This window comes from Numenius arquata, chromosome 1 (genome assembly GCF_964106895.1).
Source record: "Numenius arquata chromosome 1, bNumArq3.hap1.1, whole genome shotgun sequence".
NCBI classification, from domain to species: domain Eukaryota; kingdom Metazoa; phylum Chordata; class Aves; order Charadriiformes; family Scolopacidae; genus Numenius; species Numenius arquata.
Window position 1 is genome coordinate 37,308,951 of NC_133576.1, and position 72,089 is coordinate 37,381,039.

General features: G+C 41.1%; 1 protein-coding gene across 1 annotated transcript; it reads right to left on the reverse strand.

Moving 5' to 3' along the window:
* Positions 1 to 16,150: 16,150 nt before the first annotated feature.
* On the reverse strand, positions 16,151 to 57,923 carry ADAMTS5 (ADAM metallopeptidase with thrombospondin type 1 motif 5). The gene is made up of 8 exons (XM_074151245.1): positions 57,006 to 57,923; positions 45,481 to 45,613; positions 30,622 to 30,789; positions 23,540 to 23,823; positions 22,140 to 22,323; positions 21,530 to 21,705; positions 20,506 to 20,681; positions 16,151 to 16,964 (listed from the first exon to the last, which is right to left on the reverse strand). The coding sequence occupies exons 1-8, from the start codon at positions 57,921 to 57,923 to the stop codon at positions 16,391 to 16,393; spliced, it is 2,613 nt and encodes an 870-aa protein (XP_074007346.1). The 3' UTR covers positions 16,151 to 16,390.
* Between the last annotated feature and the right edge of the window lie 14,166 nt (positions 57,924 to 72,089).

Here is a 72,089-nt window from a genome sequence, read left to right on the forward strand (position 1 = left end):
TGATACAGTTCTACGTATTTAGACTTGACAAAATACACTCTTGGCAGACAACATGCCACTGGAATAATTTACGACAGCAGTGTTTGTCTTCATGGACCAACTTGCACAGAAGTCAACCATTGTACCATAAAGCAGTCTGTAGAGCAGCGTGAGGCCAGGGATGGACTTTTCTGATCAAAGGAGGAAACCTTCTCCACATCTAATAACCTAGACACTCTCCACCCCCTTTGTAGTCAATGGAGAGAGACAAGAGCCTGTGGGGCACAGCTCATCTTATCCTAAGGTCAATAGCAAAAGCCGCAAGTTTCGTACCTTTCAAGTGCCTACTTTTCTCTGTCAATTAGGAAAGGTGCCTGGGTTGACTAATTAAAAACACTTCAAGAATCGCTGTAGGCAGGACCAGTGCTTCTGTCTGCAGTGGGGCGCTGCTTCTGTGGATGCAGCTGCAAGAGGGGACTTAAATGAATAAAATAACTGAGAACGTCAACTTGATGCTGAGAGCAGCTGTAAAAAATCCTAGTAAAAGAGGAACAGTTGTTTTATATTGCTATTTTAGAGCCCACGGTATGTTCCTGGCTGTGCTTCTGCTCACTGTGTGACTTAAAACAGGGTAATTATGACTTTTACGTATTCCAGTTGCTTCAACTGGGAAATAGGGGTAAGGATATCTTCTGAAGCCTCTTTCTTTGTCACCACTTTATTTGACCTGTGTAGATACAGGCAAATTCTCCAATCTTGCAGCTCAGCTTCAGAGTTAAGGGAAACTTGGAGATATTTGATTAGGATTATGCTTCGAATGGCAACACTTTCTTTTAGCTAGCTTAGTCCTGGATCAACCGAGCATAACTTGTTTGGGAGAAATCCCAAGCAATGAATTTATCAGTGAATCCCTGGAGATGCAAAATTAATTTTATTTTGCGGCATCATACATATATTCTTTGCCTTTTCATTTGTTGTCATTCTTCTGTTGCTGCAATGCACGCTGCCTTAAGTTTGGGAACTGAAGAAAAGTTGGGATGACTGAACTGATGAAAAGCAGGGAGCAGACATCCTTCTTGGTGTACGCCCTTCCTCTTCTTTGAACTACTCTGCAGAGAGGGTTTGTGTAACTCCACCACTAGCCACACAACTCACTTGCACGCTAAGAACATGCGTGAGGGGGCCACCTGATGACTCTGGCCATTAAGCTAACCAGTGGGAAGGGTTTTTTAAATACTCTGAAGTGCTATTGCAATAGCTCTCCCTGTTTATTGTATAAAAGAAGCTAAAATGCCTGGCATAGCTATATAATACATCACACACATGAAAGCAGTGAAAATCATTTTGAAGGCAAAAACCTCAGTAAGGTAGGTACTTCATGGGGAGAGAAAGGGTATTAATAGGTGAAAACTGCATTGACACAGAATACTAGGTGATGCAGTCCTGTTGCTGAGCTTGGAAGCAGAACCGTATTAATATCGACCTCACAATTTTGGATTGGACCTGCGTCTCTGCTGTTACTTTTCCTTCCCCTCTATTTTCATAATTTCAGGCTTGTGTAGTGTATCTGCTTTTGGGTACTTACACTGTCTACACTGTGTTTCTGCAATTTGTTTGCAAAATATCTTGTAGGCTGAAGCTACTGTGGTGGGGATTATTAATGATCAGAATGTGTGCCATGCCTAATTAGTGCTGGAACTTGAGCCTTACCTTCTTCTCATACCCAGCCAAAAATCTTGAAGTGACTTGTATTATGATGGTTGTGTTGCATTTTAATAGAACTTCCAAATTCATTCTCTAAGAGAATTCCTGCTTTGTAAGTGGCTGTTCATCTCATGGTTATCACGATTCTTGATTCATTCCATTTTTTGACATTCTTATACATTTGTATTCATCCGCTATATAGGGGCTTGAAAGAACAGCACATTAGACTGTTTGCTGAAGTGGTCTGTTAACAATGTTTTCTCATAGTAAGAGAGCATGAAATCATCCAACTATCTGCTGGAAATGTGCTAATTATTTTCTGAGTGGGTAAAAGGTCACAGCCAATGGGGAAAGGGAAAGACAAGCAAGCTCCACATAACTACGCATTGGAGTTACGCCTAGGGAGGGAAAATAGTATTTATAAATACAGTCCATAAAAATAATTTTTAAGCTTTTCTAAATGCTTTACCATGTTGTCAAACAGGAAATATTAGAATTATTCTGTGTCAAGACCAGAAAGGCCTACTCATAGAAGCAGAGTTTTGGTACTAGCAAAGAAAGGGAATATTTCATTTTCAAACTCATAAAGTAAACTTTGATCATCATGCAGGAAATACACCAGACTTAAGAAATCCTGCCACTGACCTCTATGGTAGAATAAAACTGAGAAAGAAGGGGAAATAACTCACCGATTTTTTAATTACTATTATGGCAAGACTTTTAAGAGAGTTTGAATTCCAAACATGTATTCTTAGAAAGGAAAATGTTTTCTTTCATTGAGGAGCCCTGGGAGGTGGCTGGCTTTTCTCCCCTCCCCCTCGCCTCCCTCCGCCCCCCCCCCAAGAGTTTTTTTCTTTTTTCTTGTATGTACGTGTAAAAATACAAAATCATTTGTAAGAAGTGCACTTAATTCCTCACTCTCAGCTCACATTTGTTACACATTTTGTTTGGCTTCCAGTTTGCCAGAAGGGAAGGGAAGAGTGTGCTCCAGCCAGGGAATGCTGCTGTCCACTGAAAAATGTGTTTGGATGGAGCAGCTCTTTTTCATGGATGGATTGTGTCTTTTGGCAGCAGAGGTGGCAGGAAGCAGTTGCCATAACTACTATACCATTAAAAAAAAAAAAAAAAGGCTTTAAGTAAAGAGACATTTTTGAAATTATGCTTTTTATTAACAATCCTGGTAGAATCAATCAGTTCAATATGATAGGTGGCAGGATGCTGAATGTGGTCTCTTGGGTGTACACTAAGAATATGGTTTTAGGCTACATTCAGGCATTGGCTTGTAAGGTACGTAGAAGAGAAAAATATGTAGACAGCCAGAGAACCGAACATAATCTGCCTTGCGTGGGATTTCAGGGTTTGGCTAGAATCACACTATGGTGTTAAATAGCAGACTAAAAAAATAATAATACATGTTTTCCAAAAACTTTAGGGATGGGATTTACAAATTCACTGAAATGATTTAGAAACATGAGTTACATATTAAGTCAACATGAAGGACTCTGCCTTAAATGTAGGGATAATTTAATATTTATCTATATTCAAGTGATAGATACTACTCAGATGAAAAGCCCAGATATAGTTGGCTAACACTGAATATTACCAGAGTAGACCCAGGGATGGTTTATAGTGGGTCAAACCCAGCCGAAGGTTTTTCATCCTCAACATTACACCACACATTATTGTCACTGGCAAATTGCTTTGGCAGTTTTTTTCTGGTGCTGTTGGAATCAAAAAACATTTCACACTGCTAAAATAACCTCTGTCTATTGCCATATGGATACCGACCTAGTTTTTGTGGTCCTCTAGCTACTTTCCTGCAGTACTTTGAGACATGTCCCAAATGACCAAGCCAGCTATTTACTCACGGGACCTTTACTGAACTAGTCAGGTGAATTGGACTCATACCCCTCTTAAACACTGGTTCTCAGACAGGCTTTATCCCTTCATTCTCACAAGTGTCTGGGGTCAGCACCTATGGGACTGTCCCTCAGCTTTGCAACCCATGGTCGCTTCAGCTGGGACCCTTACTCTGGTCCCACGGAGAGAAGAAGTGCTTCCACGTTCCTGTTTCATTCAGCCTGAGGCTTTCTCTTGTTGTAAGGTCACGGAGAGTCCTTGGGGTACCTGTTAATCAAGCTTAAGTCTAAATCCTTGCCTATGAGGTGTGTTTCCTATGGTACATCGTACTGAGCTGAGCATGTGTATCAAAGACAATTTCTAGTCTACCTACTAACCCTTTGCTTTAAAAGCAAATGTTACACTAGGAAGTACATGAGGAATGACTGATTCACTCCCAGCCCTTTGTGAGTTCCAATGTATATTACAGCTACAATTGCTTCCATGAACAAGTAGGAACCTCCTGGCATATCTAATTAAATAAATCAACTAAGACTTTATTTCAAGCTTTAAAAAGGCTTAAAATGACAAAACCATTTGGGCTGCAATTTTTAGGTTTTTTTTAATAACAGTATCCACATTCTCATAAATAATTGGGCTATGAAGTCTTCAGCTACTAGTTCTAGTGGAAATTCATGTTTATCCTTATAGAATCAAGATTTTTTTCCTTACATTTATCTTATGTTTAATCTTATATGAAATTATCCTAAAATGTCCAAGCTCCCTTCTTAGTTACTTCTTGTCCCTCGCTGTATCTTACTGAAAAGTAAAGCAATTTTTCCTCTATTGCTACTCCATTCTCTTATTTTAGTTGTTCTGCTTTATATTTTAAAATTTACCCCAGTATATGGATATCTACACGATCCAAGTTAACTCTCCAAGTTCTCCAAAGTTTTTGGATGCTGCCTGATTATGGATTACATCTGGATTCAGGACAGAGGAAATACTGTTCAGAGATAGTCTTCCTTCATAGACCTTTCCCCCCATCTTTTTTTCTTTGTAGTTGTAGATGACAAGTAACTACATCTCCTAATTTTTTTTGCCAGTGTCTTTTTTATCAAATGTACTAGGTTGCTATCATTCTCTTTTACATATTTCTAGAAATCTGACTAGGTCTGAAAACAAACCAGGTGATGATTTAAATAAACATTATGAATGCAGCCAAAGGAAATGGCTCCTGGGGTAGAAAGTGCAGGCTCTGGGGAACAGGAGCCCGAGACTGGAGTCATACTGGAAATGCTTTCAGCAGGCTGAGGCAGGCAGAGCCCTTTTGGAGGCAAAGTTGTTCCACAATAACCTCCCAACTTGTCTTCACTTCTGGCTCTGCCTCTGCCTTGCCTTAAGAAACTATTTCTGGGGAAAAAAATAGCCAAAAATACACAATGAACTCATCCCAAAATAATAATTATTTTGATGGAGAGGGAAGCAAAACATCCTCTGCTTCTTTCTCCTCTCCTCTGAAGGAGAAGTTCTTCATATATAATATTTCAGTTCACCATTTCATTTTAATCCGATGAAGGGCTAGCATTTTGATGGTGATTTCCTGCAGACACGAAGAGGTTGAGGTTTACACAGAGAAGTCCTGCAACTTTCCTTCTCCCTTTGAAGTGAAGCTGAAGAGCATTACAGCGTGTCTGCACGGCCAAGAGTCTGACTGTGTGTTTTGGCATTTGAATGCCAGACTGGTTGGTAATTTCCCCTTAAATCCTTTCATAGCTCAAATTCCTGTCGAAAGAACCTATATCTCTGTAGCCGCTGGTTTACCATACGGAGCCTGTCTCTCCTATCTGCGGCCGCTCTGCTGTTCGGTCTAGTCCTCAGAAGCAACGCCGTTTCACGTGCTTTTATTTGGTTGTGTGCAGCATATATTTAAAATGAAATATTGGCCGAAACCTCTCTGGATGGCTGTCAGATCTTAGCATGCCACATAAATATCAGTGTGAAAACATTCTTCCCAGCCCACACAGAATGCATCTAACACTGTTTTTTCTGGATGAAACCACCCCTTAGTACAGCGAGGCCTTCAGCAAAGGACCACTTCCAGTGGGCAGGGCCCTGTCTTAAATTGACCACTTTAAAGTGCACTGAAAGTTTCCAGTATAATTTTCGTTACCCTTTACTTATAGACCACCTTTACTAGGTAACTAAGCTTGTTTGCCAACCCGTTGGGTAGCTGCCATCTAAGCAATTGCCTAGGTGGCCTGCTGCCAGCTCTCAACTATTTCAAGATGTGTTACCTGATGCTCCCAGGCACCACGGGACCGTAGCGATGTTCACCGCGCCGGTGCCGTCCTGCTTACCAAGCAGATGTTTCTCTGTGGTACCTCCAGGGCTTTATGGCTGCACAGGGTTGGTTTCCAGTGGGCCTCTCTGCTGGATTGCCAGTCGAGGGCAATTTGCACATTTTTTTGCAAGGACGTGCACTTTATATGCACTAACACATACGTACAGCCCTTCTGTGGTTACTGGCATAGCTAGGGCAGAATTTACATCTGCAAACCTCACCAGAGCATATGGCCTTCGATCATTACAGCAGATAAGCAAAATTATCCATGGGCATGAGAACACATGAGAAATTATCCATGGGTGTGAGGGAGGGGATTCTGCCCCTCTCCTCCTCTCTGGTGAGATCCCACCTGGAGTACCATGTTCAGCTCTGGAGTCCCCAACATAAGAAGGACATGAACCTGTTGGAATGAGTCCACAGGAAAGCCGTGAAGATGATCAGAGGGCTGGAGCACCTCTGCTATGAGGACAAGCTGAGAGAGTTGGGGTTGTTCAGCCTGAAGAAGAGAAGGCTCCAGGAAGACCTTATAGCAGCCTTCAAGTACCTGAAGGGGGCCTACAGGAGAGATGGGGACAAACTCTTTATCAGGGAGTGTAGTGATAGGACAAGGGGTAACATCTTTAAACTGAAAGAGGAGAGATTTACATTAGATATCAGGAAGAAATTCTTTACTGTGAGGGTGGTGAGGCACTGGAACAGGTTGCCCAGAGAAACTGTGGATGCCCCTTCCCTGGAAGTGTTCAAAGCCAGGCTGGATGGGGCTTTGAGCAACCCAGTCTAGTGGGAGATGTCCCTGCCCATGGCAGGGGGGTTGGAACTCAGTGATCTTTAGAGTGTCTTCCAGCTCTAACCATTCTACAATTCTATAACACCCGGCTCCCATCAGCAGAGGGCCCGGACACACCACCTGCTATTCCAGCAACTCAAAGCTTAAAAGGAGTAAGGGCCACAGTGCCTTCAGAGCAAAAAAAATGCAAAATCCATTTTGACTACTCTCTAACAAAATAACACCACAAATGCGTAAGGAGGAAAAAAGGTGACTAGCAGAGCTGGCGCTATAAAAAGAATTAGTTTCTGATGCACACCTGTGCAAAGTGCTCAGGTGAGCTAGACTTGTCCTTGCACATACATGGGGTCTGAAAGTTCAGCCAGCTTCACCCCTTGAGACAGTCCAAGAACCGATGCCAGCAGGGCTCTCACATGGTGCTGCTGGGCTCACGTCTCTGCCCTCCTCTTCTCCTGGCAGCTCTAAGGGCAGGGAACGTCGTTCCTTCAGCGCCCATCCAGCAGCAGTCATGGCTTCCCGGGAAGCATTGCTGCTGACGTGAGTCTGTTTAGCAGAGCACAAGCTTATGCAGTCGGAGACATGCAGGAGGGTTTGGCAGATTTGGGACCTTTAGGTAAAGTCTTACTGAGACAGAGGAATAGATGGAAGAAGTAAAATAGAGACATAGCAGTGAACTAAATTACAGGTTGGCAAAAATACATGCTTATGAGCTTCCTGTGGCAAAATGCATTAAAGCTAATAAAGATTACAGAAAGAAACAATTCTTACCCCTTATGCCTGCTGAGGCACCCTCTCTCTCCCATACCTAAGTGCACATGCGTTCTCGAGAATTTCATTTGACTATCCTGTCTTACTGTCTTTGTTTCGCAACACTTAGAGCAGTGAGGCTACGGTGGCAATGGCCACAATGGCTGTTTTAATAAGCTCATTCTTAGGTTGCACGTGATTGCTACAACAAAGCTTTCTTGAGCAGCTGTTTAAGAAAATGTCAGTGTGCTTTCACTTAGACATACTTTTCCCAGAATAATCAAGGGAAAGCAAAGAGATTGCCGCCCTGGTCCTCCAAGCATGGAAAATAATAATTTTTCCTTGGCTTTTGTTAAATTATTTTTCCCACGCATTTACTCTTCAACCCTATCCTTGGGTCAGCTTAGAATGCCGAGTGGTCTAAGTGTGATGAATTTATTACTTTAAACTTTGCAGAGCGCAGCACAAGGAGAGTGAGGTAACAGCATAAACAATGTGGAAAGAGTTGAATATTTTCTAGTTTAATTATTGGATGTGTTTTGAGGTTTCCAAAATTTATGGTTCTGTTTTTTTTTTTTTTAAAGGATCAGTTTGGCTAGAGGACTGAAATTGGATCAAACCCCTCCTGCATCCCCACCTAAAAATGAGATTTGGGTCTACAAGTTCAGAGTCTTGGGAACAGAAGTCTCCCTGCTCATACATAATTACGTATAGTTTCTGAAGAGGTGAAATGTCACATTATGAAGAGATGGAAAATACATTAAGAGAGAATGAGTTCATCTTCCTGATACAGAACAGTCCCTGCACAGTAATGGGATTATGACAGCGTTGGACATTTGAGAAAGTCTATACTGCTGTCTCTGCTCTATTTGACTTGTATACAAATGGATTTCCGTTCCCAGTAACGGCTTTCTCTGAGCTACCGCAAACGTTAAAATGGGAAATAAGAATGGAATTTTGGGAAGATATGTGCTGCCATAATCACTCAGTGACACTGAAGCTTGCTATGCAGACAAACATACAGGTACTGAAGTATCTCTGAGGTGGTAACATCTGTGGAGTTCTCTAAGAGGCAAAAGCCATCTAAAAGTAGAGGACAAAGTCGTGGCATAGTTTGCATGTCTGCTATTTCTACCTGGAGGTGGGCAGGAGGAGGTAAGGAGCTGGTGGAGGTTTTGCTCTGCCCCAGGATCCTGGCTGAGGAAAGGTGCAGGGAGGGCTGAAAGCCTGTTAAGTCAATTTTTACCGAAGAGCGTAGCAGATGACTCATCTCCCTAAACCCTTCAGGCAGGGTAAATGGTAAAACTGCGCTTTAGCACAGGGTTTTCACTGCACCCTTCACTGATGTTGACCATTGTATTCATTCTGATGGGCAGTGACAGATCTTATAACTATCTAGTGTAAATCTATAAGCAAGTTTTTCTGAAACGTTGTACACATATAGACTTCGTAATAGTACTATTACAAGTATGTAATATTGTGCATATATGTAGACATATACTATAGCAAGCACTAGCAGGACAGCTCTTTTGGGATGTGGTTCAAGCAGATTTATATGTAGTGTAACAGATTAGACACTTTTTTCTGAAGACCTTGGGCCTCTCTGTAGGTACCGGCAGGTCTGTGAAGCTTCACTGCTGTTGTTTGAACAACCCAGGAAGAAAAGTTATTCCTAGGCATTTAGAAATTGTTTCTGTAAATAAGTCAATTTCATATACAATTTGCAAAACGAAATACAGCAAAAAACTCCAGATTAAAAAAAAAAAGGCAAAATCCAAAATTCATAAAAATGCCAGGAATCAATAGATTAGACATGCACATGGGGTAAGATTTAGACAGGTTGAGTTTGCTTTCACTTTTGGAAAGAAAGCATTGTTTTCAGGAGCAAGAAAAACTCCAACATAGTGCTGTGGAATGAGAAAGGATAAGCAAGAAATCAGCATGAAAATTGAATTATAATGCATAATAATACGGTTCTGTTAGAAAAGTAAATCTTGGTAATGACTCATCTGAAGAGCCACGCATCAATTGGAGTGGTACACAACTGTCTCTCCAGCCCAGTCCCCTAGTTACTACTCTTATCTTTTCTTTGACTCTTACGCGGTACCACCTCCTCTGCACACACTTTACACCGCCGTTACCCGTTCTGGCAGGTTTTTACTACTCTTAGATTGGTTTATATGGCTAATTGTGAATCTCATTCTGAATATCTTAATCCGCAAATTCTGCAGGGCACTGCTTTTGGACAGAACCTATGGATTTCACGGAGGCTTCGGGGAGGCTCCGGAGATGGCTGGTATATGTCGCCTTTCTGAACTGCAGCAAACAGGAATTTTGTCTCAGGCTCTGGAGAGGCACCGAGTGCCTCTGTCTGCACTTTCCCGTTCTATTTCATGACACAAAACCACTCCACCCCACCACAACTGAAGTGCAGTGTTTACATACAGAAAGAATATCAATGCCTTCAAACTCTTTTCGCTGGTCTGTCTCTAGTAGGGCACAAATGGCAAGCAGTAGCCCACAAATACACCATATAGAGCAAGTATTTTGGACCTATGATACAATTTATATTTATTACTTTTACTGAAATCACAGAATCAAATATTTTAAGATTACAACTGGTAAATTATACATATGTAATTGTTTACAAAACAAAATATTGGCCTTCAATGTGTCATATTACAGTGTAGACCTTGTACAATTCAGTTCAAATGAATTTATTTATGATGTAAACTGGCTGACATAGTAGTGCTCTAAAAATGCTAACACTCACCGATTAGACACATAGTAGGATGAAAAATTTTTTTTGACATGTCTTGGTTTTTCAAAGGGTACTGGTATTTCAGCCGAGTTATCTGCAATGCACAAAGTGACACTTTCCAGAATATGGTGAGTGTATAAAGAGGCACAAGAAATAAACTGAGCAAAACCAAACGTTGTGTGTTCCCCTTAGTCTGCCCTACAATACCTCTCTCATTTTATTTTATCTGATGTTAAGCAGATGACCTGGCAATAGAAATTAAATGGATTTATTGCTGTACAGGAGAATTATACTATCTCCAATTTACTTGAATTCAGTATATGATTTCCTGTATCTGATGGGATTTTAACAATGCATATACACTTGACTGTCAATGAGTCATGTTTCATGGGTATGTTTCATATGATAAACTATCTGAAAATTTCACAGTTCACATAAGTTGTGTAAACCAGTTCCTATAAATTGAAAGACAAGTTATGCTGTCACTTAAAGTGGTGTAAGTCTGAAGCAGCTCCTGCAAAGCCAAATGATGTAATGAAGTTACTCAGAATTTACACAGGTAGAACTAAAAGCGGTGTAACTATTTTGGCCTGTGAGTGGGAGTAATGGAGACCCAAATACTCATTTGTGTATGTAGATGTATGTGTTTATATATACACCAGTATACACATGCACACACAAAAAATAAGCATTTGCATTTAGCTATGGTTAAGGTATATGTATGCCCATCTATGTGTTACAACACGAGCTGAGCAAGGCTGATGTATGTGGAAATGTTTTTAGTGTCCTTACAGTGACCGGGAGCCTCTACAGACAACTCTCAGGGTAAATGACATCGGGAGTTTTGTTCTCGACCTGCAGCTCTGCAGTGCACAGAGCAGCGGGGCACTAGCAAGATGTCTGGTACGGTGTGTCTGGAGAGAAGTTCTTACACCACTCACCTGGAAGACTAAGAATACATTTCGGGCATTTCAAATTTTGTACGCTATCACTGAAAACTTGCATTCGTAACAAAATCTTCTAAATCCCAAAGCTAGATTTTGTGGTGTCAGCTGAGGACCTGACAATTTCTTTTTCGTACCATTACCGGTACACATGATAAACTAGAAATGTCTGCATTTGCATTGTTATTCCAAACAAGAATGTTGAACTAGCTTTAATATATAAGCTAATATCAGTGCACCCACAGTAAAAAAAAAAAACCTTCTGAAATTGTTACCAGTAACAAGTATGAATACAATGATGCACTCTGGCAGCTCTATAAAAATTTAAAAAAAGGAACAAACCCCTCCAAACCAGCAACTTTTTTTCTTAAAATTGCAGCCCATTCTCAGAGAACCTAATTTTGTCTCTTGCCATAGGCTCCATCTACCTCAGTCACACAGAACAGCCAGCATTCCTTAGCACAAGGAGAAACACTCACCTGAACATATTGTTGAAACCCCACAATTATGAAAGCTTCGTCCTTACTAGTCCTGTTTAAAGCCTGCCCTAAAGATCGTCAAAGTCAAGGGTTTTAGTAATTTCCTGGCATTTTGGAGTGGGTCTTAAGTGAGGAAGCATCATCCACTGGCCATGGCAATTTCATTTAAACCCTCGTGGCTGGCTCTGGGTCTTCGGGAATGCCTGGACAGCAGCAGGCACTGGGCAGAGAGGCTGAGCTGGAATTTAACTTGTGTGAATGTGGGCACTGATAAGGAAGATAACTTTCAACAGTTTGAAATAGATTATTTGGAGTCTGTAGTACTGCCCTTATGGTGAAGCGGCTACAGAAGTCATTTGTATTGTTAAATAAACTGACTGTATGTTTGTCTATATTGTGTTTTTTCCCCTTACACTGGGCCCATAGTTTAAGTTCCCTTGAGTTCAGCAGTAGTTGGACTGGATGAAAAGTAGAAGCAAACAGATATTGCTATTTTCAAGGAAACACTGGGAACACATGCTTTTCTGGCTTTTCTGTGTCTAGCTTTGCCTGACGCAGTGCGAAGAGCTAGAATACAATGAAGTAAAACATTGCAAAGCCTTCCAAATTGGGATTTTGACTTTTATAGCCATATATACATATTTATATATGTCTATAAATGGTGGAAAGACTGAAATAATTGCTTTCTGAATGGTTTAGTCTTCGTAAACCAAATCATACATTATCTTCAGCTATATTTTTCAAAGAGGCACCCCAGAGTCTCTCTGCAGTGTTTTCACTTAAAAGACTCACTTGCCACCCTGACAACTCAGAGAAACTTCATGCACGCCTAGAGGACTCCCATTGACCAGGGGCCTGAACTTGCTCCCATTGACTCCTACCAGCTTCGGTGGTAAATCACGGAGGTGTGCAGCATGAACTGCACGCACCTGTGCAAAGCAAATCTGTTGTCTGACTTCTTTAGGAGCTGGTATGGGGTTATTTTTTGGTGCAGAGACCTTTATGACTTGCTAGTTGAGAGATCTTAGAAGTGAAGTGTAACAAGGAGCTTTGAGCATGAGGTGTCACAAAACTAAAAATCTACAACTTCTCTAAGAAAAAGCTGGTAGCAGAAGAAGAATATACATCTATACAGTGCGCACACATGTATACACATATACTCCTGTTTCATGCAGAAAGCTTTCTAAATAAAAACATACAAAAAATAACCAGTGCCATACATTATGTAAACTCACAAGGTGTACTTTCAACACAAATTTGAAGCATAAATTAAAAGAGAGCAAGAAAGAGAGACAGAGATGATAGTAAAACATTTTAAATATAGAATTTGCACAATTGGTATTTTTGTTAAATAAGAATAAATAAATTCATTACATCCGTTCACATACCAGTTGTAAAAACAATAAATTATTTTATTTTATTTTCAGTGCGTTGTTGCTTTTTTGCTTTTTTTTTTTTCTTTTTTTTTACAATTGTGATTAATCCACGAGATTATTCCCTCTCCCCCTTGTGATAAAACTGTTTCCACAGGAGGGCAGCTACATTTAACTTCCTGTATACAGTCAAACCAAAAATGACAGATTTTTTTCCTAGCGAGATTATCTTAAATTTGAGAAGCAGATGCTCTAAAAACCACTGATGCTTAGGGGTCCAACTCCACCTATGGGCGCTGGAGATGTGTCCCAAAAAGTCAGCAGTGAATTTAACACTGAGGATTGTTTCTTTCTATGCAAAGAGCAATAGTCCGGGTTTCTATCCCCTAGATGCATTTTATGAACCCTGTTTGGCAACACTCGGTAGTAATGTAAACAATGACATAACAGTGTGAGTGACAAGGAATTTAGTTGAGAACAGAAGTTGAAAGGACAAAGTCGCATACCTTGTACCAATTTTTCATTCATCAGTTACACGTGATAGCAATGACTGACAAAAGCAAGGTTTGGAATTGGAATCCGATCACAAAGAACAGCTAAAAAGCAAGTGCAAACTAGAGCAGACTGACCTAATATTATCTCACACTTTTAGGGTTGCTTCCTTGATCTGTCCCCTTTGCCCTCTCACCATCTAAAGGCAACTGCTTTTTGCTCATGCCAATTTGCTTCATTACTACACTGGTGAAAAGGGAAAAATCGCTATAGTGGTTTCTTCTCATATTTATTTATTTTTTATAAATAAACTCTTTCTATGAAAAAAGATACTCGATCTAAGGAAGCTTTGAATTTATACCCACGTATGGTATTACTCTTCTGGAGCCTGAACAGCATCCAAAAGCTTTACTCATCCTGTTGAATATATAATAAATTATTACTATGATGCAAACACAAATACTTGCACATTCTGTCTCTATTATGATAAAACACAGGAAAAACAAACGCCACTTAATACAGCAGCTGCATGTCGAGACAAATGTTAACTCTACGCTGAGACACATTAAGTCTCCGTATTTTTTCTCTCATGACGGTTTCTATTTGTTATGGGCTTTTTTGAGAGGTTCTAGAACATATTTAATACATATATATAAAAGTATAAAAATTAGATTATTTGAAAGGAAAATAAGACACTTCAAAATGATCTTCTGTTAATAGGTAGAGAAGGCCTAAATCTTTACTTTCTAGCACTCTGCAACTATTCAGAGCCTTGATCTCAGTTCTTAGGGTGGGATCACAGATTAAGTGGGGAATTTTCCTCAAGATCCACAATTTTGCACAGGCCTACTCCTAATAAAAAGGTCACACCATTCTTGGAAGCTGAAGATGACTAGTAACATCCGTTGGTAATTCATTTTGACAGAGGAGGAGGCCCTGCCCCTCTTGCTATTTATTTAGAACAGGGTACACAAACAGATACTTCTCCAGGTTTCATACTTGTAGCAATTCTATGCTGTTTTGAAATCATCACATGCTTTCTTAGAGTTCATACAAACATGCCACGCTTGCAAAAACATGTTTGTGTCAGCCTGGAGTAAGACCTGCCCTTCTTGCTACACAGGCCAACAAGTTTTCTCTCCTGATCTCACGACTGGGATTTTTCAGAGGAGCCCGGGGTATTTCAGTGCTCGAGTACCACTGACTTACAGCTGCGAGGCCTGTCTGAAAATCCCCCCGCAGTCTCATACTCGTCTGTGTGGATGAATGAAGGAATGAAAGACAGATGAGATTGGTTTTTCAACAGCGTATTACAACCATTTCTTTCGGTACCTGTTATTCTAGGGCTTAATTCAAAGCCCGCTGATACAAAAGGAAGCGATTTTAACAGGGTTGCTGTAAGGCCTCCACCTGTTACCTGCATAAGGTGAAATGCCCATCCTTGGTCACAGAACTTCTATCAATCAGGCAATAATGGGATTCAGAAGTTGCTGCCAGTGAAAGCAATTACCAGCTACTGCCTGTACTGTGGAAACAGTCTTATTGATATCGGGCAAGTCCTCCACATCCTGATGTGGTTTGACTTCCTAGTGACCCCTCTTCCTCCCAAATGTGGTAGATATACAAAACATGAATGCCTTCTGTAGCTTTAAAACAAAACAAAACAAAAACCAAACCACACACAAAACAATCAAAAAAGACAAATAGTTACAAACTTTTGCTGGTAAGATGAATACCAGAGTTAGACATGATGGACAAAACAGTGATAAAATATTAACTGCTTGCTGTGTTTTTTTGACCTTTATAGCCTCTTCAGAAGATCTAGGTACATTACACATTGTTAGATTCAAGGTGGAAGCCATAGAGAAAATAACAGAGAAAGCAGTTGAACACAGCCTCAGAATATCTGAGTTTAGAAGACACTGGATTATCTTACCTGTAATTTTTGGTTCTCTAACTAGTTTCTACAAAATACAGTATGCCTTTGTTTTATGGAAAGAAGAAGCTAGCAGCTATTGTTCATCGACAACAAGGAACCCAAGCTGCGACACAGGTGGAACTAGTGGAAGGTTTACAAGCAAAGTGGACACAAATTCCTGCTAGCAGCCAAATCCTCCTTCTGTGTGTGTGTCTGTGTGTGACACGCACAGGGTGAGGAGTCGCTGATGGTGCTGGTATTTCAGCAATGTACATGTGGGAATCCCTGGTCTGCAAGCTGGTGCACTGCTCCTTCTGAGAATTTCTTGGTGGAAACACGGTATTTGTCATAGAATAACGATCTGCTGCCAGGATATTCCTAGCACGAAAATATGTTTCCTTTTGTCAAAACCAAAAGGTATTGCTTTTTAAAACCAGCAGCAAGCTTTTTATTTTCCAGTAAAACATCTGCGGCCCTTTCTGAAGAATGGATCAAGTCCACAAGGGCTGCAGAGTACTTTGGTCAACCACTTTGCTTATGCAGTTTCTCTTTTGATATTTTAATAGAACCAAGTGATATAAAGTGACATACCAAATGAAAGATATTTACAAAACAGTATAAAATAAGCTACTGTGGTATCATGGATACATGTGACGTTTTCTAAGGACATACTGTATTAGAGGTAGTGAAAAAGGGGAGATGATTCTGTAACCTTCAAATATCCCAGGATCCTCCATTCACTAGTTTTTCTTCTTTTGCATTATTTTATTTCATATTTTTGCAGACACAGAGGGCTTGTAACAACTTTAATGCTTAGTTTTTTGACATATTAAGATTACCCTACTATTATTTAAAGCAGTGCACATCTTCATTTGGTCCAAATAGGCAGATTCTGCCCATAATTTGAGACTGTATGTAAGTACATTGAAGCCTTTGCTTCTCTCTGTCTGGGCAGACCTAATACCAGTATGTCAACAATGGCTTACTCAAACCTCTTTTAAAGAAGATCACAACCACAGGTTAACACTTTTTCAACAAGCACTGTTTGAATGCTGACGGTCTCTGAGAGAGAAGACATCCCTTAGCTAATTTTCCATGCCCGTCTTTGCACTGGACAGTCCTGGTGTGCCATCCTGTGTCACATGTTCGAGAACAAGAAAGCCACGGCCCCGTAACCCAGCGGGGTTGTGTGAGCTGTGGAGTTACTTTGCTGCTGCTGCTGCCACTGCTGGTGACAGAATTAGTCATTTGCCCTTGCTTCTTTGGCACGAAGAAACTGTAGCGGACATCCACTGGTTGAGTTGGATCAGTGGCGAGTATCTGCACAATAAGAACCTCTTTTGTGGCGGAGTGTCCCATCGCGTGCAAGAAATCGTCTTTGTGACTCCAGCCGCTGTAGTTCATGACAGTCCCATTGATGTCAATGATTGTTTCTGAAGTGGAGATCATGTATTTTCCATTGACAAGGTACTCACCGTTTTTCTTTTTCAGGGCCAGGTAGGCAGTGAACCTGCTCTGGTCCTTAGTCTTGAACTGCCGAACTTTGATGTGGGTTGCCCCTTCCGGGATCTTCACTATATCTGTGTAGCCCTTGCTGAATGAAGCAAAAAGAAAAAAGAGTATTCAGTAGCTAGTGTGAAATAAACCTCAAGTCTTACTGCAAAGCCTAAGGAAGTCACTGGCATGACACATCTTGCTTCGTTTTACTTCAGGCCCTGAATCCATCTGGCTTGAGGCTCATCTAAGATTAGTTTAACCAGGTTCCACTGTTTGTCTATTGTATTGTTCCTTATGCTCTTGAAGAGATATCTACTCCACTTATTTCAAATTGCTTAATCTTTAGCTCTAATAATGATTTTACGTGCGTCAGATACAAGTGGAATGAAAAATAACAGATAGCTTATATATTTCAGCAAAGGGTGGGAGATATGAAATACGATGCATGCTTTGCCTGCCAAAGAAAGATAATGAGATATGCATTGGTTACAGCTGTTTCTTGCTGTCTTTGCTGTAATGATGATTAAGGAAAGCATGTGCAGAGAAACAGCTGGATGGAGGTACCTTGGGATCATTTAAAAATAATCTTGATCATTGAGAAAAAATTTGTTTACTTTGAAATTCATAAAGCTGAAGATTAATTGTCAAGTGTCTAATACAAGGTGCACCCAAATGTTTAATTTGTACCGTCACAGAGTTCTCTCAGTTGCTACTTATGAAGTAACTTAATGCAGATTAGAAAAAGATATTTAACTCTTCTATGGAAAGTGACAAGCATTCAAAACCTGCAAGTGTGCTGGAACATATCACTATCTCAAGTACGTTATTTATTTTAACTTTACTGATATATAGAAAAAATCTAAAGACAATACATATCCATAAGCTACCAGCTGGACTTCGGAGACATGCATTTTCATTTCTAAACCTGTGACATAACCATTCTTCAAGTATCTCATATCTGAAAAGTTTATTGCTGAAACTTCTAGAAAAAAAGGAACATGAAAATATTCTAAAAATATATAAAAGTGAAGGTGTCTCCCTTGGGATTGTCTAAAGAACAGACGGATAATTTCGAGAATCTTTTGGCTGCACAAGTAGAGACTGCACAGACTACAGATTAAATGCTTGTGCTATTCCCTGCTATTTCCAGCTGTTATGGGACAATGACTAAAACTCTATTGATTTAGCACCTCTATAAACCTGAAGGAATATGGTGCAAAAAACAGGCTGGGGGGGACTCTGCTCTACAGTACTGCACAAATATTTTTACATAACAGTTGCCAAAATAACTCTGTTATTAACATCGAACATGTTATTAAAGTTGCAAAATCATTTGTTTAAAAACTAAAAGAAAAGCTGGAGAATTTAAGTCATCTGCACAAAGAACTTTTAACACTTCACGTGCACAGAGAAGCACTTACAGCCTTAATTCTCCTGTTTCACAACTTCTGACTATTTGGTGTTACCTCCTTTTAAGAAAGTTCTTAGGAAACAAGTTTTCCAGAAGATTATGTTTTGACTGCTTTAAAAGAAAAAAGTACAAACAAATGTTATTATGGCAATTGTCTGCAATGGGAAATACTAGTTTCCCCTTGTACATTTAATAGTTTCCTAGTACATTTTAATGTACAGGTTTCTACAGTTTGGTTTCTAACGGACAGCAATGCAGGAGCTTCTATTTTTCAGTGGAGAAAAGATAATTTTACTACAGCCACTGCTCTTTCATATATATAAACAAGTTTACAGACAATAAAGTTTTCACTATTTTAATGAGGGGTTTAATTTAAAGTCAATTACTCACATAAAGGAATTGTCTCAAGCAATATTTCCAGCAAAACATAAATCCTTGTCACCCCAGTGTTAAATCAAAATCATGTTAGACCATGCTTGCTACTTACAGGTTGACCATTACTTTCTAAACAGGACAACTTTTTGAATGCATTGAGGTTGAATTAATATTTTACTCTCTGACCAGTCTCATTTAAGTTAACAGCATGATTTGAGGAGTAAGATGGTAACTTCATAGGAATAATTACAACAGAACCTCACCATTTCCAAATATATATATGCTACAAATCTGGCCTCACTGAAATACATGGAGTCCCTTTAACATTTTTGCTGGAGTCTGGATTTCAGCACAAGGATCACTACTGAGTCACATGAAGAATATCTCACAGTGTCTTCTTCATTTAGACATCCCAGACATTTCACTATTTACAAACTGGAAAAGATTTGGTTTATATAATAACTAATTTGGATGGAAAGTCATTCTTTTTGGCAGAGGTGTTTTGGCATCCTTAGGTGAGTAATCATTGGTTTACCAGGAAGAAGATTAGTTATGTTTATTTTTAGAATAAATTCACTCTCAAAGCCATTTTTGGCTGCTATTAATCAGTATGTTGAAATGTATAGAAATAAAAGGTCATTTCAGGAGTCAGATTTCAACTCCTGGTAGCTTTCAATATGCTACATAAGAATTTGGAAGATATAAACCAAAATCAAGTTTATGTACATTTGAAAAGATAGTACACTAACGCAGTCACAGATAGTGAAGTCACAGACAATTTCTGAGTAGAAATTGTCAACTGAAAGTTTCTAAGAGTAGATCACTACAGCAGTCCTGCGAGAGCTTGGAATCTATATAAATGGTAATTTATATATGAATTTTAGAATTGAAGAGGGAGGGAAACGAGTTCAGATGGAAGACAGACTTACTTGACATTGATATCTCCTACAAAGCTTACTGATGCTCTCAATATGGTCAAGGAAAATCATGGGGGCAGTTCCTTTTATTTTACTTGTATTAAGTTTTATTACAGTTAAAAGCTGAACTCTGACAGAAGAATGTCTTAAGGATAACTGCTATAAATATTTTGACTTAAAAAAAAAATCCATCTGGAGATTGATATTATGCCAATGGACATGAAGGGATATAGCAAATACCATGTTTAAACGTATGTTTACTTTTGACATCTCATGGAGTCATCTAAGTTCCCCATATACTCAGCAGTAAGAAAATGTATTTTTAGAGTATAATCCCTCTCAGCTATGAAGGAAGACTTTTACAGCTGTGCTCTGATGCTATCTGCTTCTCTCCACTAACTACACAAGGAATTAGTGTCATTAAATCAGGTGGGATGTCCTCATCATCATTCAACGTTAGATGAGAAGAAACACATTCTCAGCATGTACTTGCTAACACAGCACCATCTGGGATATGCAAAGTTTTGGATACACCCAGATTATTCTGACCCCAACAACTTTCTGATTCACTCCTCTCTTCCCTTTCCTCTAGAAACCACAAGCCACCTGACCAGCAAGATTAGTGAGTAACACCAGATGCTATGCCTTATTCTAGGCAAACTCTCTATTACTGGGTGCTCACCTGTATCACTGGCACTTTGTGTCAGAAATGGACGGGGTACAGTGTTTTGCCAGTTGATTATTTGCCAGTTTCAGGGTATTGTTAAGAGGCCAGCTGTAAACATCTGGAAAGTGCAATAAAGCACAGGCAATGTACTTTTTTGCTCAATCTTCATGTGAAAGTAAATTGCATTTAGAGACAGCAAGAAAGAAAGCACGTGGCAGAGTTACTATTTGCACAACAAGGTATGTTTACTAATACTCAAGATCAATACCTCTTTTTGGTAAAGGTTCCCATGACTTTTGTGCAGCTGGAATTGTCTCCTCCACACACCCCGCATTTGTCATACTGGAGCTTTGAACCGATGATGCCATCACAACCAGTTCGGATGCATTTTCCCCGGACGCAGACTGAATTACTGTACGGTCGACATTCAGTACCATCAGTTACCTACGCAATCAAATGACCATTAGTTAAAACTACCGTGGAAAAGATTTGCTTTTGTGAATCTGACTGGCAAAACCCAGTTACTTATTTATGTCACCCATACAGAACAGAATGCCTACCCTGACAGCCCAGACTGAGTTTCTCTAAACATTCTCAGCACAAAAGCTGATGAAAGTTAGCAAAAGGCTGAAAGCAATGACAGATAACTCCACCATATGGCACTAAATTTACCCTGGCTTTAATGATGATCTCACAGCTTATTAATAATGACCCTACTTGTAGATAGCTGTGCATTTGAGCTATCTACATCTAAGTGTTCCCTTCATAACATTTCAAGGCAGAGAACTGCAAATATAAGAGTGGGAGACATTTCAGTTTCCATTGCATCTGATAGAACAAACTGACCACAAGTTACATCTATACTAATTGGCTAATTATTTTAAATTAATTGTCTCCATAAGAGTTACTCTGGACTCCCTTAACATAATTCAGGGTAAGAGTTAACTCTTTTGCTCATATTACTCCTTCTCCTCCAGAAAACCCCAGAATAACAGATGACTCTCCAGGCAGAAAACCCTTTATCCACTACTGAAAACAAACTACTGCAGAGCTCACTAAGAGGCCCATATTTTTCATAAATCTATGTATAGAGATGTGGAAAAACTTCTCTCATTCTAGAGGCCAATTCTGGTCCTAATACATAACCAGTGGGTCAAACCATTAAATCTAATCACACAGTTAAATCTTTGAATTGTATGATTAACTTCTTTTCCCATGTTGTATGGAAAGACTTCTAAGACACAGGACACTTCTAAACTGGAGCATGAAATCATGATCGGAGATGCCATTACCTTCTGAGAAAATACCACATAATAGCCAGTTCCTTTGGCTCGGCAGGTGAGCTTGCAAACGTCTCCGGGAAGTACTCCAGCATACTTGGGGACCCATTCAACAAATGTCTTGACACCCTTTGCGTCAGACTGATAGCCATTCCTTGCTTCACACTGCTCTTGTCGGAAAGATTTAGCTGTAGAATTATTCACATCATTAGTGATTATTTCAGACCACGCTGCAAATATCATTATGCCCATCTATTATTCCAATTTCTTTTTTACATGGTTTTTAGGTTACGTCACTTCACCTCTTTACTTAGAACTGGCCTTCAAATCCTTCAACTGTTTTATCTTGGAAATCTTCCCATGACATAATAAGCATTAAAGGACTAAAGTTTGCATTACGGTTCATTTTCCAGGACTGAAACTTCTTTTCATTCAAGTGTCCTTTCTGTATGGCGTCCGGATGGGATGAGGGAAGAATTACAGTACTGTATTTATGATGAATGTCTTGCCTTGGTGAAGGCATTTTGGAGTAACTACAATGGACCTTTGTTGTTTCCTTTCACGGTAGATGTTCAATATTTACTACTAATGAACATAGAGGCTGGAGCAGGAAGGCACTTACCATTTGCTGGGCAGGGTGTGATGTTGCAGGAGCGGTAGATGGCCCTCTTGCCGGTGCAGTATCGGCCATTGTTTCTAGGAGCTGGGTTATTGCAGTGACGATAGGCGAACTGAACTCCTCCACCACAGGTACGGGAGCACTGTCCCCAGGGTCCCCAGGACCCCCAGTTACCATGGCTTGAAGCCTGAAATATATGGAAAAGCAGGAGGTAAGGACACGATCTCAAAGTCACTGCTAAAGTTTTCCTCCATTGAAAGCGATTCCTTAGTCATTTTAATCAGGGATAACATCTTAGGAGCCTTCTTTCTCCCAGCAGAGTTAATTTCTGTCTTTCATCTGCACATTGATGACATCTTGTTTGACACTGTGCATGCTAAGGCAATACTAGGCCTTGCTCTGCACAGATGCCTTCAGCCTGTTTCGTGGAAGACACCCACGCACCAGAAACAGCACCCACAGTCTCACGTTCTGCTCTCTTATTTTTGCTATTCCTACCAATAGGGCCCCTTAAATTAGCTCCAGGGGATTCGGCTCGCAGAATATGTTCATAAGGCTAATCTATGATTAATTAAATGCAATTACTGTGATGTGTAGGTATTGCTCTGAATTACTGGCAAGAGATGGAGTTGTCAGATATAGTTTGCAACTCTGCTAAATTGACTGCCTAGAAAGAGTATTGCAACAGCGTGTAGAAGTACATAGTACCATAAAAAAGGCTGTTATAAGGGCTGTAGCTTGATTGAATGACTCTCATAATTCACAAATACCTTCACAAAACTCTACAAGTCCATACCTCTTCTGTGGGTGTAACAGAAAGGGTAGTGCTACTGTCTACCCCGTAAATTTAGAAGTATCTGAACTGTGCAGTTGACTGTTCTCATGAGCATGGGGACTCTTCAGATGCATAAAGTTGACAGAGGTGGTTCTGTCACTGGAGGTACAAACTTTTCTGCTCTAGAAATTATATTCTGGATGCACTTCATCCACCTTTCTCTCCACTAGAGTGAAGGCCCTGGGGTCTTTCAGATGAGGGCTGTAAATTAAATTTACAAATTTAATTTACCTTGCAGTCCATTGACATGAAGTCAGGAAGCTAAGAATAGGTCCTTGACAATCTTTCCATATGAGAGCTGACTTACTGAATGGGCAAATCCTCTACTCTGAAGGGATGCTCCCAGTTTTCCAGGAACGAAGGCTTTCACACTTCAAGAAGAAAACATGCTTCCTAAGACCCAGCAGAGTTTTTCCTATATCTCTCAACAATAACACTCCAATTACATGCTAAAAAATAAGGCAGCTTTCAATCTGACTTCCATAAAGTCCCTTTCACTCCCACAAAAATCAGCGCCTTTGAGGATCATTCCTTCTAAAACTCCCTAGGGTCACAGCTGGTAACTTACTGAGTAGTATTTCTTCTTGGTTTTGTCAACACATTTTCCCTGGAGGCAGATCCTCCCTTTTCCACATGGTGTTCCCTCCACAGCAGGCAGCTTCTTAGTCAGACAAACCATCTGACCCTGGCGCACAACTGCACACCAGAGGCGAGAGCACACGTCCATACCGGGACACACTGTGTATTCGGGTCCAAACGCCAGTTTGCACTGACGAATGGCATCGTAGGTTTGTCCCGGAAGCTCCTCAGGGCCCAGGATCTGCTTTCTTGGTTGGTCCAGCAAACAGTTTCCTAAAAGAGCAAACCAACATATTGTTACTCATTTCCTAGTTTTCTCTGCAGTGCTGCAAATCTGTCATTCAAATCAGGCAGACTGATAATGACATCAAACCTCATTCAAAGGATGCTGACATGAACGGAAAGGCTCTCTGAGGTGTCACCAGGTTTTGGACAAGGTCATACTATTGCAACTGTGTTCCCACCAGCAGCATACCAGGTGTTGAGCTGCTTATTTCCAATCTGAGGGTGTAAATGAGTTTTAATCGGGTCCCATTTGGCCTTTTATCCTGGTTTCCTTTATTTGAATTTACTCTGAACACATTCCACTCTATTTATCAGTTTGTGATTTAACGAATGATCAAGACTCATAGCAAAGTAAGCAAAGCTGTCATTTGAATTTTGAGATAGAACGTCAGAAGTGCTAAAACTTCTAAAGGAATGCCAGAAAAATCACAAAAAAACCCCAGACTTGTAGCCAGTGAGGCACTTAAAAAAAAAAAAAAAAAAGAAAAAAACCCAACAGATCAAAGGAAAAACATAAGCTGTGTATCAAAACTATTGTTGGCAGAAATCTGGACCGGGCTTTCCTTGTAAGGAATAATACTTGGCTGCTTCTGGAATTAGTTTGAAGAGGGCTATGGGCTATCCATTTTATACAAAAATACATAAATAACAGAAAGAAAAGAAAATAATAGCATAAACATAAAGGATTGTATATGTGTTTTGAGATATATTGCAGAGATCAAGATTTGTCTGGCACACTCTAAAAATGAGAATTCACATTTAGGTTACAGAGGATCTACTGATAGTTTTTTTTTTTTTTTTTTGCTATTAAAAACCTCACTTGTTGACATGCAGAACTATTTATTCAGTGTAACCTCTTTTACACTTCATGAAAGGGATATGTGGTCTGGGCAAGCTTCACTTATCCTTGGCCAAAATGACTTACCACAATTTACCTCACTTTGGAACCTACACCAGTATTCTTCAGTTGGATCATGGGTGAAAAAAGGCTATCTACAAACCCCTCACTTTTTACAGAAAATGGAATAGAATTGCAAACTATGGCAATGGATTTAAACTCACCAAATAACCCATATCTCAATGGCTTGGGTTTTCCCTTCAGAATACACACTTCCTGCAACTGTTCTTTTTTTCTCTAAATACTAAGGCCAATTAGCCCAAAATTAGTCCCAAATTCTTTTTGCATCATCACTTACTACCAAAAAACTCTCTGTCTTGTTAAACCTGTTCTATTTGTCCTTTTCTGACCCTTATTTACCTTAGCCTTATCTTTAATCTGGATTATGCTGATTTTTTTAATGTAGACAAGGTGTGCCAATGATAACTGATCAGCTGAGTGCTTTTCAGTGGTTCCCAGTGATAGGACAAGGGGCAACGGGCACAAGCTGGAACATAGGATGTTCCATTTAAATATGAGGAGAAACTTCTTTACGGTGAGGGTGACAGAGCCCTGGAACAGGCTGCCCAGGGAGGTTGTGGAGTCCCCTTCTCTGGAGATTTTCAAGACCCGCCTGGATGCAGCCCTGAGTAATGTGCTCTAGGCAATCCTGCTTTAGCAGGGGAGTTGGACTAGATGATCTCTAGAGGTCCCTTCCAACTCCAACAATTCCGCGATTCTGTGATAATTAAAAGTACTTTAGCATTCAAAACCTGTTACAGTGTAAAATATTAGAGGTATAATGAGGAGAGAGGAAGGACAGAATTTTTTTTCTGGAGTTTCTGAAAATTACATAATTGGTCTAAGTCGCTGTCAAAAATAAACTTTGTAAAAGTAAGTAACAGCGGAAGTCCTGCTCCGTATACCTTGTGATGAGGGAGGAAATTAGTACAGTGTTAGGAAGGTGATGGGAAGGCACTAGCATGTCAGCATTTAGTACACACTACTATTGCATGTATCATAGAATCATAGAATGGTTCGGGTTGGAAGGGACCTTAAAGATCATCTATTTCCAACTCCCCTGCCATGGGCAGGGACACCTCCCACTAGACCAGGCTGATGAAAGCCCCGTCCAGCCTGGCCTTGAACACTTCCAGGGAAGGAGCATCCACAGCTCCACAGCTTCTCTGGGCAACCTGTTCCAGTGCCTCACCACCCTCACAGTAAAGAATTTCTTCTTAATATCTAATCTAAATCTCCCCTCTTTCACTTTAAAACCACTACCTCTTGTCCTGTCGCTACACTTCCTTATAAAGAGTCCCTTCCACATCTCTCCCATAGGCCACCTTCAGATATTGGAAGGCCACTATAAGGTGTCCCTGGAACTTCTCTTCTCCAGGCTGAACAACCCCAACTCTCTCAGCCTGTCCTCACAGGAGAGGTGCTCCAGCCCTCTGATCATCTGCAGTTTATCAAGTTCCCAAGTGGAACTATTATTCAGTTTTTTAGAACATCCTAATAACACTTAATTTCTGCATGACAGACACTGCTGCCCACCACTGAGATCTACCATGACTGGAAATATAAATTCAGAGAAAAAAAGAAAAAAAAGAAGTCACATCTTTGCAAATACTTGATCTGTCAATCATTTTAGTTAACACTCATTTGAGTAACTTTCACATGTGAGTAACAAACAGGTTTCACAAGCTTACATAGCTCCTCCAGAAGACAGGGGAATGAGATCCAAACTTCTCCTTAATCAATACTGCCCTGAGTAAACGTGTGATTTCTTTAAAGTGTTCCAGCTGATCTCATGTGATAAATTCAAAACTGAAGATAGCAAAGGCCCCTAAGTATTTCCCACAGGGAAAAAAAAAAAAAAGTCTTTACATTTATAGACAGTAGCAGTATCTACATTTAGACAGGTTGCAATGAAGTGCAGGTGTATTTACCACCAGCTGGTCCAACCTCCTACTTGTCAGAAGATTTAAGAAGTTGGAGAATGGTTTCCTTGGGCCCCCTGGTTTAGAGGGCAGAGAGGGCTTCAATTCGCCACATTACATTGCAACATACAGAGCATGTATATACTGCTATCCCCATTTTTTGTCTTCAGTACCAAAGAAATCTGTGTGCCCTGGAACAGAGCAACATTGCTGGCTGTTGACAGTGGTAATTAAGCCATCTCATTATCTCTCCTCAATTTTTATGGGCAATATATCTCGGAAAAAAAAAAAGAAAGAATAAGATCTGTGCAGGAGGTAGATAACCAGGATATAAATTAATTAAAATAGAAATAGTCATCGTTTCAGGTTGCACAGAGCCCTGAACATTCTGACTAAAGACAATAAATTGCAAACAATCATAACACAGCCTAGTGGTTGGCATGGCAATAAAGGCAATTAGTACCTTAGGGGAGGGTTGGCTAAAAGCAGATGGAAATAACTGTCACTGTCTTCTGGACATTAACTGAGCCTTTTCTTCCTAAATGTCAAATTGCTGTCTGGGGTCATCTCATGAACGTAAAACAAACGGTGATATCATGACAATGATGTTCATAGTTCTCAGTGTGGGCCTCAGGAGACAGGGAATCAGCACCTTGATCCTCCCCAGACCTCCTGGTTGACCTTGGACAAGACATTTATATTGGGATTTATTTAGCTGACTTTAACTTTATGTAATGCTGGTGTCTGCAATTGAGTCAGCTGTCATGTGTTTCACTACTCTGGCAAACGAGTTTATGGTGTAATTCAGCACCACGAATGCAACTGATGAGATCAGTCAAACCACTGATGCCATTGATTAGACCCCTCTGCACTATGACGGGAACATAAATACCCAGTTTACGAGTAACTGCCTACATAGTAAATACCCACATTTTATAAGATGAGTCTGCTCCCCAACATCACTTTCCAAATTTAGAAAATAGGAGCATCAGTACTTGACAAAGTGATGTTAAGGAATTAAGAGTGAAGACTGTGATGTTTACTGTTACAGCAGTATGGGATGAATATCTAAATCTATATGGGAAACTTACTTAAAGCTTTGATAAGAGATTAATTGTTGTCATTTGTTGACATCTGTAATAGAATACTGCTCACAGATCCAAACTTCTGAACTTCATTCATATTTCATTATGCTTACCCATAAGGAGCAGCAGACGAAGCACTTTATTTATTCCTTCACACCAATGCTGCCATGCCCCGTTTGTCACAAAGCGCAATTCATAAGCTCATACCCATTCAGACCAAAAATCCCAGTACAAACTGTTTATGTTGCCTATCAGAGAATGGAAGAGTCTCCTCTTGTTCAGCGTTTCCCACTTAAGTTTCCTGTGACTATGCAAAATCTGGTTGCAAACATCCTAAAAGAAAGCCTGGTATGTGAGTATCTGTATTCTTTTGTTACAACTGCTATTTTGTGCCTTCCTTATCTACATTATGCCTGCAGTGCTGCTCAAAATTACACCCGAATGGTTAAGGTTTTTTTCCTCTGCCTAGCAGCACTTGAGAGGGAGAGGATTTTCTTCTTTCTATGAGAAGATTGTAGGGGAGCTCCTTCTTGAAAACAAACAGGGAGCGAAAACACTGCAACTATAGGACAGTACACCTGTGCCAGATAAGGAAAAAAAAAAAAAAGAACAAACCAAAAAGCAGTCACATACTTATTCTGAAGGAAACATAGAAATACAGCATGTTTACACTGTTTTATTATCAGCCCAAAGCAGTGTGAAGGGCAATGTCATGCTCTACTAGGATCCTGTGGTTTCTAGTATGCTCAGCGTACATGAAAAATGAGAATTATGGAGCTATGGATTCATTCACTGGCAGGAATAAGAAAATAAAAGCAGAAGTTCCCTTCCTAAAATAACCAATGTCCTTTCAGCACAATAATTTGAATAAACTGCAATTAAAATCATTGACGTCCATTTTTACTTCATAGACAGTGTTTGTGTTAAGACAAAGATTTGATTTAAAATAAATAACTGAAAAATTATAAACTTCAACAGAGAAGTAAGACTGTTACTTAGAAGAAGTCTCTGAACATGTGATCTGTCATGAAAAGATGTTCCCTAAACTTGTATATTTGAAATTACACCAATAGTATCAGTAATAAAATTGATTCCCAGAATACCATGGACCTCGATGACGTGAGGTTGAAATTTTCTATGAATTATTTCATCACATCGATAACTCTCTGAGAATACATGCCTGAGTGGTAATTACTCGTGAGTGTTAGAAAGGGCGACGTACCCTAACCCATCCGTTAATAGACTGACAGATCCAAAGCCCTTTACATGCAGCAAAGAATACATGACTTTGTGAAAAGTGTCAGCAGTTGAGGACTGCCAAATTTTCTTGTACAGGAAGTCAGCACTCATGATGAACAAGGAGACCATATGCAGCTCTGAAGGATGTGAAGCTCATACCTACTTTTACTGAAAAAAAAACCTGGCAGAGTTATAATCTTAGACCTGTAGGACTGACTGTTAACAGTCCTCTTTTATTTCCACATTGAGACTGGGTCCAGCTCATGGATAAGGGTCCAAATTTCAAGAATCACCCCAGGTACAACCAGGCCAAAGGTGAGGTGGGTGGGAGAAATGCTCTCTTTGCTTTCTTTATTGTTGGAGAAAGTAGCTAGCTGGATGTATAGTAAAGAGAAAAAGTCAGGTCACAAAAAAAAAAAAAAAAGGGAAACTATGAGAACAACCTTTCTCCTTGCCTGCAGGAGGAGAGGAACAGAAGAGGAAATACAGTGCAGAGTTCCTTGCGCTCTCTAAGAGGTCATTTGTGGATGGCAAGGGAGGTCCCTTTTTTTCGCCCCAGTGAACTCTACTGTACCTCAGTAACTAAACTCAAAAAGGAAAGTTCTCTTCATATGTGGAAACTAACTTGGTAATATTAAGTCAATGCCAGAGCAATATGGACCATAAAAGCGGACAGTACAGATTAATGGAGCTAATAAAATTGAAAGAAAAAATGAAGTCATTCTCCAATAGAGGAAAACAGGAGAAAATATTTCAGAGCGCAATGAAATTAGCCGACAAAATATTTAAAAGCAAAAAACCCTTTACATTCAGCAGACACACCATACTTTTTATCCATAAGCATTTCAGTTACCATAACAACTTGATCCATTCACTCAATTATGTCATTTTTATCTCAGCATTTTGGAATTTGAATGGTTTGTTTAAGAACTGCAGTCGCTTTGGAAGCACAATGAAGACTTTAAAATTCATGAAAGAGTGAAGACTATGCTTTTTTATTATTACTTTTGGAGAATGAAAGTTTTGTACTTGTTCTCCAAAGGGTAAATGACATATTTAACAAATATTAGTCATGTGACTTGGAAGGTAAGCTCCTGGGGCAGAAGTAATCATATACAGCTCAGAGGAGTCTTAATTCTTGCTTACAGCCCCTCTACATAGACATAATAAATACAATGGCATTATAAACACAGTAAATATAATGGCATTATAAACATAATAAATGTCATAAATGGCAACAAGAACACATACACTCTGCTTAAATCTGCAGTCTAATGTTAAGTAGACCATATCACTCGTTTTAATTTCTGTGAGGAAAAAGCCATTTCGCTGTGTCCTCTGTTTAAAGTACTCTCTGAGTTCATATCTGTGGCATTTGTGAAGGCAAGACTAATTTCTTGCATTAAAAAAATTATCGTCAACACACACTCCATCAACTCATTCTTTTCTCTTGCATTTGAAACATGCAAAGGGAGGGTGAGACTCTTCAGCCTTTTAGACCTTTGCCTTGTTTTGCAAGCACTTCCAAGATAGTCCTGAAGATGAGCAAGGAATGAACAAGCTGGTATAAAAGGTTCTTATTCAAAAAGCAGATCACAGTAAAAACTAACACGTAGCTGATGCAAGGTGTGATAATACATACCATGACCATCATCGAAAAATTCTGTTATAGTTGCCGAAGTGCATTTGGACCAGGGTTTTGAAGCATCGATGCTAGTCAGAATGGAGGACATCAGGCGCTTATCTTCCATGGAGCCAAAGTTCTCCTCACAAAATTTAGAGTCATCATGGGAAAGCCCAAGCAAGTGCCCTATAGAAATGAAACAAACAAATAAAATGATATGAATATCGATAACAGAGTTTACAAGCTAGAGCTCACAGTCAAGGTAAAATGAATTGTTTAATTCATTCTCAAATTTTGAACAGCAGCCCAAAGCAGGCCATTTGAAATGTGATATCTCTGCTTGAAGAGAAAAAAGCTGTGACAGTTTACACCATTGCATATAGCAAAGAAGTAATGCCATCAGCTGACATGTCATCCAACTGTGCTAACTGAAACCTGATGAAGACTAAAGTGAACTGTACTCCTTTGTATTAGTAAACAATTTAGTTCTGTTTTTCCTAATAATCTTCAGCAAGAAAGACTAATACTTCACTCTGTAAAGAAGTTCTGCAGCTGTCTAGAAAAGTGCTAAAATGTCTTTCTAAATGGACAAAAATGCTATTATTTATGGGGCAACTAAACAAACTATGTAAATTCTTAAAGTGCACTCTGCCCTGAAGTGCGAGTAGTTTCTACAATACACCAACAACCTGAGTAATGTTTTCAAATAGCCTCTTCCACGTAGACAGTCTTGTTTTGTGGGAGGGTGCTTTTTAGTATTCTTTTGGTTAGGGTTTTAGTTTTGCTGGTTTTGGGTTTGGTTTTTTTTAATGTATATGGTACTAGACATTTATACTCCAGAACACAAAATAATGGGCACACAAAGCAGCACATGGTGAAACTTGCAAAAATCCTTAATGTCCAGGGGAGTTCAGTCCAGTGCTAGATGAGTTCTTATAAGTGCAACAGCAACCTTTTCTGTAGATGAGTGATCCCCATCTTGTCTAGTCCTTGGGCAACAATAATCGGTTGCAGGCAACACACCTTGTTCCCTCCGTAAACATCAGATTTAAATTTAATTTCCATGCCCACACTGGATTATTTCACAGTCAATTTACTATCCAAGACGTAAAAGACTGAATGAGAACCAAAGCTGTAGAGAGCTCAAGCCTGAACTTAACACTCACAATCTTCAACCTAGGCCAGGAGATAATTAATCAGCCACCCAGGGCTGGACCAAGAGTGCTTCAGTGATAAGGACAAAGACTACCCATCAAAGCAACTGCACAGAAATAAACCTGATGCCCTCAAATTGCAGCTGAAGAGACTATTCTGCAATAACTAAAAGCCTTCTAGGCACCATCGTATGTTTTGGTATAAATGCTGTAAACTATCTGTCAGGTGACAGAAGTAGAATCATAGAATCATAGAATGGCTAGAGTTGGAAAGGACCTTAAAGATCATCTAGTTCCAACCCCCCTGCCATGGGCAGGGACACCTCTCACTAGAGCAGGTTGCTCAAAGCCCCATCCAGCCTGGCCTTGAACACTTCCAGGGATGGGTCATCCACAACTTCCCTGGGCAACCTGTTCCAGTGCCTCACCACCCTCACTGTAAAGAATTTCTTCCTTATATCTAATCTAAATCTCTTCTCTTCCAATTTAAAACCATTGCCCCTTGTCCTGTCACCACTCTTCCTGACAAAGAGTCCCTCTTCAGCTCTTCTGTAGGCTCCCTTCAGATATTGATAGGCTGTTATAAGGTCTCCCCGGAGCCTTCTCTTCTCCAGGCTGAACAACCCCAGCTCTCTCAGTCTGTCCTCATAGGAGAGGTGCTCCATCCCTCTGATCATCCTCGTGGCCCTCCGCTGGACCCGTTCCAACAGGTCCATGTCCTTTCTGTGTTGAGGACTCCAAAGCTGGACACAGTACTCCAGGAGGGGTCTCACGAGCGCAGAGTAGGGACACCGATGGCAGGATGTAGTCTAATAGCCATAGTCATGCACATGACAATTGTAATAACAATAATAATACCTACAATACAGGCTAGAAAAGAAAAAAAAAACAGCAATTTTTTACCCATATATAGACTTGCTTTATGTTGTTTTCATCAGCTTTGGGGGAGAAGCCAAGAGAAAAGAGATGGAGGCATCACTCACTGCTGAGCTCTGTCTGAGATTGGGGAAGTAGCTATCTGACCAGAAGTCTGTGTTAAGGCTGCAGGAGATCAGAAATCAAGCATGCTGGGTTCTTGACCTAAGGATGGAGCTACAGGAGAAGAGACAAGAGGACCTTGATCTATCACTTCTAGTTGTACCAGTGATGACTGAGAACAGTCAGTCTGTCTTCTACAGCTACTGAACCCCCACTGCAGGGGAGGTGGTATGGAGAATGAAGAGGACATTTCTCTTTTTTTCTCTCTTCCCCTGATGTGCACACATTTACCAACATAATTCCAATACAGCTACTGTTTGAATAAAAGGCCCAGTAGTATTATAAATGCTAGTAAAAATTTATTCAAGGAACCTGGGTTAACACTGATGAGAGTTAATACTCCTTTCCCTGTTACTATTGTTGGTAATTGCTATTGCAATGCTCTATCACAAGTATGTTGCTGCAGAAACATAATGAATCAAACTTTCATACTGAAGGCACGTCGAGTCAATGGTGTGATTTATATGCAAGATTTGGGCTTATTTTTTTTGTGATAGGTAAAACCACTTTCCTTTGGCAATACTTATTATATGGGCCAGATAATGCAATTTTTATTCTACACTGAGACACAACTGAGTATCAGTAGGTACACGTCAAGTTCCAATCTGATATAGCACTATATAAATACTTGCTCTGGAGAGATGACAACCTCTTTGTTTTATTTAAGCCAAATGCCAGTGTTGAGCAAAATAATTCACTAGTAAGATTATTATTTCGAACCAACGCATTTCTCTGACAGAGTAACCAGATAATCAGTGCATCACTTCTAACCTATAGAGCAAATTCCATGGAAGTGTCACAGGGTAAGCGTTTAATGAATCAGCAGCTACTGTGCCAAGGAGGATTAGCTCTGACTTTGCCAAAGTCCTAGACACTGACAATGAGCGTCTTCAGGAAAGGTAAAGATGATGTTATTTTTGGCTGCCATTCTATACAGTGTTATCGCTAAGCTCGTATTCCTGCTAATGCACTGAATGGCACCAGGTCACACCTCATGCCTGAGAACCGTGAGCAGAGCTGACAGGTTAATGAACCTCAACACATGCCTAGTAGCAATATAACTAGAACCGTTTTCTGCTGACATTAAATAACTCCTTGTAGCATGTTTCACCAGTGTTCTGCTAAGTTAAGCAAACATTTACTAGAGAGGGCTTTAGGCCTATCCTCAAGCTTTAGTTGACAGGTCCCTTGATATGCGGCACAGCTCCCCATTTAAATCAGGACGGCACACACTCTGCTTTGCAGAGCTGGTCAGAAGTTTCAGCCAGTTTCTCGTATTTTACTTGAATCTGTGTACTTGAATATGCATATACTACCAATCAATTACACAGAAGTATTTGCAAAAAATCAGCCCAGTGAGCAAGAAAACACCATGCTGGTTAGACCTAAGCCTCACTATAGCAATCTCCTCTGAGACAACTTGTATGCTTAAAGGTTGTAGGAAGAATGGTCTTATTTTTAATGTTCCGAGACTGCTCATAGTTGTAATGCTGCAAGAAATTACTTCACTGCAGCATGCTTGTGAAATAAGGTAATGAGGTTCTGTCAGTGAAAAAGGAGTTTCATTTCTAAGTCATTGGACTTGGTACTAATCAGCTCTGAGTGAATAACAAAAGATGGAGAATTGTTCTAAAAAGCCTGGCTGAATAACATCACATGGCACACAATGCACAGTCAGTGTAGGATAGGAATAATAGTTGGGTGCAAACTAGCAATTTGACAACTTTATTTTTCAAAGTGCTCAACATTTTATAGCACCATTCAGAACTACCCAAAACTCTGCGATATGAAGGATTCAGTCTTGTAGGGCAGAATTCAAGTTTCTTAACACCCTCCAATACCACCCTGCAGCAGTCCACCCATTTAAGATACAACTTTGCTCTCTATACGAATCCCTTTCTTGCATAACCGTACTTCACCTTTCCTAACTTTTTTCATCTTATGTGACAGACATCCCACATGAGCACGTGACAAAAGACTCAGATATGCCCAGGCCTCGTTAACAATGATGCTTCTGAATGTGCAACTTGGACATCTCTGAGTTTCTCTGCTACCTATGACATTCTTTTAATACAGTTTTTTGTACGCAAGTTCCTCCTTGCACCAACTTCATCATCTCTGGCTTTGGAAAGACCTCTTTGTCTTTCCTACATGTGTTTTTCAGCCCTGGCTCCTCCTGCAGTGCAATTTGTAAGCAACCTCAGCTTAGGCTGCCTACTGTCAAAGCAATGTGGTCATACCACATCAAACTATGGAAATCCTAGAGCCAAGCAATGTGAATGTCCCTGGAGCAGGCCAGGGAGTATATTGTGCTTTAGCTTGCTCCCGGCTTCCCTGCCTAAAGGTGGTGTAGTTTCCTTCCCTCTCTACTCTGAGATGTGCTGGCTCTGCAGAGAATGTAACTGCTGAACTGTGGACTGAAGTTGTTCTTCTTCCTTCCTTTTTCCTCCTTCTTATACACAAAAAAAAATAAAATCCTCCAGATATAAGAAAGCTTGCAGCCAAATTTCAAGTTCTTCACTTTGAGCAAAGAGACTGAAAATTTTTCCATAAAATTATTGCAAATTAGTATCCCTCTCCGAAATGGCTGGACAGTCTCTGTGGAGAATTTCAGAGTAAATAAATAAAATGAAATGCTTCTCAAGCAGCTACTCAGCACAGAACATTTCATCCCAAATGCTCTGGCAAAAGCACAGGAAACTGAAACAGGGTCATCTTCTGGAAAGTGTCAAGCTACTGGCTTCACCTTTAATTAGAGTACAGCGTAACTTCTATACTTTACAGTGATAAATGGGGTGAACTGAGGACATACCTCATTAACAGTGTCTACTTTGTCATATTAAATCAGACCATTGTTCTAATGCATGACAAGAACTAAGTCACTTACTTGGCAGACTTCAGCTTTTTGAGGAAAAGCTTCCCAAAGCAATTATGAATCTCTCTTGTTATTTTAAAATTTTTCAAAAATAAATTTAAAAAATCATGACAAGGAAAGAAGTAGTAAGTAGCGAATGATTTCCAAAATAAGTAATTCTGATTGTCTGTACTTGAGCTTCTAAATTAGCCATCAGTGACGTTAGTGAGGATAATAGCTGTTTATAGCATTAAATATATGGATTCTATCTCTCCATACCGATTTGCCACTTAATTTTGTATGCATACTTACAAACACTGTGAATGCCACTTTCAAATAATTTTATGGAACTACAGTTTCTAATTATCACAATCTAAATCCCTCACCATCCTATCTTTGCCTTTCAAGGCATTCTGACCAGTCTTAAAACAGATTTAAGGCATATGAAAAATGTCCAATGACTCTTAAAACTGGTTTTGCATTTCATTAAAAATAATCAAAATTCAAAATACTGCCTAGCTAGGGTATGCCTTTTTTAGCACAAAAGTGAGAACAAAGTACTTCTACACCTGCGCCCTTTGCATCCAAGAATTAAAGAAGGGACACTTCCCTTCCTACTTGAAAAGTCTCCCCCACCCCTTGCAGGCATGAACACGCTGATATTAAAATGTATTCCTCAGGACATTAGGGTGGTTTCAGGCATTTACTGGTGGGGTGCTTCCTTTCCTAAGAACCGAAGTGAAAAGGTTACAGGTAATCCTTCAACTGATCCTGTATGTAAGCATAATTCCAGAGGAAGCTTTGGGCAAAAGCGAAGACTTAAGGAACACGAACCTTATTAAAAAGGCTTTTAAAAACAATGCCAGTTTTAGCACCACACCATTTTGTACTACTATCAACTTCAAACTGGGCTATTGAAAAAAGAAAAAAAAAAAAAAAGCCTCCCAGCAGCTGCGTAAAATGATGACTGATAGAGAATGGGTTAGTAGATCATCTGATGTTTTCTACTTAATGAAGCATCTTACTGGTGTTGACAGTTCCCACTGAGTGAAAATGACATAATATAATTTTACCAGCAGGATGGTGTTTAGTTAAGTTATGCTGTAGGAATGCACAAAATGGTAAAAGAAACAGATGGCGAGGAGGCAGGGTTTACCCTCGTGCAAGTGAAGAGGAGCTAACCTTCTTGTAAATTGGTTCCTTCCCAAACAGTAAAAAGACCAACCACCTAAACGGACTGACAGCCTTTCCTCACAGCCTCCCTTCTCCCCTTGAGGTGATACTAAGTGTGACTACACCAGTAAACTGCTGAAAGCAACCTGCAGACTTTGGCCCCTCGTATATTCTGCAAGGGGCTCTCGGCACAGCTCAGTCTGTTTAGATCCTGAAGCAAGAAGTGAAGGAGTCAACAGCAGTCATCAGCCCCTGGATCCCAGCTCACCTGCACTGTCTGCATGCCTGAAAGTGGACCTTGTATTGCACAAGCTTCCCTACCCCAACAACTACTGAAGGCCAACACCCGTTACAGCCCAACAGGAAATAATACCCTCAATGGGTTCAAAAAGAATTCCTATACCTTGTAGGAACAGGGTGTGTATTCCTAATATAAGGTGGGAATTCTCCAAAACAATTACGACAAGTCAGCTAAAACTTATACCCTCTCCAAATATCAGGACACAAAGAGCCCTGTAGGCAAATCAGGAGCGCACCAGAGCTATGTCGGATGTGTGGTGAAGCACATTGCACTGCAGCTGTTTTTTTCCTAGGAGGGCTGGGAAGCAAAACCTGGCTTTTGCTAAAACACAAATCGTGGTGGCTCTTCTGGGGAAAAACCCAACAACCTTGTTTATGGACATACACAGATCTCTAGTACTTGAACTGAACAGCATGTCAAAGTACAGCTCTTGCACTGAATTTGACCGCAAGACACATGCAAAGTGACACAGCACGCTGAAAAAATGCTGCAGGCATTACAATTTGTTTTCTTAGAAAAGCTCAGCTCCGATGAAGCATGTGTTTTCCAGTGAGGTCATGCCTTTCACCTAATTTTCGGTGGGGATGACTGGGGTACAAAAGAAGGTCAAGTGATTTGCCCAAGGTTACCCAGTGAGTCACCGACTCTCACGGGATCAGGATTCAGGAAGCTCCTGGCTCAACATTCCTTGGTCTAATGACCAGCCAATACCTTCTGCACGAGCCTCTCATTCTCTTTTCTGCTAAACAAAGATTGCGTGCGGTAACTGTTTTAAAATAAAGCCATTTCTTTCTGCATGTACTGTTTTTCTAACTTGTGCAAATACTTGACTTCTTGTTAAGAACTGCATACTAATACCACTCAGAAATCCTCTTGAAATCATAGGAGTTTTGCATAAAAATGATGGACCTAAGCAATAACAATTAATAAAGTTGTGTTGTTTTTTTTTTACAGACCAGAAGTGTTTTGAATTACACAAGCTTACAAAAAACATGGATAGAATATAAAACTGGCTATTCCTCTTTCTTCATACTTGAACTTTCCTTCCCATTTTCTTTTCTTTGACTGTTATCCATCACTGATGAAAGAAAAAAGAAAAAAAAAATCACTTTCTCCTTTAAATCTCCAGCCCAGAGGCAGTTTTTAATATTTCTGGCTTAAAAGAATTCTTCAGACTGAATGAAACAATAGTCTGAAGTGCAGCTTCTTTTCAGGAGCAGACATAAAAAAAAGCCACAATCAGACATTCATACACCAGTCCTGCAGACTTTACACAAAACAAACTTCTGCTGAAATGGCTTGTTATAACAGACTTCTGTGGGAGATCACAGATACAACACCCCCATCAGACAGACAATTTGCAAGCAAGATTCTGTCCAGGCAATGCAGATGAGGCAATCAGAAACCACTATGTCCACACAGACGCAAATAATCATTAAAAAGATGTGGTCTCGCAGATCCATGCTACCTCTGCTATGCTAATTAATGGGGCATGTAGAAGATAATTTTAATGAAAAAGTGGGAGATGGTGACACCCATTTCACATCTGTCCAACTCAGAGTAACTCACAAAGAATATAATTCATGGTAGCTGATGGGAAATGAATGAACTCTGGGAGAGTAAATAGTGCAAGAATGTAAAAATTGCATTGCCTGCTGCCTGTTTATGGGGTAATTCTGCCTTCCTCTCTCTACCAGAAGTACTTTCCACACAAAAACCATGTGATCATATCAGTAGTATTTACCTGCCAAGGAGGAAAGTAATCCCTACTTTCCCCTGCAATCTGGAAGACTGGGGATTCAGGCACACACAACTGAAGCAGACTTCTTTTATAATCATAGAATCATTTCGGTTGGAAAAGACTCTTAAGATCATTGAGTCCAACCGTAAACCTAACACTGCCAAATCCACCACTAAACCATGTCCCTAAAAGAGTTTTTCATAATGATTGTTCCAAAACATCAGGCAAAACACAGTTTCATTCTCAATTCCCTTATGGTTGCCGAGATACTAATATTTCTGTCTATATATTTGGCTTTAAGTTATGATGATTCAGGATCCATAGCAGCTTTTGAAAGCATAGCACTTGTTTAATCTAATTCTTCATGAGGTTACACATACACAAAGATCAGCACAACTCCAGAAAACCTCTGAAAACTCAGGCAATGTTAGTGCTGTGTCTGAGTTGCTTCCTCGAGTCTCTGGTTAAGAACTTGGCCTTCCATCTCCTCCCCGCTCTGTCCGAATCACTTCACGGATGTTAAGAAGGCAAAGATCCCCAGTCTACTCAGACTTGAAAGTACGTGGCAGACAAAGAAGCTCAAGTATATTCAGAACGTAAGGATTCAATTTTTCTACATCATATCAATTTCCCCCTTCAATCTCTCCACTTTTCCATACAAACTATGTCAGTTTCTCTAAAAAAGATTTGGTTTAAACACCATATGTGCTGCAGGTGGAACAATTATGTAAGTTCATACAAATATTGTTGGGCAAGTCAAGAATTTTTACCCAGCAACCTTCAGTAGAGCTGATGGGGTTTTTCTGAAGCATCAGTTAAATCTTCTGCCCCACTCTTCATTCACCTCTTGTAAAGGCTTAGCTTTGGCTGCCCATCTTTCCTCCTAACCAAAGGGGATACGTTCATGAGAGCTTAATTCAACAGCTTTTGCAAGCAGAGGTTTAGATAGAACTTTGAAAAAGGTTCAAAGAGAAGGAATCAAGCAATTTTCCTGATGTATGTCATCAGAGAAAACTTGGATGAGGGTACTCTCTTTCTCTTCTTTGTTGTTTTAAGAAAGCAAATCTACCTAATTATGATTACCTGGATATTTGCCTAAACTTTGTCTGTCATGAAGGAAACATAATACGAAAGTCAGACAACCTTCACCTTTTTTTCATGCGCCTATGAGATTCTGTGCCCTTGGCAACGTATCCTCCTTGAAATGAAAGGCTACAAAAGATTTGTACCTGTCAGGTCTGAAGCTTGTCTTTATCTGCTTTATCTTGACAGCCTTGAAATCAAAGGGCTACGTGTTCAGCAGTGGAATAGAGAAGATGACTGTATTTAGTTACTTTTGAGTGTATACAAAATGAGTACATGTGGGAAAATATGGAAAGGGAGTATTTTTTTGACTGTTCTATGGACACCAAAAACAAGACTACCATTTAAATACCATACACATTGTTCTTGGTTTCATTTTTTTCTGAAGAAGGGTCAGAATTTGTTTGCTATAAAGGTTACATAGATTAGACATGGTTGACATGGCCCTTTTTCTAGAGAGGCCTGCAACTCAAATACAGACTCAGGCCCTGAATAAATACTTTCAATCTACTCAGAAATCAGCAAAATGGTGTTTTGATGTATTTCAGTGAACCACCTGAGTAGGGATTCTAGGAGATACCTCACTTCTAAAACAGCTTCTTTCCAAAAAAATTCCGCTCTCTAATAAAGCACTACACTTTGCTGACAGCACTCGTGGTATTTTTACCCTCAGCGGTGGCAGATGCCACAGAATGACAGCATGCTGAAAAAGATTTGGTATTAAACATGTTATTTTCTAGTTTTACTTTCTGTACAGATCCTTGATTTTAGGTGTTACTCAGTATAGCTGTGGAGGAATTTGTGATAACTTCACCTAACCATAGAAAATGAGGCTGAGAAGAGACCTTGAAAAGCCATCTTGTGCATCCCTCCGCCCTAGGGTAGGATCAGCGTCCCCCAAGCCACAGCTGTTTTAGCCAGCCGGCTCCTGTGAACCTCCAGTAACCGAGATTTCACAGCCTCCCCAAGCAATTCATTCCTGCCTTTAACTGTCCTTCTGGTTAGATGATTTTGGCTAATGCTTAAAGTGAATCTCCCTTGCTGCAATTTAAGGCCATTACCCCTTGTGCTGTCCCAGGTGGACACAGAGAATGATTTATTACGTAAATTTTCGCAATGATTTTTTTAATATATTTGAAGATTGCTTTTATGCCTCCCCTTTGGCCTACCCTTCTCTAAAGTCACATGTAAAAGATAAAAGAAAACTAATGAACAGAGGTTTAATTAGTTCCATGTAGCAATTTTAAAGCTATATTCTAAAAATAAAATACTTGGAAAGAACATCAGTAAACCATTTCACTCAGGAGGATAGAAGGAGTAATGGCATGCCAGCATGGTTGCATAACAGAGAAATAAGAACTTTGCAAAAGTTCAAACGAACATTATCACTGAGCAAAAAGGCAGCGTTTTCTCTGTATCTCCTCTTACAAAAAAAAAAAAGAAAAAGAAAAAGAAAAAAGATTGATGGGATACATGTAACCCATGTAACCCACTGAACTAAGCTGGAGCTTTGCCTGCTTAGACTGCAGGAAGGATGCTTTTGTATTTAAGGACTAGATCAAAACTCAAGAGACAAGTTTAATGTTTGGCTTTCCTTGAGACTTCCTTTGTGATTTTGGGAAATTACCTGTTGATAAAATGAGCAGTAGCTCCACTTATTTTCTCTTGAACTCTTCTCATTTTGTTTTAGTTGAAAACAAACTCTTTAGGATGGTGGGCTGGCTGTGCTGAAGCATGTGGGACTCCAGCACAGGAGAAGCCAAAGACAGCAGAAACTTCTGAATGTGACTGCATCACAAAATGCAACACCAGGCTACTAAACAAGGAATTGTGAAGTATTAGATATATCCCAATGCAAGAGATGTTAAAGGTAACTTCACATTGATTGACTGTGTCTATTAGTGATGTTGGATCATGCTTATCTTCATAGGATGGCTTGTAATTCAGCACTGTAAAAGCAACAAATCTCCAACCCAAAAGTCCAGAGTGAGAATCTAGTTATTTTTGTTTAATGATGATTATTTTAATAAGGAATATATGGGGAAACAATATAGTGCTGACTTCTGAAAAATATTAAGTAAATGTTGAGATTATGAGCAAAGCATTTAATGCTTTTCTTCAGATGTCTCTGTAAAGCAGGGAAGGGCATGAAATAAGGAAACTTATTTTTTTTAATGGAGAATAGGCTGATGATAACAAAGGCTTGGAGAATGTCTACACACTTTGCCTAAGACAGCTCAGATATCCCTGCAAAGCTATGGAGGAATAGCTGAAGGAGTTGCTGAAAGTCAAAAAAGACATCCATATGCTACAACATGGAGCTGAACTGATGATTTCAGGCAAGAATCCAGAAGACTATTTTTGCAACAGCAAAGCTACTGCTGTCCAAACTGATAGCAGCATGTCCCCCACTAGAAAATAACCATATATGGATTTACCATTAGTGGCTGGATGTCTTGACAGGCTATGATTTAAAAATAATGTTTATGCTATTAGCACTGCTTCCCGTTATTCTGAGGAGAAACTGGATTATCATGTTCAAAGTTACAAGGTCTCCTATTTTTTGCTGCATTATCCTCATCTTCTGCATTTGATACTGGACACAAATTATTCCTGTTTTTCACACGTATAAGTAGGACAAGATTCAGGTCCTACCTTTATATATATATATATATCTTTATATATGGATCTCCATCTCTTATTGCCAACTAATCAGTTGTACTAAGAATTTCGTTGCATCTATTTTTTTTTCTGTGCTCTTGTTTACAGCTCTTTGGAGATTTTGCCTGTTATTGCTGCTTATTCATACTCTCCCCCTCAAAAAAACCTGGCCAAAATCCATCTATTTTACCTGAAATAAAAAAATAAACATCTAACACATAATGTGGTAGACACCCTGGCAACAGAAGCAGCAGGCTTTGTTCTTCAGCGGGCTGCTTTTTGGCTTCCTATGCACATAACCAACCTGAGCCCCTGGGCTGTTCATCGTCCTGTTTGGTTGAGCTGCAGTTCCATTTACTTTGGTTACCTTCCAGAGAAAGAATATGATCCTCACAAATGCTCTTGGATCCTTCAGACAGGAAACAAGAGCATTCAGATCCCCTTGAAGTCAAAGCGAGGACACACAGCCATTCTCCGGATCAAGTCCACGTTAATGATGCTGCATCTGCTGGACGTGCACATGCAGCAGGGTTATTAAAAAAACTGCAGACAGTGACTCTGATTCACTTAGCAGCTCACCGCGCTCTTCCTACTGACAGAAAGGAACATCTTTGACTTAGAGCCCTTAGCATCCCCTCTGTCTTGCAGAGATGTGCTATGCTGGCAGGTGAACTCCACTGAATCACTAAGCTGCTATAAAATTAAAGCTACACCCTACCCACAGGACAGGGGGAACTTTAAGACTTCTGAACTGTAGGAAGAAATCTGGTCTCCAAATAAAATAAAGCAAGGTTTTCCCCAAAGTGCTTAACTAAAGGGTATCCATGCCACACTTTTATTTTTCATCCTTTTTTGACCTTTAATTTAATGTAAGTACTCAAGCAATTTTAGCTGTGTTTTCTTCTCAACTTCTCCCACTTTAGGCCACACACACAAAGATCATTCTGTGACTTGACACCCCTCCGTTCTTAAAATCTTATGGTGAGGAGAAAAAAAATGGGATGTTATTTTAAACAACCGCAGACTACAGGTTTTTTTGTCCATTAGGGTACTTATTTATCTGTTTCAATTCATGCCTTTTTTACATTGAAAATTATAGCTTTTACAGATTCCTGTAAACTTCTAGGTATGAAGATGGCTCTTTTTCAAAAACGTGCTTCTAGATCACCAAAAATAATTCACTTGCGTTTACATTTTCTTTGTGTGGAATTCAAGGTACTAATATTTGTATTTACTGCTCATCCCTTTCTGCATTGATCTATGTTCTTTCCTTTTTAATTTACCTAAACGTGTTTATTGCTGATTAAATGGTAGCAGAGATGCACTACCTGCCTCTTCACACATCAGACATATCAACACTGGCATTCCAAAAAGGTTCCTCATCCAACCCCACCAACACCCACTAACCTTCAGCACTTCTGGATGCAAGACAATACAAGCAGTCCCTAAAGCAGACTGGCCTTTGGGTGATAGGCTAAGTTTGCCAATCTTTGCCCCACTTGTAGACTGGGATGGGTCGTTAGCTCATTACGGGTCATTAGCTTCACACCATCCAGGTTTAACGCCACTAAACTCATCTGATGTGAAGTGGGATTTCATGTATTGCTGTACTTATCTATAAATGCTCGGAATTAGTGATTCCAGAGGGCTTTTTCTTTCAATACTAAACCATCTTGTTTAATAAAATAAAATTTGGGGACTTGTTCTGCCACATTTTATGTTTTCACGCAACACATGATCCTTCTCCAGCCACTACTGATTTCATTTCTTTGAGGCACTGTAAGAGCAGTAGGGTTAGGTTCACTAACTGTTGAAGGGTCAGGTCACTGACATTCTAGCTGCTTTTTCATACTTGGTGACCTCCGGTTGCTGAGCCAGGTATATATAAGGCACACAACTCTTGGGCTCTACCTGCTAGCTACTTGAAAATTGAACTACTGCAATGATACTCCCAAAGCAAACTTTACTTTGGTTTGGCATGAGGTACAAGGCAATTCAGAAATTGGCTCTCTCTGAAAATTCTCCTTTCCTTGTTATTTCCTTCCAAGAATGTTTTAAAAAAAAAAAGAAAAAAGAAAAAAGTCCTCCACTTTCAAATTGCTGTGCGCTCACTGAAGCGAATAGCCCTCACACCGAATGTATTTCCAGTGAACACAGCTCACAAAACATTAGTAAATTCAAAATAATCAAGATGGCAAGCAGTGTCTCCCAAGGAATATATCATGACAGACATAATGTCCCAGAGCATGAACTTTCTTCCTACGTTAAACTGCTGTTCACTGAGGTGGAGACTGAAACAGTTAAACAGGTTTTTTTAACCGAACATTTATCACCTAAATACTATTTCACCTATTTCAGGATTCACATTAGGACCTTATTTTACCATAAAGGTGGAATTTCCATACACTTAGAAAAAGATTAGAATTCTGTTGGTTTTTTTTCCCCAAAAGCCTTCTCTGCAGGTAATACACTGTCCCCAGAAAAAGTTTCATAACAGTAGAGCATGCAAGTAGTTCAAAAAGGTGAGTTATTCTTCCAAAGTTTATGCACTAAATGCAAGTGAATTACAATAGATGGCCTTTCTCAGGAGGGACACGTATTGACATCTTCAGACAGTAGCAGCAGCCTTTGAATTTTCACTTCAACTACTGCTTAGAAACGACACTGTCAGAAAGGAAACACCTACTGTGCGCCTTCACTTGCCTTCTGATCCCTTATTAGTTAACCCTGAAGTGCATATATATACAGCCTTAATCCCCAAGTGAGTATCTGGACCAGGGGAAATCTGGAATTAATTGCAAAGTATTTTGGTTACTAATGCAGCTGTTACAAGTGTTTGATTTGGCAAGGGAACAGAAAAGGCACTGCATACCAATTTCGTGAGCCACTGTAAAAGCTGCATGGAGGCCGTCATCTTCAATCACTGCACAGCTGCGCTCAGGAGAGCATATGGTCCCAACGTCTGCCATTCCCAGAGTATCACATGAATGATGCCCACATAAATCCTGCCCAGGAAGGAAAAAAAAAAAAAAAAATCATTAAATTTTTACACCCACAGGTAAAAACAGGTTAGTCACCAGCCCTTTGCAAACAGCAGAACCCAGATAAAAACATCAATATATGCTTCCATCTAAAGATGTCAGTGCAGTTTAAAAGCATGATGACCCAATCCCATCTCAGGTAAACAGTCAATGAAAATAGTTTCATTTACTTTAACAGGATTTGGATACTTTCTGTAATTAATTATTCTTGGTTTGTATTTCTGCAACGCATACAGAAGCACAAACTTGCATTGAGTTAAGTACTCAAAATACATGCTGTAAAAGCATTTCTTCATTGACAATAAAAACAGAATAAGGTGAACCAAAATACAGAGAGAAAGCTTCCTTAAACCACAGATCACCTTTCTTTTCAAAAGGCAAGCCTTACACTTCCACTTCAAGGAATGAGATTATTATATATTAAACCTCATGTCACACCTGTCAAGCAGTATTATGATTAATAATGTATTACCCAATATACCAAGTATTTAAGCAATTCTCAAAGGCTGCTTAAAGAGTCAGTGACATGACAGCGCACAAACCCCCTTGATTCCTAGTCTTACTAGTGCAACAACTTGATCACATGCTTCCTACTTGTAGATATGGGGTGTCTCCAAAAACTATACAGCTAGCATCATTCCAGGATGCTAGTGACAATGATAATGATGAAGGCAGCTTTGGTCAGACATACAGTGTTTTAACTGTCAGTAATAACTTTTTAGTGCTTCTACTGAAGCAGATGGAAGAATACAAGCCTGAATGTACATATATATGCTTTTTTGTTTAAGAAGGAAAAACAGGTACCATGACATTTGGAACACTCCTAGACATTTCACTGTGGTTGAATGAAAATGTCACTTTCAAGACATGACAGTATTACCAAATGTTATTATCAAAATGATCAAAGAGTACCTTTTTCCCTTCATTTTTAAGACTCTCTTCTTCCCTTGAGATCTTTTATAATGACTTTCTTTCATGAAGCCTTTCATAATTAATCCATCTGAATAACAGAGATCCTGTATGACACTCTAGGTCAACAACATTCACTGATTATGAGTTTCAAAATTAGGCAAACCTGAAAATGCACAGGATTCAAATCCCACTGAAGTCAAAGAAAAACACACTGAGTTCACAGATACTATGACAGAGCACCTCTTTACAAAAAAGAAAAAAAAAGAGTAAATTTTTTTCCCCTCCCAAGTTGAAATTAAGAATTTTTCAAGCTAAAATTACATAGCAAGATTACATATATGGACCAAGAATTCAGGATCAGTTATTCTGGTTTCCAGGTGTCTGGGAACTCTTTTTGCTAAGTGCACTCTTGGTGCTACTTAATGTCAAGATTTCAGTGTTGCAGTACCAATGCACAAAACAGTCTCACGAAAAAAGAGAAGGAATAAAGTTCAAAAAGTATTTCAATTCCCAAATTTTCACAGGTATTATCCATGTTTTAAGAAGAACTTCCACTCTGTAGCAATGCAGATAATATGCAGCGATTTTCTGTCTAACCCCACGGGCTCCCACCCTTGACATGCAGATTTTGCTTCTGGCCCTGCATGGGTTATGGGAAGGTACAGAAGAAGGACACCCAGTTTCAAGTACTTTAAAAGGAATGTCATTTTTTTTCCAGTTTTATTTGGGCAAATAAACTTATAATTTGCAGAATCTCTGGACCAATGCTGGAAGAGGCTCTGAGTGAGATCACATTACTATAGCATCTATCATCTGGGGCATATTCAACAAGGAAGATGCAATCCTTAAACTCCTGTTACTTTTGCTTAGGTCCATTTAGCCTTTTATGTATCACTTCTGAACCTGGCCCTTTCAGTCTAAGGACATGTTTTACACAGAGCACGTTCTATGTAAACATAACTGTAAGTGGTTTACCTACAGCAGCATGAGTAACAAAACCCAGAAAAAACCTATGCGCATAGTACCAATAGAAATATCTTTTCATGGTGATATAATCAGCCTAAATAAATGACTGTAAGCTGTATAGGAAGTAAGATACTTTTATACTAGTGCAATTTGAACTGAATCCACACAAGTAGTTGAATTGAAATTCTTACACAAGTACCAAAAAGCACGTCAATCAGACAGAAAGCAGCTTACTGGAACACGTCTAAATTACACTCAGGTTGATAGTGCCAAGGATAGTATAAAACACATTAATTAATTCAGGCTTTGTCTCTGCATGCAGATTTTGTGTCATTTGGTCTTTTCTTGTATTTGGGTGTCATTATTACGTAGATACTTACATCAGCACTACTCCCAGTACAGGCACAATTATATTAGCCCCCAGATGTCTTATGTCAGTGCTTGATTTATTTCCATTTGCAAATAAAAAGAAACTATGCCAGTGATATGGTATGAAGCCATACCAGCATATGCAACCAGACCTCACAATGGTTCTCCAGATCTGATGATACAAGTGTAATTAAAAGAATACAATCTTTCTAAGCAGGCAATTTCACAAACTAAGAAAGAGTTACTTTTTATGGGATGTGTGGAGTTTGAAAAATTATGACAGGTATGTTAACCGTAAGCAGCCCTTTTGACTCTTGGCTGGTTAGTAATCCTAACCTCAACATTTCCAAAGCCATGCACAGGATTGCATTATGCCACCTTCATTAGACATTAAAAACAAAACAAAACAAAACAAAAAAACTATGTACATATACAAGCACTAAAGGACATACCAAAGCTTGGTTACTTTTGATATGTTACTGACATTTTACCACACTGCATGCCCGGGTTTTCTTAAGAACTCCAGTCACTTCATCAAACCACTGTTCCTCCATTTCCATCATTTCCCAGAGAGTATGACACGTGTCCACACATCTCAACATCCCGCTAGCAAGTTTCAGGGCAGTGCTCATCTCTTTAACAGTTGTCTAGACAAAACAAAACAAGCTTTACACTTTCTTTATGAAATACCTTAATTTTGGGTCAGATAAAATGCATTTCTTGAAGGGCCGTGTTAGTTAAAGGTTGCTCCCAGGAAATCCCACAACAGAAGATAAGTGATTCTGAAAATTGCTTATCTGTAAAATTACCTAGCTCCTCCAGCACGCCAGGGACAGCTGGAAAACAGCCGTCCCTGGGGTGTTGGAGGAGCTAGGTAATTTTACAGCACACCCAGATGGTGGTGAGACCAACGATCCCCATAAAGGAGAAGAGAGGAGAGCAACCGCCCTGTGGTCAGAAAGCGGTGGACAGTGACAGAGCAAAGCTCCATCCCCTTCAGCTGACAGAGTGACCACATCTGTGCTGCCTCCCTGGCAAGACAATGTGGCCTGGACAGCCCTGCAGCCGCCTCCCGAACCCCAGCTGGGCAGCAGCAGAGGAGGCTTGTAAAGGGTCTTGGAAATATTTTCTGGCCTTAGCTTCTTTGAGGGATGTCTACTGGTTGCCCACCTGCTGCTCGAGCAGGGCACGCATCGGCTATGCTTTGAATAGAGAGCATGTGCTGAGCCCTCTGGATTTTGCTGCAGACTTCAGTCAGCGACTGCACGAGAATGCATTTTTTTAAGCTAATGCTGACATTATCAATAATCACTTGGGCAGATTACTGAAGACTCAGCTCCATCATGTTCTCAACTGTTATTCTCGCTTATTCTCTATTTCTCTTGCCTCTGCATGAGTTGAACTTTAATATATTTCTATTCATAGCATCACATAGTACATAATGGACACATAATTGAAGCCTATAAAGTGGCATCTCTGCGACAAACATTCTGAGAATCAGGTCAACTCACCATTCCCTACCTATGTGGTCTCTTCCAACAGCACGATTTCGAGTGACATTATTGAGAGGCACACCTGGTTACACTTCCACTGATTTAAATCTTTACGGCAAAATTTCTTTTGACTTATATCTCCTGTAGCTGTACTGGCCATGGATTATTTTTTACCAGCATCAATAGCCAATTTTTAGTTTTCTTGGGCAGTCTTGGAAAGCAGTCTCAGACTTTTATGAAATAAAGATACTGGGAGTACATTAAAAGTTTTTATTTCCCTTGAAAACGTTTTTTTTTTGTTAAAAGCAGGCCCAGATGTAATGATGCAATCTAAAAAGTCTGTGTGGGTCTCCTCAACTTTTCATACTCCAGCTAAAGCACTAAGAAAGCGGGAACTCACATGATACTTAAAATTAGTTTCCAATGATTATTTCGCTCTGGTGTGTGGCTTCTATTTAAAAAGTTAATCACATACTCAGACCTGTCTACTCATTTAATTGTCTCCAAACAGCAGCAGAAGCTTTGAAGAATAAGTGTTTCTTGATATTTCTAAAGAAGGAATCCAGAGTCTGGCCCTTAATCTGCATTACAGTAGTTTCAAAATAAAAGAACGACTAGGAGATTCATTTGCTACCCAAGAGGTAATAGATGTTAGGACTTAAGCTTTGGCAAAGGAATGACTTAGGAAAAGTGAGCTGTACATCATAAGACTAGTAGTTAATTAGACAGCTCATTAAAGGCCAAGTTTTCTTGGCATTTGTAAGTACATCAAGAGCAGCTGGCTGTTTGCCATGTATACGTGGCATTGTTGTGAATGAAGATAACTGTCGTGGCTCCCCGCTGGAGCAGTTAATTTATTTTACCTGAAGTTCTTTGATTTGTGCAGTAGGCTTAAAAACAAGAATAAACTGTTTAGTGAAACCTGATATTAGGCCAGAGCCCGTGGACTTGATCCAAAACAGGATTTAAGCACCAACGCGGACAATTTGGTGGAATGCAAGGGCAGAAGAACAAAACTGGTTCACGTGTCCTCTGGTCTTTGAGTTATCTACCCTTCACAGGGCTTGCAGTTTGTGACCTTATAGGCCACAAAGTGCCACACTTTTACAGTCCTGAGCAGCTTAGCACTTAGCTTATACTACAGCTTGATTGGGGTTGCGATGCTTAACGTTTCTCAGTCTTTTCCCCTGAAGGAACCCAAGCCTACAGATGTTCTCAGATCAGATATATGAGAAACCAACAGGATTAGGTTTCCTATTGGGCACAGCTGCACATAATCTTCTTTTAAAGTGCAGCTAACAGCTTTTACATCTCTGTGTGTTCATTCGCTTGCTTTTCTGGTTTCTTTACAACGTCTCATCAGTCAAAGCCTTTGCCCAATAAGGTGATCCAGCTTCGAATTCCTTTGAGGAATGAGGATACTTAGAAGTGTGTTTCTTGGGACAGTGTTCTTCGGGCTACACTAGACTACGGTCTACAGCGCAGTTCTGCACATGTCCCTGCACGTAGGGAGTTGTGGCTCCTCCTGTTGCAGCCCACGCGCCAAAGGCTGCCCTCGCCCTGACTGCAGTTAGCGCTTAGGGCGCTCGGCGAAGGGACCTCATTTTTGGTCCCTGTCCCTCAGCCTGCTTCTGTATTTTACACAGAACAGTCCTTTGGTAAATTACAGAAACAGTCTTCTCTCCGTGCTTTGGGAACACAGGCTGCCTTGCTCTAAGCGGTGGGCTCCAGTCAGCGGCTTCAGGTCACGATTTCTCTCCTTCTCACCATATGAATCTTAAATTACTTGCTAAACAGTGACATAGCTTTGGTCAGAGGGGTGGAAAGCTTCCTTAACACCTGGAACAGCTTACAACCTACCGGTTAAGGACCTCTCCTGGGAGGTGGGCAATACAGACCTAAAATCCCTCAAGCAGAGGAAGGAATTAAATACGACTTTCTGACTTCCTGCAGCAGCATTCCCACCGCAGGCCTGTAAAGGGAGGGCAGGGTCAGGCGGTATTTGGGACCCACGCATCCACCCTCCCACGCGCCCCTCTGCAAAGAGGGTGGAAGTTTATTAATGTCACAGCAAGGCAGAAGGGAACATGCGGAGGAAAGTCAGGTTCACGCAAGTAGAAAGTATTACGGGTATCACCCAAAGAGCACATTACGTCTGGAAGTCAAAAGGAGCACAGGACCTAAGAAAAAAAGACCACTAAAGCTACTGAAAATAAGGGCTAACTGGTGAACAAAGTAATTAGGGAATCATCTATTTTACCCCTCAATCGATACTGTGACATTTAAAAAGAGAGCCTTTACAAGCCAAAAAGGTGGAAGGCTGCCCTGGAGGAAGGCTGCTGTGAAAAGTCCTCTTCCTGAGACAGTGGTGGGTCTCGCTCATGGGGGTGTCCAGGTTAGGGTACCAGAAAGAGGGAGGGTCTGGCTATCGCTGTCAAGCGAGAAAGGACTCCTGTTAGACTCACTGAGATACTGCTCCCATGACTGTATTTTGAGAGGAAAGATTGAAGCCTGGTTACCTTTTGAAGAAAAAAGGAGTGGAGATACCTGCCTTAACAGAAAAAAAAAAAAAAAAAAATCACATCTCCTCCAGTAGCTTAACTTAAAAATTTAGGTCATCTTCCTTTCAGGTTAATATGCTAAATTGCAGACCAAGTTTTGGGCATTTAAATCTCAAATGTACAGTGCTGTCTTTCTAAATTCTAGATAAGGTGAAATTCAGGAAAAACCAACGCATGCATGATGTCCTGTTGGGCTAACTTTAGCACATGCATGCTACATTTGCTGGCTTCAGAAACTACCTCATCACCAGACTGGTTATTTAGGCATATTCTTACTTTGCCCTTGCATGGGACGGGGATCCTAGGCACCTGTCATCCCAGGACATTCTGCAATAAAGTATTATAAAACAGAGCCTAAACTTGATTAAGTTTTTACACTCTGAATGTACGGATTAACAAAACTACTTTTTTTTCCTAAAGTATATGAAGAAAATGCAGCAGCATTATGTAAACCGCAGATTATTTAAAAATACTGACAAAATGCACTGAAAGCTTTTGGACTCTGCATGGGGAGGGGAAGGGCAAACCAAGTTTCAGTTACAAAACTGGTGACTGGTGAACAAGGAAAAATGCGCGATTTAGCTTGCCTAACCCATCATTCCTCTGTGGGGAAACTCCACACCATCTCTAGATCAGTGTGAATCACGCTACAAATTATGTCTCAGTTTATTTTCCCCAGGGATATTATCTAAATGTATTAGATTTGCAACAAAATTAGTGAAACCACTATGAAACTGGTAGGCACATCACATTAGAACTTCTTTAGAATAATAATAATAAACATCAGTAAATTATATTCTATTCACCATTGGTACAGTGACCTGCTTTATTAATATGGGATAATAATTGTGGGAAGATGATAAAATAGAAAAGAAAAAAAGAACTAAAGCCAAGGAAAGCATGTGCTCCATGCAATGAAATTATCATTTATAGAGCCGAGATAATCCAAAGTTTGCTGTTGAAATTTAACAGCACTGTCAGATTGACAGTTAAACTAAATCACAGGCACAAGATCCATATAATTACTGTGTAGAAAAAGGCAGGACAGCAGCCTTTGGCTCTAGCATGAACTTTTTGATAGAGCCAGGCATGATGGTACTATCATGGATGATGCTAACAAGCACTTAGGAAAGTATTTTTTCTTGCTCTTGCCGCCTGTATCTACTGTGAGAAGTATCTATTTTAATTTTCACATGATTCAGAATTGAGGGGAAAGGAGAGGAAGAGAACTGGATTTAGTCCAAATGCATTCAATAGTTCACAGGAAACTTAACTAAGAGTCACTAATGAAACAGATTGGATGAATTCTAGAGGACAATTGCAGAGCAGGCTAGACCTTGGAAAAGAACAGTCTGAGTTTAAGTGCAGCTTGCAAGTCACCTCTAATACATTCTTCTACTGTGACATATAATCTGGCAAGTATTTTCTTGCACCCATAAAAACCTGAAGACTGAAGATAACCCACTTCCAGCTTCCGAGAACTGTCCACAATAAAAAAAGCCTGAAACGGACTACATTCTAAATTTGCTGTTGACTTCACTACCACTGAGAACAAAGTGAGTTACTCTCCAGGAGAAGAGGGCTTTACAATATCTTCCTCCTCCCCACCCCACAGCCGCTTCTCTACTGCTGCACAGGGCAAAGGACTCACCTGGCCACCAGACAACTGAATACTTGCATCACCCTATTCTGTGGAGGATGCTCTGAAGATGCATGTGGCCCAAAAATTTACAGCTGCTGTCAAGGACTCAACCACAAAGTAGTCAAACAGCAGGGAACCCATTTATTCTCTAAGGTTGTTAAGGCCAAACTGCCTTAGTGAGGATTTATTAAAAAATTATCATCGTTTGGTACTGACAAACCAGACCCCTGTCAGGCTTGATACTGGCCATCATGGGTCAAAACAACAGATTGAGACCACTGGGAAAATATACTTCTCCTTATTAGATTTGGGAAATTTAAATAACCACAGGAGAACCCCATTATGTTTCTGCAATATTTAGTGACAGATAATTTCTGTGCCCATTGAGGGTTTTCACAATCTTTTACGCAGGTGATAATAATGTCCAGACACGTTGCTGTAGTTTTCCTCGCAGTTACAGGGTAAATGGATTCACTGCAGCTAATGCACAGTTACAGGGTTCTTGCCACCACTTACAAGCAACACGCAGCCTTAAAATAGTTTTAAGACCAGTAGTCTGTGAGCTGAACCCATGTTCATATTTATTTACTATTTACTGTGCTCTGCAGCATAATTGCTTTAAAGCCTTTATCAAAGTAACTATAACCAAAAGTGGGTGAATGTTTTAATCCAGAATCAGTAAATCTCCTCCTAAAAATCTTTTTGCATGGGAAGTACTCCCTAGTATGAATGATGATGTTAATAATTTGAACCACTAGTACTGATATTATAATAAGGGAGAGCTGCTAGCACACTCATAGTCGATGTATGGTTATTAATTTATCTCTAAACAAGTAATGACAACAGAAGAGGAGGAAGCAATAGTGCTGAATTATGACAGAATTCTTCCTTTATAAGGAACTCTAGTAAAGCTACTATCTTTTCAGAAAGCTTCTTTTGGTGTCAAAAATAACATCTAAGTAAATGTCATTTCAGAAGGAAGATAATTATTATATTAGAGACTTGTATGGCGACAGGCACGCATAATTTAGTTTCTAACTACACATAAACAGTTACATACAGCTGAGGACATGCATTCAGCTGACAAATGATTTGCAAATATTATTCTGTTGACGCAGAGACACAAAGTTCAAGGTGGCCTCAGTTAGTAAACAAAGACGGAAAATGTACCTCACACATTTACTCCATGCCTAAAAAACAAGCCATTTAGAAGAAGACATCTGGATGTTCAAAAATTAGCATTACGGTATTCGGAGCCCATCAAAACATGCAGCCATGGTTTGGCGTCCAGTAGCTAAGCAACGTACTTCATACATTCAAAACATAGTTGTAAAAGTTGGATCCTCCTGCCAATTGCTGCCACTCTCATTGAAAAGCTAAACTGGAAAAAATCTCTCTTTAGTTCAAAGTGGGGCTATTTTCTCCGGGAAACATCTCTACTGTTTTTTCATCCTTTAACCCTTGTTGTGTTTACATTCCAAGAGGAGCAAATAGATTCATGTTGACATTTCAAGCGTAAGCATATAAAAATTGTGTGGACTCGCACATACTCCCTGCAAAGAACATCATGAACACATGTAGCAAGAAACTACAGCCCTGTTCTCATTGGATACTGAAATGTAATGCCAAACAATCTGCATGTGCACACAGCAAATCATTAAAGCAGATTAAGTTATACTCAGTTGCACTGAGGAGCTAATCCCACAGCTAAACGTGTTCAAATGTAAACCAAGAAAACGGAAGTCCGTGCTTTTTTCTTGCAAAGCCTTTACATCCCTAAGTAACAACGCAAGCAGTATTTGCATCTTAAGAGTGGAAGGAGACCACGCGAACTGTGACATTTTGTTTAGTTTAGGTACTACTTACATCCAAAAGAAGTAACTCTATGCATGGAAGACGCATTGCTCGGGAGTCTTTGAAAGTGGATTACTGATTAGCAGCATCCATGCAGAGAATTACAGATAAGCATCTCTAAAGCAAGTGCACTTTAAACTCACATCCAATCTCAATCCAAATTAACTTAATAATTGACTTTACGATTCACAGTCTGCCACCCTGAGAGTTTCTGAATTGTAATAAATCCCAGGGAAATAAATGGGAATAGTGGCAGAGAAAAAACACTTTAGTGAAAAGTGATGGATTCTGGCCCAGGCTTAATTAATAAGCCACTAGAAAGGATGTTTATAGCAAAAAGCAAGAGCATTCTGACCCAGCCTAGGTAGCCTGCTTTCATTCAGATTATAATGATAAAAAGAAAAAAAAGGAAAGCTTGCTTCAAACTGCTAAAAAAGGCTCCAGCTGTACAAGTGATGCCTGACTGACACAGAACCTAATGTTTCAACTATTTACAGCTTTAAAAGCAAGCCAGGCACTTTTTTTCCCCCTTCTGGAGCAACTCCTTCCACAAACCATCCAAAGCATCCTTTTTGGCAGGCTCCTATGATGTAGAAAAGCAGGCGAACTCAAACGAACGGAAAGTCATGCAGTTATTTTTTTCGTACTTGGGGAAGGGAAAAAAAGAAAACACCAAACCCAAACCGCTGAAGGGATATTCTTACAGAACAACCTCATTGCATAAACTCGGCCACATGTCTACTAGAGCAATGTCCCTTAACGACCTCTGGCAATGCAATTAACTAACAACCGGGTAGGAAGCAAGGCGCAGCTCTGCATGGGTAAGACTGGCCAGATCCGACCCACAGTTGATCACTTGAGGAACGGGAAGGAGATTGCATCCCCCTCCAGCAGCCTGACTCCCTCAACTTCTGCAGCTCTGTTTACCTGCGGTTTGCATTTACGTCCTACCCTTGAACCACAAGCGCTGCCGGCTCCCAGTGTGGCGGAGCTGTTCTTGCTGGAAATAGCATCTCAATGCACTCAACACGGAAGCTGCGTGGACTTTTAAGGTGTTCTCCACCGTTTTTTCCCTAACAGGTTGGTTTAGGGACTAATTTAGACTAGTGAGCGCTATCAGCCCTTTGCCTGCACCACCTCCCTGCAGAGAGAGTGGCCACGTGTGAAACATCTCACTGGGAAAGATGAGGCATCATCTCATCTGGGTTCCCCCAGTCAGGCACATTACCACCTCTCCGCCCTGGCAGGCATCCCAGCACCGAACTGGCAGGAATGACTGCGTCCCATGGTGGGGGTGACCTTGCAGGGGAGGGGGTGCACGCACACATACATGATTTGTTGGGTTTTCAGCTCTTCTTCCATCCCCAGCCGCTGTGTGCGTGGCTGCCGGTCCCTGCAGCGCAGCGCAACCCGAAGGAAAGGATGAAAGGGTGAGCAAAGAGGTGACCACCAGGCAAAGCAGGGCAGTGTGGCTGGAGGGTGGCCACGTCGCAGCCTGGTCACCCCACCACACATCGCTGGAGGGCAAACAAGCCGCCGTCGGTCGGGGTGATGCCTACCTCGCGGGTGAAGAGGATGGCGGCATCGTAGTGCTCGTCATGGTCGTCGTCAAGGCGGTTGTGCTGGTGCTGCCACTTGCAGAAGTTCTTGAGGGTGGTGGCGGCGTTCCTGTTGACCTCCAGCCCTTTCTCCTTCTCCCCCAGGGCCACCACCTTCACCACGGCCAGCCGGACGTGGTTCTCCAGGCTGGCGTGGGCGTAGAGCCGGGAGGCGATGGAGGCCAAGGTGAGCAGGTAGTGCTGCAGCCCCTTCCCGTACTTGCGGACCATGGAGGCGTCGGCCACCAGCAGCAGCTCCACCTGCCGGGCCCGGGAGACGGAGCGACGCCGCCGCCGACGCCGCCGGCCGTCCCCCGCCGCCGCCGGCCCGGGCGGGTCGCGGGTCTCGCAGCTGGTGCGGGCCGGCACCGTCTGGAAGCTGAAGCCGTCCCTGCGGAAGAGGTGGGGGGAGCGGGCCGGCCCCTCTCCGTAGATCCGCGGGTCGGCCGCCTCCCCGCCGCGCCGCGCCGGCCGGAGGGTGTAGCGGGAGCGGCCGACGGCGAAGAAGCCGTCGAGGCCGCCGCAGAGGTTGAAGACGGCCAGGGAGCGGGGGTTGCCGTCCACCCTGCCGCGGTAGTAGCAGCGCGGCGGCCCCCCGGCCGCCGGCCCCGCCGCCTCGTCCCGCTCCAGGTCGAGGAGGAAGCGCTGGCCCCCGGCGTAGAGGACGTAGCCCGCCTTGCCGCCCCCCGCGTAGGTCGGGTCGAGGCGCCGCACGACGCCGCTGGCCCCGGGGGGAGGGCCGGGACGGGGACGGGGTGGCGGCGGTGGGGCGGCGGCGGCGGGGGGCGGCGGGGCTCCGTCGTCGGCAGGTGCCGGCGTCTGGGCCAGAGCGAGGTGGAGCTGGGCGGCCAGCAGCAGGGAGAGCAGCGTCGGGAGCATGCCTGCCTCGCCGTCAGGAGCGGGCACGGCGGTGGCGGTAATTAATAGTAGTAGTAATAATGATAATAATAAGAGTGGGGGAGAGGGGTGGTGGAAAGAGGCGGTCGGCGGAGTGCAGCGAGGGAGTTAAGAGAAGGGAAGGAGGGGGGGGAAATGAGGAGTAAAAAAAAAAAAAAAAAAAAAAGAAAAAAAAAAAAGAAAAAAAAGAAAGTTCTCCCTCCCAAACTCGAGTCAAGTGTGAGTGGGAGAGAAAAAAATGTCAACAAAAGCCGCTCGCGTGTGAACTTTGTGTTTCTCTGCAGGGAAGAGCCGGGAGCACATGGAAGGAGAGAGGGAGGCAAAAAAAAAATCCCAAATCACTGCTGCTAGGGAGGCAAAGGCGGGGGGGTGGGGGGGGGAGAGAGAAAAAGGAGGAGAGGAGGCTCGGACCCGGCAAGTAGAGAAGTTTGAGCACTTCCCACTCCTCTTCCACTTCTCTGCTGAAGTCACCGGATCATCACCAGCAGCAGCAGAGGCAGGGGCAGGGGGCAGGTCTGCTGCGACTCGGCACTGTCTCGGGCTCCGGTGGGCTCCCTTTCCTTCTTTTGCCCCCTTTTGTTTTGACGAGAAGGAGGAGAAGGGGAAAGAAGAAATTCAGGCACCAAAAAAACCGCCTCGATCGTCTCCGGTGAGATGGTTAAAAAATTAAAAAAAAAAAAAAAGGGGAAAAAAAAAAAAGCTCAAGAAGCGGAAAACGTCCCGGATTTTTGTAAAAGCCCCCTCCCTGTATCTTTTCTGTTGTTGTTGTTGTTATCCCCAGTCTGTCGATGTGAACAAGAGGAGAAGGGAGAGAAATGTGAAGATGAGAGGAGGTGGAACAATGAATTTATAGCGGAATGCCATCCTGCAATGGCAATTTCAACAATTCGTCACTGCAGGCTGCCTCTTAAAGGGAGAGCTTCAAAACCACCACTCCCACACTTCCTTCTCATTTAATCAGACAGAGGGAGAAACTTGAGGGGAGGGGGAAAGAAAGAAGGGGGGGCTGCGGAGGGAGGAGAAAAGGAGGGAGAGGGAGCGGGAGAGAGGGCGGCAGGAGAGGGGAAAGAGAGGGAGGAAGCCGGGGAGGAGGGAGAGACCGGGAGAAAAAAATGTTGGTGTATGAAAAAAGGAGATTTCCCCTCGAATCGCTTAAAGCCACAGAGTCACCCGGGGTTCGAGCTGTCGCCGCTGGCCGGGGGCGGTGGAGCTGCCCTTACCTCGCCTCCTGCCCGCTTCCCCCTCTCTCCTGCCCGCCGCTGCCGTTCATTTTGCAATGTGAGGAGGAGGAGGAGAAGGAGGAGGAGGCAGGTTTACTCCTGGCTCTCGGAGGGGAGGGAACCGGCCGAGGCTTTTCCGAGAGCGCCCGTGGCGCGGCCGGGGGGAGCTGCTGCCCGGGCCGGGGGTCGCGCCCCCGACCCTGCCCCTGCCCCCCGGTGTCCCGGCTCGTCCCCTGCCCTTACCCCTTTCTGGGGTCGGCGGCAGCACCAAACTTCCTCCCTTTGTCTGGGCGGCCGCGGCTTGTCTGCACCCAGCCTGTCATTAAGTCCCGGCAAGCTGTCATCTAGTTTGGGCGGACTGTGATTTCCCCCGAGCCCCCGAGGAGGAGAGAGGGCGGGGAAGAGTTAATGCTTGCTTTGACCTTTTGAATGACTTCAGATACTTAGATCATCCCCCCGCTGACTGACACACGCATCCACTCACCCTGTCCCCTCGTCTTCCTTCCTCGGCTTCGCTCTCCGACGGGGACACCCCAAAGGGCAGATGTCTGCATTTACTCTTTCATGCACTTTTTCCACCTTAACGCTGCCCGGGGAGCGAGAGGAGATTGGCAAACAGCTCGCTCTCTGCCGAGATCAAGGGCTGGAAGGCAGCCTGGGCTCCGGGGAGGGGAGAGGAGCGGGACCCTGGAGGAGTCTGACTTTGCTGGCTTCCCTCCTGCAGAGGTACTCGACCCAGCATCACCTTGTGGTGCCTTGTCTTGCACCGAGTCAAACAGACACATGGGAAACAAAAGCGCTTGTTATGTCCTGTTCCCTCTCCACGTCCCCAGTGGGTGCCAGGAGCAGGTGCTCTCTAGCTGCAGAACTCCAAGGGGGATGCAGCTCCCCAGTCTCCTCATAGCCCGCGAACAGCGTCTCAGCCTGACCACTCTATCTGCAAGGGAACGATCTGCACATCTGTAATACTTCCCGGGATCAGGACCGTGGTAGTGGGATGCACAGAGAATGGCAGACCAGCAGCCACCTCTGTTGCGTCCAGAGGTTGCTTTGAGAGTCTAACACTTCTGTAAAGAATGGGTTAACTAATGCCACAAATGTTTCAAAAATTAATATTCCCATGTAAATGATTACATTAACATAACCCCAAGGTTATGCTTATGAAATATTTAACGCACCAAAGTTTTGCAGGTGTGCTTTCTTCTTTTTCCATTTTTCCGGAAATGGTGATACCTAGCTGCGAACACAAGTTCATTTTTTCAACCTCCTGGTATTTCTTTTTCTACATTTCAGTATTTTATCATCACCAAAAATTCTTGACTGGAGTCAGTATGTTCGAAAATTAAGAGTTATATATCAGGAATGTCACATGACATTTTTTGGGCATTGGTCCAGGACTATTCAACATTTTAAAATTTAAACATTTTCTCAGTTACTTTAAACTAGCTATAAAGTTCAGACAGTTGAAAAAAAAAATCAAAGGGAGGGAGAGAGAAGAAGGCATATTCTGATTAAAAAAAACCCTGTAATTTGTCTCCCACTTTTTCTTGGATGGCTTTTACCTTTAATTTGAGCCTAGTAGATATCTGTTTAGCAACAACAATATTTTTATTGACTTCACTGGGACCTGATCAAGCCCTGGATTCGCATATATGCCTGGGTCCAAACTCCCAGATACCTCTGGGAGAGGTGCTATAGATGAGATCTGGGATAAGGAATGTAGTTTGGATAACAACCTCAGAAACTCTCATTAAAAAAGTGTTAGTTTGTCAATGAAAAGGCATATGGTGCACAAGAGGCCAGTGTAATGTTCTCCCATGCTACAGCATAATTCCAACTGTCCAGCCTAGGAAAACCAGGAATGCTTAGAAGTCTTAGCAGTAATTAAATGGTGTGTGTCACTGTTTGTCTCCTGTTTTTTTGTTGATTTCGCAAATGACAGGAAAAGTTGGCTAAGCCTCCACAGTGCCCTGTTTCACTGAGCAAGGAACCAGGCTTTCCAGGAAGGTACAAATTAGCCTGTGCAGATTACCCCATAGATTATGAAGTCTTTCCTATTTATATTTCGAAACTCTAATAACTGAGCAGTGCAATAATGGAAAGATAACTCAGTCATGCCTCATTCAACAGGAGGAACCCTCTTCTGCTCTAAGAGTCTTGAAGAGTAAGGATAAATCACTTAAAAAGAATTGTCTCCTTTTTCCTCCCAGTTTTGCCCTCTTAGCCTCATTTTACAGTTACAACATTACCTTTGAACAAGAAAGCCTGTTAGCTTGTCCCAAGTTGTGGATGACACTAAATCCTTGTCAAACAGTTCTGACCTGGAAATCTCAAAGTTGACCTTTCCCAAACACAGCCACAGATACAGAGCCACAAATCCTCAAGTAGCTTTAAGGCACAATGCAAGTTTTGTAGACTTTGGGCCAAATTCAATCGTGATGTAAAAAGAAGCAGTCCTCTTGAGTCTCTGGGAGCTACAAGCTGCTTTCATTAAGGTTATATTTCAGCCTTTAGGTTTGTCCATGAAACCCTTTAGGATCCTTCGAGTAACAGCCTCAGTAGCTGGGGATTCCTGATAATATAGTATTTAAGTCACATAAGAAATACTGCTCTAAGCATTATAAACACTCATCTGAAGGAAGAGCTTGAGACACATGGAGATACTGAGAAAGTTGCTAATCATTTTATTCACATGTCCTTCAAACTGTCTTATAGAAGGGTTGTGTTTTACATCGCCTTTTTTTCAATGCTCGGTCACTTTACTAGGGGCAGAAAACCATGAATCCAAGGTGTCAACAAATTAATCCTGTGTCTGCCTACAACCCCAAGTCAAGTCCTAGCAGAGATGTCCTACCAACACCGCCTGTTTTTCACCATTAACTTATCTCTTTCTCCTTGGGAGTTAAAAAAAAAAAAAAAAAAGTAATTATGTTCAGCTTTTATTGTTCTGGTCTTAGGAGTGTCTGACATTTCTATGTAATTGCACAGGGGAGATAGCAATGATAGCAGGGAGATACTAGCTTTGTCTATAAAAATATAGGAAGACCCAAACAAATTGCCTGCTCAACGTGTTCTAAAGTGATGCCAAACAAAGAACATTTGATAAACTTGTGGTCAACACACGCCTATAGCTGGGAACTGGACCCAGGTTTGGGAAAGCTCCTATCCAAGAATCTACCTGTAGCAACGTGCTTCTTAACATGGGACAGCTTTGTACCTCCTGAGAACTGAAAGCCTCTGTTAACTTCATGGGACACATTTGATATGCGTATCAGCAAGATCAAGCTTGCCTGCAACAGGAGGCTTTTTTCATCTTTATCCCCCAGAAATCTATCAGTGATAGTGTGCTGCCTCACAAATCCACTGTGGTTTATTGGTCTTGTCAGCAGTTTTAACAATCCAAACATAATGATTATAATGTTCAAGTCTATTCGTTTTAAAGCTTTCCTACGGTGATGCATTAAAACCACTGAAGACATTTATTTCTAAAGTACTCATTATTAAATAAAATACTCATTATAAGTAATTTTGCAAAGAACTCTTAAAGATGAATATTTTTGGTTAGTGTTCTGGAAAGGACTAGGTATAGTGCCATTTGGAATAAGTTACACAGCCTTTGACCCCCACCCTAGGACAGCGGCATAGTCAACATTGTCCCTTATTTGGACTCTGTGTCTTTACGTGGCTTGAATGCTATGAAAACCCATTCAGATGGAGACCTCCTGGCAATTGTTTTGACTGACTCGAACATGCTTGTTGATATTGAAATAGGTTTGTGGTTGATAAATAAGCCAACATCACCATTAATGGTGTATCCTTCCTGCCAGTCTTACCAGATGTGTGGGGAACTGAGTGCCTTTGGAGACTGAGCTAACTTCTTCATCCTTCTCATGTTGCATGTGGCAAAGGCAGAAGTGGGAAGCTTGCTGTGGGCTGCATGTTTTCTCATTTCCATGGCTGACATTTTCTCTACACATGGCTGGCATTTCTAAGGAGTCCAGTCCAAGGTTTTCATAGGCCCTAAATTATTTATTTAAAGGTCAAGTAATGTTTACCTCAGGAATCCCAAACAATTAAAAAGTATTTTGACAATGAGGACACAGGCTAGTGTTCCTCAGTGCGAGAGTTCCTGGATGGCATTCATCAGGTTGTACCTTTATGCCCCTCACAAGCCATGACTGCACATGACCACTAGCTGTAGTTGCTGCAGGTGGCCAGTGTTAGAAGAAAAATGTCTTCAGTTACAATAAAATAATGAATTTTAAGCAGTTATATTTGGTAAGAAATGTCTTTTTGGTGTTAAGCACTGTGGCTTTAAGGCAAATGTTTTACTTGCTTCTTTATGGTCAATGACATCTTCTTCAACTACAGCCATGTGGGAGTGAAAGAGACGCTTTTGGCTTGGGGTTTATATTTTTATAAGTGGCATGTGTAAGTAATGTATCAAGTATATAACAGTTCCAGCAGGCTGAAAATTTTACATTTGACATCAGCTTCATTTTTCTATAAGGGCTAAGGAGGTAGCCATAAGGGGTATAATGTTAAAGCTGGGTTGGGCACTGTTTAAATAGCTGTATTGTTTTAGTGTAACAACACAAGAATATCATGAATTTGTGGGTACCATATCAAATGAAAATAGGAAACTGTCTGAGGCCTGGCTAGAAATCAAATTTTTAGGGTATCCACTTACGGAGGGGGAAAAGAGATTTCTGCAAGATTAATCATATATAAAAATATATCGCATAATAAAAGTATACTTTTGCCTGCATAGCAGGACCCAGAGGAGTGGTGAGTTTACTGATCAAAAGAAGCTATGACATTGTCCAGTCAGGAGAAAAAGGAGATGGAAATGACAAATTATATTTCCTGGGTATTGACCTCGAGAATAGACCAGAATGGGGTCCTCGCTTTCCTACAACTGATGCAAGAAGTGAACTCACACAAACCATAACACAAGTGAATGACTGTGACCATTGAACCTACTATGAATTTTGTTTAAAAACATGTGTTGGGTGGAGGCAGTGCTCTGTAGGAAGTATCAGATGTTAGTATAGTAAGTATCAGAGCCTTATGCTTTTTTTTTTTTTTTCTGAACAGCAGCAAGATAATCAGAGGAAGGGTAAGATGTTAAACTTTCCTTATAAAAAAATGGCACTTGTTATAAAAAGTGCATTTTAAGAGTGCAAGATATGCACATGATGTATTCTACAGCTGTTCTTTCAGAAGACTAAAAGGTCTGAAAAACTCTGGAGTCTAGTTTGTATGAGGAGCAGCAGACATTTAATTAATCTCAGTCCTAGAACTTTACAGCCAATATGTGGTCTCTGAACATCTCTGCTCTAGTTAGCAGAACATCTGTAGTAGAAAAACAGAACTTGAATAAATCCAAGTATTCTTGTACCCCTCCAACCTTACCACTTTTTATCATTATTTCTTTAAATATTTTTCCAAAGATTTGTATGTTGCTTCTCCCTGTCCTCCCAGCTCCATTCGTGAATCTACCCTTTCAGCCAGCTATGTGCCTTAAAATTTTTAATGAGCCATGTCTAAAAAAAACCTAATTCAATACTGAGTTAGCAGGCAAATAGCCTCCCCTCACTTGTTCCCAAATCCTGTTTCTTCTTTTTTTGCGCATAGGCTAGGCATATGTTCTTGAATATATTCTAAAATAGGTAGATCTGAAATATTGGGGAAATTATAATAAAAAATACCTCAAATGTTCTTCTTGTTTTATTTTTTTTTTTCAGTCAAGTTTTCAGTTGATGAAAATTGGGATAGTTCCATGTGGGCAAACTGTTAGAGGCATAGCTTTATGAATTTACACATCTATAAATGATATTCCAGTACCGTAGGTGGAATATCTTTTTCCATGTCATCTGAGGCATAAACCAGAAAGTGTACTTCCCTGGACTTCAAAGTTAAAACTGTAAGAGTGATTAAAGAGAAATGTAAAACAAACATTCACTTGCCAGATCTCACCTGGCATTAATACACACGCTGCACCACTTAAGATATCAAGTTCTGGTTGCCGTGTGCACAGATTTTTCCATCTGAATCCTGGTTGCCCTGAAACTTGGGGAGAGAGGACTTTGCAGGTCCTCTGAGGCAGGAGCCAGGCGGAGCCCTGTCAGGTGGCACCACTGCCTGGCACAGAGCTTCAACTGGCTTGTCCTCACTCAAAATAGAAATCTTTGCCATGAAAGGGAAACGTGGAGACCCTGCAACTTGCCCTCCTTTTTGTGCTCCATGAGCACTTCTTTGTCTTGTATGTTGCCTAAGAAGGCAGGTAGTCCAGGGTGTGCTTTTGGAGTGACTCTCCCTATCATCTCCACTTACTGTGCTTTGGTTTGCACCAGGTAGGAGTCACGGAGCACACAAATGGCATTCCTTTGGGATGAAACTAAACCCAAAGATATGCTCCCATGGGCGTACAAGGCACAGGACTAGACTGCAGCTAGACCAAATAAATCCACCTAAAAGAATACTGAGTGGATGTCCCGTCCTTAGCACCAACTGTTCTGATGTCCAGATCGCCTCCTGTCCAGCTGCACTACTTCCTAGAGTGAACAGTCCTGCTACTACTGTTGAGGAACATCAGAAAGACACAAACAGTCTGCACTGTCAACTGAAGGCTACATAAGAACCTTTTTCAGATGCAAATATTTTAGACACTTTCGCAGGCTAGGATGCTGTATGAAGAAATGATAAGAGAATTCACATGTTAGGGAGGTAGTTTTCTGAGTATATTCTGCTGTCTTTAACAGTGGAAAGCATACATTTTAATGATTAGCACATATCTTCTAATGCACGTACTTCTGTCAAAAGGGCCAGGAGGTCCATGTAACATTTAAATGCTATGCTAGTCTTATTTTAAGGGCTTAAATGGGTCTCAAATGGTGCATAAGGCTTATGCTGGCCTTGGGCATAAGGGCACAATTCACCCTGAAAGAAGAGACCTAACATAAGTCTCATCACAGCTGCAATATTCATTGCTGGAATGCACCCAGCAGGTCTTATCCAAGCCACTACAGACAGGCAGTTTGAGTTTTTCCAGTTCCTAATGATTACACAGTATCCTGGAGTCAGTTGGACAATTTCCACTGAGAGTGAAACTCTTTGTATTTAATATCCCCCTAAAATAAAAGTGGTATAAGAGAAGGGCCTCAGTCTTTTTCTTCTTTTATTGCTGTTGTTGAAAAGGTTTAGCCCACAGGGATTGGAGCACTGGGCAAAACTACAAAATATAGAGTACATCCTGTTACACCGAAGTGGGCAGATCCTCTCCCGTAACAACCAGACTGGTACAATGGAAGACTTTGTCTAGTTTTCCTGACCATGCGGTACTATAGTGTGCATGGCATTTCATTATGGTTTCCATTTCAGGAAGTTAAATGGTGGAAATCTGTAAGTATCATGACTCCATTTTCACCATTGTTCCGGGACGGGGTGTGTTTAAAAGGAATGGGTAAATCTCCCTGGAGCTCTATTACATGATACTGCAATGTACCACAGGAAATTATTTCTCTCTTTACTGGATGCCCAGAATATCATCAAATATGAGTCTTGAAAATCTTCATCAGCCATGTTGTAAAGAAATCTGCAAAGACAAAAGCAAATGAAGTGCCTAGCAGTTATAACATATGGACGGAGTAGAGAATAGCTTGATCTTAAGTTGATCTGAACAACTGGTTCTTTCAAAATCCATCTATCGTGATCTTCAGGTGGAGAAAAACCAGAGCAGGTCCACTAGAGAGCAACACTACCTCCACTATACATCATGCTACAAAATGTCATTACTATCTCCTGTGACCTGGCATAGATTTACAAAGTAGTATACAAAACACACGCACCCATGGAGGCAGCCTGCCATTCAAGGTGCTAGGAGAACAGGGCAAGAAACCTCAAAATCAACTCAAGCTTTTGCTCTCCTATATAGTCTAAGTTACAGTGATTTCATCATAGCCTCAAGGCTGTTTCCCAAATTACCTACCCTCTCTCAGAACCCTTCTGCTTCTCTGCTCCCTTGTCTGTAATATTTTCAGATTTTTTTTTCTCCCAAGAGGACATTTTGAAATATGCATGTCATGGTCCAGATCATATACACACCAGGAAACCTTCTTTCCTCCCTGATGTTTACTGGGTTTTATATTCTCCAATATGAACTGAAAAATGCGTGTACTCAAGCCCTTGCCAATGAACAGCATGACTTTCCATGGTTCATAAAAACTCACCCATCCCCTGTGTAGGAAAACCATTCTCCTTTGCACAAAGCAGGAGTTCACTACATCAAAACACGGAAACCATATGGTGACATGTTTTAAAAGAAAACATAACAAAACAATGTCCCACCCATGACCCTTCCCAACAAAACCCCACCCTTTTCATCCTGGAAAACCAACCCGTGCTATCACCTGGTCTACCACAAGGTTCCAGCTGCCCTTGTGTGAGGAAGGATGAGTGTTAGCACTGTGTTTGTGTTTGGCAGCTGTAAGACAGCCTGTAGTCAGCCTTGCCACCTTCTTCTTTGTTCACTGACTTATGTCCAAGGCAGAGGGAAGGCAGAGGACATTAAGGGGTAGCTTGTGCTTGAGCCTCTTCCCCTGCTGTGGCTGGGAAGCTCTCAAACCTGAGCTTCCAGGAGTATGTGCAGGAATGCGCACATAAAGTTTGGAGTCAATGTACATTTGGGCTTTTGAAGAGCCATGCACTCACATCCAAAATACTCAGCCTGACCCACTGGGCTCATTAAAACCAATATTTTGATATTTCCAGGGAAGAAATGACAGCCTTTGGTAAGATGTTCCAATGCTTATTAACCTTAACTATTAAAAAGTTGCATTCAACTTCTAATCTGAATTCATTTAGCTGCAGTGCCCAGCCATCACACCTTGTTAAACTTTTGCCCGCTAGTCTGAGGAATCTGCTACTTCTTTTTCCTAGTTCGTAAAATTATAGTTAATAGCCATGTCACTCTAGCATTTTCTTTGGGAGGCTAAAACACAATAAGGACCTTGTGCCTACACAACAACCTATTTTTCAGTATTTCAGTCATTCTCAGAGTCCTTGTCTTAGCCTCCTTCAGTTTATCAAAATTCTCTCTAAGCTGCAGATATTGCAGCTAGACAAATCAATGCTGCCCATTGCCAGTGTAAAATATGTGTACAACTTGACTTGCCGTAACTCTGTTGGGCAGAGCCCCACACCAGGAACTCACATTAGCTGATAAACAGCAGCAGCTTCTCCCTTTGCTTTTGGAGAGTCCCTTCTTCTCTGGAGAGAACGTTCCTCTTCTAAGGTAATGGCTTACAGCCTTTGTTTCCAGATGTACTGCTCTGCTCAATACCTAGTCTTCAGGATACTAAATTCTTCATGTCAGTGTCCAGCCCATTTTAAAGCTTAGGCTGCCTCCCCAGTTTATTTTATGATTTTATATTTATTTCCAGGTCACTGATAAAAATTGTGTTGTGCCAAGAATTGTGTTCTTTGGTATGCAGCAGAAAAGTCTTGCTTGATAATAAGCGGTTCTTTACAATCACATGTTGAGGTCTCTCATTCTCCAATACAGGCAATGTTTGCTGCATATTTTCTACGCGTAGGCAAATCCACATGAACCACACTGAGCAACTACACTGTAATGAGGCTGAATAATAGTTCTCTGTCATATAGTCACTTCCTTCTTCTCATCCTCTGTCTGCTGGAGTGTTTGTCATTCAGGCCCAGGGCTGCTGTCTAGAACATCGCTGTTGGGGTCCCACAGAGTGAAGTCAGGCTTCCTAAGTAGCACTGACAAAGATGTGACCTCACTCCAGTTCTGTTTTGTCTGCTTGTACACATTTCTACTCACAGGGCTCAGATAGCACCCCCCTCCTGTGCTTTGCAGAGTCATAAAAAAACCCTGTCCTTTCCTCTTTGCATCTTCTGAAGAACTCTTCTTGGTAAATTCTAATTGCAGGGTTGTTTTTTGGTCTTACTTAGAATATATGTCTACACTTTTATGTAATCTTTAACTCATCACTCCACTCGCTGGTCCAGCTCAGACCAATTTCTAGTGAAGAGGAATATAGCAGTCTCACCTACTGCTGGGTTTTAAGTATTATGGAGAAAACATTTATTGGGTGAGAAAAATCTACGTATCCTTGACAAAAAGCCTTAACACATATCATTGTGCGTAAGCTGTACTTTTCCTTGGAAGTAAAGGCTGAGTGAGGCCCTATATTCTGTTGTGGGTGGTTGTTTTTTTTTTGTTTCTTTTTTTTTTTAATCTGTATGTTCGTTTACAGTGATATAGAGTAGTCTCTATTATAACTAGACAAGGAATTACCATGCAGCAGAGTCTTGCTCCCAGTTTGCACGTGTAAAGTAATGACTGCACAAAATGCAAGGCAGTGGCATATCAGACTGTCTGTTCTCTGCAGCAGAACCCTCATGGACCTTTCTCCTCTCTCATTTGGCTAAATCTGTTTTAACAAGCACCTGGAACTGTTCAGCTCAGATGTTCTTGCTGTTCCTGCTCTGTAAACCCAGAGCGACTCCTTTACATATTTCTCTTGAAGCAGTGACTTGCATGGGGCAGAGGAAAAATTCCAAAACAAAGCAAGCAGACGCTGTGGGTCCGTGAAAGCCACATGAAGTTGGAGCTCTGATGGCTTTCATTATGTTGTGGTGTGAGTACCCTGCATTCACATGGCCTGATGAATTTTAGTAAGTTCTGCCATTATTTTGAGTTTCAGACTTTCTGCAGATTTGAAGGCACACTCTATGAGCCTGCATATTTGCCTGCACAAGGTGGGAATTTTGTTTTATTTTTTAATGTTGGAAAACAAAATACTTTCATTCTCCAGCTTCTGTACTTACACTTTGCTGGGCTACCAGGGAAACACTAGGAGGGTTATTGGCCAATAGCTCTTATAGTAAAAGTTAGTAATGTTTCCCAGTAGTAAATGTTGTGGGAAAGACATGAATTCCTTTCAAGTTCTGAATCAGATTCTTTTTTTCCTTCAACCCATTCCTCAGATCTGGGGAATTCCAAAAAAGAAGGGTTTTCATACTGAAACCAAACCCATCTATATTGTTAATGGAACTGTCAAGCTGCTGTTTTTACAATGTGCGATTCAGAGAACTCAGCCACCCACATGCTAACTGTAACCACAAGAGGCAACACTTCAGAGCATCCTATCTGAGAATCTATCTATACGGACATTTCAGACAGACCTGAGGCTCCTTATGCTTCGAACTGCCTGGATGTGAGCCAGCTCTAATTTAGAAGTCCTGCAGACATGTTAGCTCAGTTCTGTGTTTGAGCTAATATCAAAGCCCTTGCAATCATCTGGATTGAGATGATGCCTTGTAGGTAAACCTCAGTCCTCAGGTGATTCAGAGTTGTGTTGCCTCCGTGGATGTCAGAGGAATTTTGCCTCAGAAGAAAAACATGTAAGGGAGTATGTGTTTTTCTGCTTTCTGTTGTGCATGTGGCATAACCATTGCTCTTGCCCAACAGATTTTACTACCGAACCAATGCTTAGTCTACAGCCAGTTTCAGGGAGCCTCCTCGCACCCAGCAGCCTCCCTGTTGACATGAGGCAGCTCACTAACAAGCCCCACACCCGGCCCATCTTTCCCTCCCTTCCTTTGTACCCACTCAGACCTGGCCAAAATCCAGTCCTCAGCCGAAGCCCGTAGGACTCCTTCCCTTGTGCACATACTTTACGGATAAAAAAAAAGGTAAGGCTTGCATCAGAAGAAAAACAACCAGAAACCCCCCGCCTGCAGTCACGTGTCACACCCAGAAGCAATATCAAGGGCTCTTGGCTCTCAGTGCCGGCAGACAGCAAGTTTGCACCTGAATCATTTGGAAGCAAAATCTTTTCAGGAAAAAGGCATCCGGTCCAAAATATAGTATCAATTCCTTTGTTTAGTTTAGCTGAATCCCATGGTTTTGCATTTTCATCCCTCAATCCTCCCTACCAGAGAAACAAATCTCCGGTAATTTGAACACATGTATGCTCTTCACTAACTCCCAACACTGGTAACTTATTCCATATTCTCAGTACCATTTGCATTAAATAGTTCTGCCACGTTTCCTCGCTCCAAATGCAGAGAAACAGATGGGTAAACAAAGCAAAGAATGGCTATGTCTCACTGCACTTGATTTTTTGTTTGAAATCTCTGCAAACTTTGGGACTAATTAGGTCATTTTAAAATAAGGGAAATTCCTGTAAAACCTTTTTTTTATTTCTTCAAACAAAATGAAACATGGAAGCTTTCTGGATTACAGCATGTAAACTGATGTGGAGATAAGATAGGCTTTGTTTTGTTTGAGTCTCAGATACTTTAGGTAAAGTTCCTTGTTGTTGGCAGCCTACTTACCGTACTGAAGTGCAATTTAAAGTTATCGTTTACCAGCTTTTTTCACAACACTTTTACAGAAGTAGGAGGAAGGTGGTGGTGGGAAACCTTTCTATGGGAGGTTTGCTGAATGATTATGAAAATTTTCTTACACTAGAAAACCAGTGCAGAATAACTCTTCTGCTGTTTTTTTCTGAAAAGTCAGACCCATGGATGACTGTGTCTTTCACATTATGTTGATACCGTCTGTACCTTTGACAAACACACCCAGAAATGAAAACAGAAATAAAGAAGCCTCTCTCCTGTAAAAGGGTGTACTCCAAAAGGTTGGTAGGTAGTGTTTTAATCTGAAGCTGAGACAACTGGTATTTTACTGACTCAGGTGACAGTGCTTAATGATTGTTAACAGTATCTAGTGACTGTGAATGTTCAACCTGTATTTGCTTTGCTTTCTGTTTTGCTTCTGACTGCCTCCACTAAAGGAGGGAAGAAAACCCATATGAAAGGCTGGGACACCTTTTTGCAAAACCTCTGCAAAAAGGCTGGGAGATCTTTGTGACCTTACAGCCCGTTCCTTACTCTC

Coding starts and splice junctions, on each gene's coding strand:
- ADAMTS5 (XM_074151245.1), bottom strand. CDS start 57,923: ATGCTCCCGACGCTGCTCTCCCTGCTGCTGGCCGCCCAGCTCCACCTC. Junction 23,824..30,621: donor ATTTTTCGATGATGGTCATG/GTATGTATTATC, acceptor TTGCTCTTTTAG/GAAACTGTTTGCTGGACCAA. Junction 16,965..20,505: donor GGAACCTTTACCAAAAAGAG/GTATTGATCTTG, acceptor TGCTTCATTCAG/CAAGGGCTACACAGATATAG.